Source organism: Idiotropiscis lumnitzeri, chromosome 2 (assembly GCF_059441095.1).
Source record: "Idiotropiscis lumnitzeri isolate Australia: NSW breed Sydney's pygmy pipehorse chromosome 2, RoL_Ilum_1.0, whole genome shotgun sequence".
NCBI classification, from domain to species: Eukaryota; Metazoa; Chordata; class Actinopteri; order Syngnathiformes; family Syngnathidae; genus Idiotropiscis; species Idiotropiscis lumnitzeri.
Genome location: NC_142392.1, coordinates 32,452,911 through 32,524,999, shown reverse-complemented (window position 1 = coordinate 32,524,999; position 72,089 = coordinate 32,452,911). Strand labels below are relative to the sequence as shown.

At 41.8% G+C, this 72,089-nt stretch overlaps 2 protein-coding genes across 2 annotated transcripts; both read left to right on the top strand.

The window, feature by feature from the left end:
- The first annotated feature begins 1,218 nt into the window (after positions 1 to 1,218).
- Positions 1,219 to 5,189, top strand: LOC148342335 (uncharacterized). The gene is made up of 2 exons (XM_088288633.1): positions 1,219 to 1,431; positions 3,601 to 5,189. The coding sequence occupies exons 1-2, from the start codon at positions 1,308 to 1,310 to the stop codon at positions 4,845 to 4,847; spliced, it is 1,371 nt and encodes a 456-aa protein (XP_088144759.1). The 5' UTR covers positions 1,219 to 1,307; the 3' UTR covers positions 4,848 to 5,189.
- Positions 5,190 to 23,709: 18,520 nt separating this feature from the next.
- On the top strand, positions 23,710 to 56,511 carry LOC148342334 (uncharacterized). Its single transcript, XM_088288141.1, has 12 exons — positions 23,710 to 23,774; positions 24,135 to 24,238; positions 25,902 to 25,964; positions 26,053 to 26,134; positions 26,898 to 27,023; positions 28,252 to 28,327; positions 28,931 to 28,958; positions 29,266 to 29,362; positions 29,441 to 29,456; positions 45,347 to 45,422; positions 46,147 to 46,320; positions 55,186 to 56,511. The coding sequence occupies exons 1-12, from the start codon at positions 23,710 to 23,712 to the stop codon at positions 56,391 to 56,393; spliced, it is 2,115 nt and encodes a 704-aa protein (XP_088144267.1). The 3' UTR covers positions 56,394 to 56,511.
- Positions 56,512 to 72,089: the final 15,578 nt, after the last annotated feature.

The following is a 72,089-nucleotide window of genomic DNA, read 5'->3' as shown; positions in this document are numbered from 1 at the left end:
CTCCCGACGTCTGTAAGTATAGACCCACTATTATCTCTGATAGTAACTCTCCTTGCCTATCGCCTGCCAATTGTTTTTTGCCGGCCACAATAAATATTGTTTCCACCATATTTTCCCTTGTCTGCAATTTAAGAGTCCACCCACACCGCTTCCCAGCCCCGGCTGGGAAGCGATCCTCACAGCAGTCGTCTTATCATTGCAGCATTTTTTATCATTGCAGCATTTTATTAATTTCCCCTCTGGAACATGGACAGACATTCGGAGTGTTTCCTTACACTTGTATATGTTGTGGGATGTAACTGTGTATATATACATGGGGATTGTGTATATACGTATAAACTGTGTATAGTCGCATAGGTTTGCTTTTTCTGAATGTCTGCTGCTAATGTCATACATTAACGGCTACATTGCACCACCGCCTCTGTGTGATCCATATCTTTGCCGTCGTAACACTGCAAATTTCCCCATTGTGGGACTATTAAAGGACATCTTTATCTTTATCTTTAAAAACCTCGTGTTGGTGCTTGCTACATAATTTTCCATAAGATTAAGATTGAACAAAATGGTGAAACAAAAATTTAAAAATTAAATACTGTAACGATTAAACATTGAATCCTAAATTATTCCTAAAAGAGTTCAATGAATCTTGAAATTAATAGTGAATTATTGTAGTTTAATGAATACTGAAACGAATAATGAAATGTTAAAGTACTTTAAATAAATACCGAAATCATTTTCGAACACAATAACAGTTAGGTCATAAAAGAGTGACATATTTTAATTTAAAATTCGCAACCACATCACAACCTGGTGAAAAACCCTGAAAAAAGGCAAAGGTGCAAATATGTTGACAAAGTATCACTTTATCATGTCAACTGTTAATAATAGGGAAATACATTCGGAATACTATCCAACCAACAACATGGTGTCAGATGTGAAAACAAAACCAGCAAAAAAATTAAAATTCAATACATCTGTCAAATTCACATTTGAGAACTAAAATGTTTGTTCATATGCAGACGGTTCAAATCTTACGTTTTCCCAATGTTTAGAAGAAGATAACAATGATTTGCATCGCAAATGGTGACATCTGTCGGTGAGTTGGTGACAGTGCTCCACAAAGCCAGCAGCCAATCATATCACAGGGGGGTGTGTCCTGTTCTTCCGCTTTCGTGACGAACAGACTGCTATTTTCTCGAAGGAAAAAAACGACGCCATCTTACATTCGTCTCGTCGAACAAAGAGAAGCACACGAATTATCGCCAAGCAGAGATCAAGTGCGGATTTGTTGAGATTGACGTTTGAAAATGTGTGCTAGAACGACACCCAAGTACAAAGAGGAACTTTCTGGAATAAAAGAAGAGAACGAGCAACATCTTCAACTGCTGGGCGAAGGTTGGAGGCAGCTTCGTGTTGTGCTACACAAAGCAGGTTTGTACGTCTAACTCTCATTTGCTTTGTAAAGAACGGCTTTCTATTGTTAAAAATAAACATCACAACATTAAGTTGTTTGGGGGAATGCGTTCAAGGTTATTGCCGTTTTATTTTTAATTATTGCCTTTTACTTGCCGGTTTGCTGAACATTTGTTTATGGCAAATTAAATCAGTGGAGAAAATAAATGCCAAAGAATAACCAATAGGGGGGGGTAAACTCTGTGTTTTTTTTCCCAGTTTAAAATTTGAACAGATTATTTAACATTTTAAATATTCCGGTTTTTATACGTTGTGAAAGAAATTAAGTTTGTCATGTCATCATGTTTCAAAACTATGCTTACGGGTTAATAGAAGGTCACAAAAACATGGACCTCTTAAACAGGAAAACGTGAGTTCAGTGGTAACAGAGTTGTGTCTATGCTGGCAGTTTAGCAGGAAGCCACAAAAACAGATGCACGTCTTTAACCGTGTTTGACAGGAAACCGTTTAGCTCGCATTGAACAGAAGTGTGACCCAAACATGTCTTGTAAGCTGAAACCGTTTGAACAACAGGAAGAGTGTGGACGGGTGTGATGAAGTCAAAGTGTTCATGTTTTTCCATTCTTTATGAGTTTGCATATTCAAATTGCTTTGCTGTGCTTCAATAAAACGCCGCACAGGAGTGGGATAGCTTTTCTCTTTGACGGACTGCTCCTCGCAAGTGACAAAGACAATCTTGGCTGGGTGATTCATTTGTGCAGGCTTGTCTCGTTTTTTACAATAACTTCTCTGACATATCTTGTTCAAGCAATTCCTTATGGAATGATTCAACCTGACTCTAAAAACTGTGCACACTGCGGCAATAAGATCAATGGCGGTTGATGAATTTTAGTCGATAAAACTCAGTTTTTTTTTTTTGAAAAATCAAGTACGTGTTGGTCTTATTTATGAAATTTTTACTGGCTCGGTCAAGGAACCTCCGGTGGCTCTGCACTGTTCTGTGCACGTGTGCGTAGTTTCACCTCATCCAAACATTTAATGCATCCATCCAGGGTTGCACGGATCTCATCAGTGAACGAGCGCATGCTGCAAGAAATGCATCTGCATCTTTGGCTTACTATGGGCTTAAAAAGGGAGAACGTCACAACCCCCTTTTCTACCAACAAGTCCAGGAACATTTAGTTCCTGGTCATAAAGTTCCTGTGGCCCAGGTGGTTTGCATCTCCCCCACAACTCATAGTTCCTGGTAATTTTTGCAAATGACTGATGACATAACAATGGGAGGTGTTGTGTTACTTTGTTACTCATTACTGACACCCTATGGCTGTTATGCATCATTGCAGGTACAAAATAATTCTGTGACCTCTTAAAATATTATGGTGTATCTTAGTTGAATTCGAATACATATTGGTTAACTTTAAAATATACAGTCATTATTCAAATATGTCAACATGAAAGTCAGAGTGAAAGTGTTGTTGCTTAATGCTTATGTGTAGGGATTTTTACTCTTCAAACGTAAATTTGTTTTAAAATTTATTTAGAAACAGAAATTTTATAAATATAAAAAGGGTAATGTCGGAATGTACTAGCAGAATAAATGTCATTTTGGGTAAAAAAAAAACCCCAAACGTAAATCATGCAATAAATAGCGACTCTGATGCCAGGGCTCCTTGAATTCTTTTAGGGATCCAGATTATCATGAAAGCAAAAAGTACCCACGATGAGACTATCTCTAAATGCATAATGAAATAATTGTAAACATATTTCGCTTGAAGGATTCCTATTTTATCAATGACATTATGTTGCGATGGCCCCCAGCGGTCTGCATCAATATGTTAGGGTCCCACAACAGGTGTTCCATCAGACGCACACAATAGCCTGTGTGTGCTAACTTCAGTTCGCTTCCAGAAACGTCTGTGACTATGTCAGGAATGAAATCGGGCATCAGCCGCAACGTGCTTCCTTTTTAAATGCTCGTTTATCACAGTTGTGCTGCTAAAGGGAGGTTTACATCGTAGGACGTAATTTTGTGAAATGCCCCCATGGTCCGGTCCAAATCGGGGTCGCACGCATTGCTCCATGTGCGGCAGGCACAAGTCAAGGTAGCACGGGAGAAATAATATAAGACAAAGTTGCCGCCTGAGCTTTGACCTGACCAAACCAAATTTGTCTTTTTGTGTCCTGCAGACGTCAGACAAAATGATCTCTGTTCTGTGAAAGAGGAGCCAGATTTGACTCGCATCAAAAAGGAGGAGGAGGAGGAGGAGATCAACAAGTCACCAGTGAACGTTGTCCCTATAAAGACCGAAGTTGAAAACAAGGATGAGAGTGAGGACGACAGAGGGGCGGAGCCTACAAGCAGCAGCTCAAGTCATCACATGACAACAGAAGGTGATGAAGACCACTGGGGGCCATCACAAGCACACAGTGAGGACACATTATCAGACGCTCATCACGATGATGATGATGATGATGATGATGATGATGATGATGGGCAAGCCAAAAGTGAAAGGGCATGTCACACTGACTCATTATCTTCAAAGTTGTCTTTAAAAGGGCACAGAAAAACACACAGTGGTGAAAAACCTTTTTCTTGCTCAGTTTGTGGAAAATGCTTCTCCCAAAAGGGAAATTTAACAAACCACACAAGGACACACACTGGAGAAAAACCTTTTTCTTGCTCAGTTTGTGGCAAGAGTTTCTCTCGAAAGTCACATTTAACAAACCACACAAACACACACACTGGAGAAAACCCTTTTTCTTGCTCAGTTTGTGGCAAAAGCGTCTCTCGAAAGTCTCATTTAGTAAGGCACACAAGAACGCACAGTGGAGAAAAACATTTTTCCTGCTCAGTTTGTGGTAAAAGCTTCTCTCAAAACTCAACGTTAACAAGCCACGCAAGAACACACAGTGGAGAAAAACCTTTTTCCTGCTCAGATTGTGGCAAGAGTTTCTCTCAAAATTCAGGTTTAATATACCACAAAAGAATACACAGTGGAGAAAAACAATTTTCCTGCTCAGATTGTGGTAAAAGCTTCTCTCGAAAGACTAGTTTAGTAAGGCACACAAGAACACACAGTGGTGAAAACCCTTTTTCCTGCTCAGTTTGTGGCAAAAGCTTCTCTCAAAAGTTTGATTTAACAATCCACACAAGAACGCACAGTGGAGAAAACCCTTTTTCTTGCTCAGTTTGTGGCAAAAGCTTTTCTTTTAAGACAAATTTAAAAACACATACACGATTACACACTGGAGAAAAAACTTTTTCATGCTCAGTTTGTGCCAAGAGGTTCTCTCAAAAGTCGTATTTACGACGCCACACAAGAACACACACTGGAGACAAGCCATTCAGTTGCAGCGTTTGTGCTAAAAAATTCTCCACTAAACGGAATGTTAAGAGACACGATTGTGCTGGTGAGACTTGCAGCGATCCTTGAAGCTTAAAAAAAAGACAACAAAAAACTGAAGGAACTGACTCTTTGTGGTAAGATGTAAATTTTGATTTTGAATAAAATATGATATATTGAATTTTGCAAAGCTTTTTTATTGACATTAAGCCAATGTGACCGAAGAAGCAATGTGTCTGAGTGATGATTTTTTTTATTTTTTATCAAACATTAAAAATGAAATTAATTTCCTTTGCCAAGAAAAACATGTGTTAACATTATGCTTTTCAGTTGTCTTTTTAATCATACTTAATGGAAAAGGTGTGAGAAGAAATGGTGCTTATGAAATCGGTGCCTTCCACAATCATCAATAAAATCACTTGTTCCACTTGCTCAACTGGCTTTCATTACGCTGTGTGAAAAGGTGAAAATCTGAACTAGAAGTTGAACTATAAAAAGAACCAGAAAGAGAAACGCAAGCAGTCTCAGTTTCTCTCAAAGGTTTTGGAATGTCAGGAGTTGGCAACTTGATGGTGACTGGAGTCAGCGCTGGTTTTCTTGCTGTGTTTGGGTGGCTCGGGTATGAATGGTCCATTGAACATAACTCAAACTCTTCAAATATCCCCTCACTCACATTTAATATTATGCTTTCTGAATACATTTCTGACTAGCTAAAACCTCTTTCTAGGTTGAGCTCTATCATGTGTTTTGGGTTTGTTGCGAAGCAGAATCTCACTTCGGAAAAACTATAATTTTGTCAAATATACCAAATATTTTTTTTCATGCTCTATTATATTTTTTATACATTGGATTAGTTATATAATGAAATAGGGAAATATTAAAATTGGCAACCACAGACTTAATTCAATTAATAAGAAATATAGAAACATTTTATAAATATTGAACTCATTGAGAAGAGTCCTGATCTTGAAATAAATATTGAATTATAAAAAATACTAAAAAAATTAATTCAATAACCCGACCATGGATGAGTGGCAGAAAATGGCTGGATGGATGGAATAATTTAAATTGCACACATATTCAAAAGAACAGATATGTTAAGAAATATTCAAGTTTGAAATAAAAAGGTTTAAATTAATATTGATATAATTCCACATTAAAATAATTGAATAAATATTGTAGTATTACATAAGAAAGCTTAAATATACATTGAAATAAATAAAAAAAAGTCATGTATTTTTAAATGGGCTAATATAGATATGGGAAGTAATTCTCTTTATGAAACTATGAAGGGACTGGAGCTCACAGAAGTGACCAGTCTTGGTTCTGAAGTTCCGATGTAACCAGATACTGCCCTGAGAGAAAATAGGCCTGAGCATTGTTTATGGTGGGGGCAATTCTCTTGTTAGGTCAGTGACCTTCCAGGGTATGGAAGTAATTTAAGGTGGTCACGAGTAGACTGGTCGTATCAACGGGGAGACGCGTCTGCTCTCCCTCTGGGGGACTTTTGGACGGAAATCCCGAAGACTAGCGGGATGGGAATGCATATGCAACAAGGGAAAATTAGATATTCATGTCCGATTTGGGCATTCCCCATAAGAAGGGAATGTCTGAGAGGGGGCTCGCACGTGCGCGGAGCGCACACACGCACACATTCTTTTTCGAACCAGTTCTTTTCCATTACCAATCCAGCCTTGCTCGGCTGCCTCTCCGGAAGGCAGCAAGGACCCACACTTCAAAGACAAAATATACGACATATTGAAAGAAAAATAATACTCAAATATTGAAATAAGTATAGAATTGAATGAATAAACAACAAAGAAATAAATACCTCCTGGAAAATATCATTATTTTCAACATTTGTCAACATTTTTCTTTCTTGCACATTCTTAAGCAATCATAATTTTTTTTTTTTTACTTTTACTTTTAAAGTTACTTCAGTGTATTTCACACCTGCGCCTTCAGTGAAGTCCTACTTTGTCCTACTTGAATGAATCCACATCAAAATACCATCATTTATGACACCACGGCTGGACAAATAATATCCAGAAACACACTTACGCACCACTGAGTGAGTGTTGGACGATATAGCTTCTCTTGAAAGGTCCGACTTGAAAATGTCCTTGCAAGTGTATCTGCAATTAAATCCACACTTTTCCCTCCTTTGGCCATTGTGGTTTAAAAAAAGCAAGAATATATTTTAGATTTTTGAACGGTCGCCAATTACGACTTTCGGTTGATTCTGCATAGTGTTGCACATATAAGAATAGGGCAAAGCTCATCCAAGTGCATTATATTTATTTATTATCGTGGAGGGGGCGGGGATGTGTTAACACAGAAACAAGCGCATAATGTGTCAGCACATCGGTTGCATCACGTTTCATACGTCTCATGCAACACGAGCTAGCGGAATTCTGATTGGATTCAAAACTCACCTAAAAATAAAACGCTCAGCTATAATATGACATCAATATGACGATTATGATCATTTTTTTTTTTTATTAATTATGTTCGGCCAACAGAGAAGGCCTTGAAGGCCCACCACTGAGTTACTTAATAGCCTAAATTAAACTTTACTTTCATCAATAGAGTTAAAGTTATGCTTTATTGTAGGATTTATGTAATTAATAGCCTTTGATGGACTTTAGTGTACTTAATGTAAACGGGTAACGCTGAAAAAACAAAACAGACAGCAATTCAAGTTTAAACCCATCTACGTGAAATGCGCTTTAGAAGTAAAGTATATTTTTGCACACATTACACCGACATTGAGTTCCTCCAGATCGACGCTGACCTCAATGATGAAGAGAGCCAATCAAAAATCGCAACCCAAAACACAAGCAAACAGGAAAAAGTGACAAACAAGAAAGCTGGCAAAGTGAAGAGTTTGAAACAGGTTTGTATTTCCATACGTTGTAATTTATGGACGGGAATAATTCTTAATTTCTACTTCTAACATAGCGCAACTGTTGGTCTGGTGAATGTATGATCTTGCGTTGAGCCGCCACTACAATGAGTTATGATTCTGAACTGCAGTGGGCCTCAACATAGTTTATGTCAGGTCAGGGATTTCGACAGGGGTCCCCGACTTATCAAGGGATGGATATACAGGAATGGGTCCCGGTTTAGACGAGATGGCGCCGAGGAGCAACATAAGGGGAGTCCACATCTGTTCTCGTCCTTGAGGGTTTTACCAATACAATCTTTTTCCAACCACCGGAGTGTCTCAGAAGTTTTTTTATATCACCACTCCAGCCTTGCTTGTCGACCTGTCCGGAGGGAAGCTGGGCCAGACCAGCACATCAACAACAATAATATACCACAAAGGTTAAAAGTCGTTGTCTATTAAACAGTGGATGGGGAGAAAACCCGTCTTCACCCATTCAAAACTGTGGAAAACATTGTCACCTACAGGCGAGAAAACGCAATTGCGGTCTTTCAATTTGTCCCTCTCCGACCACTTACGGGAATCTCAAATAAATAGAAAAGCCGTTTTTCCATTTTTGCTCGTGTTATATTCTATTTTCGTCGTCGAAACAAAATTTTAAATTCAAGCTGTTTTGAGACGTTTCCTTCCTTGTTGCAGAAAACAAACAAGCTGTATTTCAATTTGGGAATTTATTTTTTAAAATGAAACTCAAATAACCAGTCGTTTTTCCTTTGTTAATATCTGCTTCCAAATGTAATATAACTACTTTTCAACAAACACGTCCTTCACTAACTCATACATAATTTTTATGCCAATATGGGCGTGGTCTGGAATAGTTCCTTCAACAGGCACTCGGTGTTACTCCTGTCGAGTTCAATCAAGGCTCAACTTTGTTCTTCGGTTTTAACAGATGTGATGTGTTGATTAGTCGTTTCTCATTGAGAATGCAGTGGTGCCCCCTGGGTAACTTGTTGATGACGTAAGTTGTTGTTGAGCGCTGAACGAAAAATACTGTAACGTTGTATAATAAGTCAGGCCAATTTGTCCATCCATCCATTATTAAGCCAAAAACGGCTGCTGTTGGCCGCAACCACGCCGATCAGACCACAACCAAACACAACGACAACAACAGCGGGACAAAGACCAGGAACCTTCTCGAGGTGTCCCGCGAAGGGCTTCTTCATGGAGGAGCCCTGCGAATCCTGGCTACTACACTCAGACTCGCGTCGTGGGAGGCGCCCTTTTCCCTTATCGGAGCTGCATTGCCCGTCCTGCATCTGCGATCTCTTCTTCTTAGGGCGGGCGACATCGACTGTGCCGCCTGTCGACGGGGGTTCCACAGGAGCTGCTCCGGCCTGTCCCGATATTCAATGGACATACAAGGCTTCGTCTGCATAATCTGTTTGGGCTCTCTCCGCCTACACGGGTGGCACAGGCCAGTCGTAGCACCCCCACTTCATCTATAACTATCACCCCGTCATCTCTTGCCCCCAACTCTACGTCAGCCATTCCCCCCGCTACTCCCACACGCGAGTCTTGCGCTTCTGAGGATTATCCTCAGGCGCCTCGAGTGATTTAACAACAACAACAACAACATAACGTTCACTCCCCTGCTGCCTTCACAGCCTCCACAGAAAAGAGGAAAACACAGAACCCTTGAACTATTTATAAAGTCGTTACACTGCCCTCCCCTTTATCAAGAACCTCGTCCCGAGGGCGTCATTCAACAAAGTCACTGAGGTGACCCGGTGGTCTCCTCTGTCGCTGAGGCCGCCCCAAGCCATGTCCGCTCGGAACAGCCAGTGTAGCATCAGGCGATGAGTCCTCAACTGGAGCCGCCTGTGGGGGTGGGAGTGGAGGTACAATCCGCCGTCTTGGAGGGTTGGGATTCGAAACCCACTGTGAGTGTGTCCGCGACCCAGACTGCTGCTGTGCAACGGCACCACCTCTATATAGGGCCAGTCTGTCTCTGTGGAGGGCTACCCGTCTGCCACCAGGTGGCAGCTGAACCCTATACACCACCTCTCCTATCCTCTCCAGCACGCCACACGGCCCCGCCCAGTGCCTGTCCAATTTAGGACACCTGCCCTTTTTCCTTTTTGGGCTGGACACCCAAACCAGGTCTCCAGCCTTAAAGTCCGTCCCTCTGGCCTTCATGTCATAATTCCTTTTCTGCCTTACACCTGCCTTCTGTAAATGGTCGCGAGCAAAGACACGTGCTGACTCCAACCTTTCTCCTGGCATACTCTGATCCTGGTGGCTCGGCTGTTGTATCAGGGGTCTGCCAAAAGCCATTTCCACCGGTGTCCGTAGCTCACGCCCCAGCATGAGCAGGGCAGGTGTACATGAAGTGGAATCCTGTACAGCGGACCTGTAGGCCCACAAAACCAGAGGGAGATGCCTGTCCCAATCTCGTTGGTGCTCCGCTATGAGAATTGAGAGTTCTTTTGCCAAGGTCCTGTTAAAGCGCTCAATGAGCCCATCACTTTGAGGATGCAGAGGTGTTGTGCGCGTTTTCCTCGTGCCCAGTCGCTTACACATTGCAGTGAACACAGCTGACTCAAAGTTTCTCCCTCGGTCGCTGTGAATGACCTCAGCTGCCCCAAACCTTGTAAACATGCCTTCAACCAGCGCGTCTGCAACAGTCTCTGCTTCTTGGTCGGGGATGGCATATGGTTCTGGCCATTTCGTAAAATAGTCCAGACCAGCTAAGACATAACGGTTGCCTTTGTCAGTGTGTGGAAATGGGCCCATTATGTCCACCGCAATCCTCTCCATAGGAGCGCCCACTGCTAGCTGTTGGAGGTGGGCACGAGACCGGCCTGGTGGACCCTTGTGCGCGGTGCAGAGGTCACAACGGCGACAAAAGTCCTCAACATCTCGCCTTAGTTGGCTACAATAGAAACTTTGCCGGAGTCTGCGAAGTGTTTTCGACACACCAAAGTGTCCTGCCCCTGCAGGCCCATGAGAAGCTTTCAACACAGCCTCTCTCAGAGCCCTGGGGACGACCACCTGCCATCTATCCTCCCGAGTAACAGGCTCCTTTCAAGCTCTCTGGAGCACCCCATCCTTGACCTAAAGAGTCCCAATCTTTGAACACAGTCCTTTAGTGGCAGGCGAGTGTCCAGCGACCTCCTCCCACTTAGGGTTTCGACCCGACTCGACCCACTGCAATACAGGTCGTAGGTCAACATCCTGTTGCTGCTGCTTCCTCTATTCAGGTGCCTCCACAACCTGCACCTCCCTACATACGGGGTCGACATGATCATGCGCGGGACTTTGCTCATCACCACAAAGTTCCTTCTCTCGGGTTTCTCTGTTCTCGCAGAAGCGGCAGCCAGCAAGAGCACAAGGGCGTCGAGACATAGCGTCAGCGTTGGCATGGCGATTTCCAGCCCTGTGCTCCACTTGGAAGACATATGGCGCCAGTTCTTCAAGCCAGCGTGCAATCTGTCCTTCAGGCTCCTTAAAAGACAATAGCCACTGAAGTGCCGCATGGTCAGTGCGTACAGTGAAGGGTCAACAGGACAGATAATATCGAAAATGGCTAATGGCTCTCACAATTGCCAGCAGTTCCCTTCATGTGACACAATAACGCCGTTCAGCCTTATTCAAGGTTTTGCTGAAGTATGCCACTACTCTCTCCCCGTCTGCCCCCACTTGACTCAAAACCGTCCCTATTCCGACATTGCTGGCATCAGTGTCCAGGACAAACGGCAGGTTGGCATCTGGGGGAACGAGAATGGGTGCCTCCGTCAGCACCTTCTTTAGAGAGCTGAAGGCCCGTCTGCACTCGGGAGTCCAGTCAAAATCAGTGTCCTTCCGCTGCAGGTGGAAAAGCGGTGCAGCTACACATGAGAAACCCCGCACAAATCGCCTGTAATAGGATGGCAGCCCAAGGAAGCTCTTCAGTTCACGCGGTTTGCTGGGAGTAGGCCAGTCCCTTACGGCTCGCACTTTCTCCTCCAAAGTGCTAATGCCTTCCCCTCCAACTTTGTGTCCCAGGAACTCAAGCTCTCTTCTCATGAAGCAGCACTTGTCAGTATGAAGCTTCCGACCCGCAGTGGAAATCCTTTGTAAGACCCGGCGCAGGGCCTCCAAGGCTGTATGGAAAGAGTTCCCATGGACCAGGATGTCAACCAAATAGACCAAACACTCCTGTCAGGGAATGCCAGCCAGCACCTTGTCCATAAGCCGCTCGAAGGTAGCTGGAGCATTACACAGGCCGAAACAGAGAACTCGAAACTGCCACAACCCCCAGCCAGTACAGAAAGCAGTCTTTGGCCTGGCTTCACGGCTGAGGGGCACCTTCCAATTTCCACTGCGCAGGTCTAATGAGGAGAACCAGGACGATCCAGACACCAGATCCAGATTCTCATCAATGCGGGGCAGTGGATAGGAGTCTTTCTTGGTCACGCTGTTTAAGGGTCGATAGTCCACACTGAACCTTTTCATCACTGTCTTTTTGTTTTTACCATGACAACCCCTGAGGTCCAAGGGCTGTCAGATGGCTCAATGATGCCAGCTTTTAGAATCTCATCAATTGCACTGTCCACTTCTGCCTGATGTGCAAGGGGAAGGCGGCGTGCATCCCCCGTGTCAATTTCGTGCTGCACCAAATCTGTTCGGCCCACCTCCTCTTCTGTCAGCACAAAAATGTCCTGAAAGTCCCACAACAGTTGCCACAGCTCCTCCTGTTGCTTGGGTTCTAAACCATCACCGTTGCGCTTCCACACTTCGCGCACTGCCGTCAATCTGTCCACTCCACCTGTCATGGACCACGGGGCCGGGGAAGAGGAATACTCATCAATGTGGGCATCTGATGTGGGTGGAGAAGTCATAGGAGCCAGCGGTTCATGACTTTTCAGGCTGTGTAGGGCGCACCATTTCAACTGTGGGGCCTCTTGGAAAAGCCAACGTGTTCCTCTCCAGGTCAAGCACGCATTGGGCTGTTCGTAGAAAGTCCAGTCCTATGATGCAGGGGTCGCGTACCGCGGCAACCCACACCTGAAAGTTCATGTACTAGGATAGTCACCACCCCCCTTCCAAGCATAGGGGTGAGTCACTGTTCGAAGCTTGACTGACGTAGATTCCAATCGTGCCCCGGCTGGGAATACATCAGGCCTCAACAGTGTTGCAGTGGAGCCGGTGTCGACGAGGGCTACACAAGGAGACACCCCAAGTGAAATGGGGACATAACAGAAATCCCCCGCATGGGTCCAGCCAACCACCCTCACAGACTCTGCAGTATCACCTGCTTCTGGGGAAAATGGAGCCCCTCTCCCTGATCTTTTTGGTTGGGTTCCGTCTCCAGGAAACAACGTGTGTTGGGACACAGGTGCAGGGGTCTGCGGCGTCCACTCTACACAGACCCCAGCCCGTTTCCCTGACCCTCTGCCTTCTTGGGGCACCGCACGCTAATGTGCCCAGGCTGGCCACACACCCAACAAACTGGAGGGCCCCGTCGGGAATGAGCACTACTCCGTGGCGACTGCAGTGTGCTAGTGAAAATAAGCTCAGTCAGCTCATCCACCCGTAATGGTTGCTCTTGGATTTGGTTCACCGGTGTGGCAGAGTGCACAACATGGCCGTCAACATGGTCAATCCGTGTGGTGTCCCCTATGACCTCTCTCTCCACGGCCAGCTCCAGTGCCTCCTGAAGAGTACGGGGATGCGCCAGTTGAGTCTGTATGCGCAGTTCTCTTGGGGTAATGGCCCGGATAAACTGGTCCCTGGCCAGCTTACTCTGCACATCAGTCGGCATATGGGCATATGCACGCCTTGACAGGGTTTCAATGTCATTCGCGAACACACGCAGTGGTTCACCACCGTCTTTGCCTGTTAGAGAGCTCCGAGCGTAGAACATTAGGTTGACTGCATTGTCCAAAACGCCATCTTAGGGAACCAACAAAGCGCCATAGTCATCTCTTTCGGCTGGGCTGAGCAATAACAAGCAGGACAAAGCTTCCTCCGTAAGACACATGGCCAGCTGCAGTGCTTTATCCCTCTCAGTCCAGCCAGCAGCCCGTGCCAAAAGTTCAAATTGGGCATGGAAAGCCTCCCAGTCTGCCCTACCGGAGTATTTTGGAGTCTTGACAGGCTGATGACGACAATGGCGGCCGTCAACCTCGTTCGCGCTTGCTCCTCCTCCAGCGTTCAATGAGCCAAAACCAGCATCGAACGCCAGCTTCCTTGCAGTCCGCCTCAGGTGGTTAACATGCTCCGAAACACTTTCGGGGTTCATATCACGGCCACATGCGCCATCGTAAGAATTGTCCACCACCTCCTCCTTGACTCGCGGGCGGCCGCCGTAACTTTCTTTACTCGTTGCCATACTGTCGTTATCACTTCTGACACCAGTGTAACGTTGTATAATAAATCATGCCGATTTGTTCATCAGCGATCACTTTTATTATTAAGCCAGAAACGGCTGCTGTTGGCCGCAACCACGCCGATCAGAAAACAAAAAAAAACAATGACAACAACATAACATTCACTCCCGTCGCTTCCCCGCTGCATTCACAGCCTCCCCAAAAAAGAGGAAGACACAGAACCCTTGAACTATTTACAAAGTCGCTACAATATCAGAAAGTGCCAAAGAACAAAAGACGACTTGACTACAAGACAGGTCAGAAAACAGGGACGAGAACGTCGGAGAGCGACAATGACAAGCGACAAGGGACCAACAAGAAATGAAAGCAACCAGGGAACTAAATACAAACACAGTGTAGCTGCCGTCAAAGGCAAATCTAATTTATTTCATTCCTTTATTTCATAGTTTAATGTGGTTCAAAAGTACACTGAATAAAGACATTATTTTGTGTTTAAAATGTTAAGTAAGGTATAATTGTCAGGTGTTTTGGTTTAAAATCGTAAAAAAGGGGGGAACTTGTTTTTTCTTCTACATGTATAAAGTGTTGTTTAGGGACATGGGCATAGATGCACACAATGGCCAGAAGAGGCAATGTACCCTGAAGAGAAGGCAAGACGACAAGTCACGTTTGTGGGAAGATTTGTAAACCTTTATTCCTTTTGAGTGAATGTGGCCAATGAGGTGCTATTTACTTTAAGTTTCTTTATTGTTTTGTGAGCCATCCTTATTTGTGTGCTCTATCCGTTTATATCCAGGGGTGCCCATAACTGGTACGCAGGTACGCATGCGCAACAGAAATCAGGGATGCGTAACCTCAAGTGCGTCACGACGCGCCTTTGCGTACCTGTACACACTGCCATCAATCCACTCTTTCATCAGAAGCACAACGAACGAGGTGAAAAATGCCAAAAAAAACAACAGACTTGAAGCAAATTTTTGGGTCTTTTACCACCAAAAAAGAAACAGCCAAGCGAGCCTGAGCCGAACTAGAGAGCATTTTCAAAAAAGTGGCTCCAAGATGTGCCGTGGCTTGAAGCTAATGATGAGCGTACTGAAATGTGGTGCAATATTTGCCACTCACATCCACATATAGCTGATAAAAGAGGTGCGTTTTGCTCAAAGACCTGGGTCTGCTTTTTGATGGATCGGAGGACATCACAAAAACTGAGCAGGAGATCGTTTCCGTCGTGTCGGTGTCCAGTGACGGCGAACTTACCTCAGACTTCGTTGGACTAATTGAACTGGGTGCTGATCGAACCGCACAAGCCATAACTGACGGACCAGTGAGACTTTTCGAGGACGCAGGCTTGAATAACTGGGCCGCTAAACTGGTCGCTGTGTGTACGTTAACGTTGGAGCGTACAACGGCATTGTGCCAAAACTTAAGCAACTCGCTGCAGTTGGAGGCTCCCTGGTGCACATTTTGTGCACCGCAGACACTGGAAAACTGAGCCAAGTCAGGTGATCACGGTGTGCCTTACTGTGTCACATTTAAAGCTGTTGCAGTTTTATTTACAGAAAGGTGGTGCAAAAAACACTGAAACACTGAAGAAATTGTGCAAAGAAAATGGGATCTATTTTGTGTAGTAAGTTTTATAACGTCAGGAGGACATCGAGGAAGGAAAAAAAAAGACGTGAGTACCCCACACTAGACTGGTTTTATCGCCATCTACTGTTTAATAAACAACGACTTTTAACCTTTGTGGTATATTATTGTTGTTGATGTGCGGGTCTGGCCCCGCTTCCCTCCGGACAGGTCGACAAGCAAGGCTGGAGTGGTGATATAAAAAAACTTCTGAGACACTCTGGTGGTTGGAAAAAGATTGTATTGGTGTCAAATTGGCTGATGCCAGAAGTTCCCCCAAGAAAGGGTGTGTCCCCCCCCTCTCGAGCTTTCCCCTCTTATAGGGAAAGCAAACAAAAGATATAAATATGCAGTTCTCCCCTGAGAGAGATAATAGAATTACGCTTTTTTAAATTTTGATGACGTCATAACCCCGCCTACAGAATTACGCTTTTGTCTCGTTGTCCCCGCCTACAGAATTACGCTTTTGTCCAAAATGGCCGCTATCCCCGCCCCTGTGTTAAAACTATCCAATCTCCAGCCACCTATTTAAAAATATTTACATATTCCCTGCCCCTTGAAGGTTTAATACCACGCCTACAGAATTACGCTTTTGTCGAAGTGGGCCCCGCCTACAGAATTACGCTTTTTGTCATTGTGATGACGTTGTATGTGTGTGTGTGTGTGTGTGTGTGTGGGCCAAGGGCCCCGCCTACAGAATTACGCTTTTTGTCTCGTTGTGATGACGTTGTGTGTGTGTTTGGGAGGGGGGCTTGGCCCCCCTCCCAAACTGTATGCTTCTTATGTTAAAAACAATGTGTTCCCTGCGTGCGTGCGTCCCCAACCCAAACTGTACTTATGTTATTCATATTTAAATATCTGAAGTATATAAAGCATCCAATGAAATGAGCTATATCTAATTAAATAAAATTAAATTAAACGAGTGAAATAATATGAGTTGAGAAGAGCAGGCGTTGTTTTTACCTTTGAATAAGATGTTTATTCGGTGGATATAGGTCATCCATATTTAAATATCTGAAGTATATAAAGCATCCAATGAAATGAGCTATATCTAATTAAATAATGTAGATGTATAAAATTAAATTAAACGAGTGAAATAATACGAGTTGAGAAGAGCAGGCGTTGTTATTACCTTTGAATAATATGTTTATTCGGTTGATATTTGCCCTTTTTGCAAACATGTCTGGACATATTCCCAGCGACATAAGTTTAAACATGGTATTGTGCAGGCTTGGGGGTTTGTCCGGGCAAGACGCCGGACAACCCTCCAAGCCTGCAGCAGCCTCAAGGTGTTTCAAAAGATAGTGAGTGGCGACATCCTGTCGATCGATGGGCAGCCGTGGGCATCCGGGCGACCACCCTCCTCCTTCTTACCTTTTTGTAAAATCTGCCGAGTCATGTTTACTTGTTCTGATTACGAACATAAGGTGTTTGAAACGATAGTGAGTAGCTCACGACATTACTTCTCAAGGTGTTTGAAAACATAGCTCAATATTGCCATCTAGTGCCTTAAGGGTAATATAGCAGAAGCCTCAATTTCACTCTGAATAATCAAAGTATGAAACGTTTAATGTTTAAAGGTAATACTGAGATAATAATTATATTATTGATTTGATTAATCGGTTAACTATTAATACAATTTTTATTTACTTTTAATGAAGTATTTATTTTTTAAATATTTTTAAATTTTCTAATTTAGTATGTCTTTTAATTAACAGTTTTGATTATTTTTCAACTTTTTAAATTTTTTTATTTTTCCACCGTAATAACTTTTAATCATGTAAAAATTTTTATTTTTTTTAATTTATTATTAAGTTTCTATTTATATTTTTTTCCTGTTTTGAGATGATTGAAGATCTTACATATTTCTCGTGTGTCATATCTAGCACGTTATAGGGAGGGAGGTGTCAATGAGAACCCATCAGAGGGCCGTCGCATGGAAGGAGGCGCCAACGAGAATCCATCAGAGGGCCGTCGCATGGAAGGAGGCGCCAACGAGAATCCATCAGAGGGCCGTCGCATGGAAGGAGGCTCCAACGGGAACCCATCAAGGGCACGTCACATGGAAGAAGGTGCCATCGGTAATCCAGGATCAACCACATCGTCTCGTCGAAATGAGCAACCAATCAGACCTAGAAGTCCTATCCCAGGTAATGAGCGAGTCAGGCTTCAGAGAGAACGTCATGAGGTTCTAACAGAAGTTCTACGTACTTACAACAAACTGGTAGATCTGGCTGAGAAGCTCACAAATCCATGGTGATGTTGTATTTTCATTTTTATCTCTTGTAACATTTCTCTGATATATAATCCGTGTGTGTTTGTTATTGTGTAGTATACCATATACATTTCCACTAGATTACAGAAATCATTGCTTTTGTTTATGGTGTCAGACGCTAGTACAAGCATACCTAACGATCCATTCGCGGCGATAAGACAAATCGGCGATTTATAATCCTTTAGACCTAACAGACCCAAAACAGCGATATGGCGAACGATAATACACAACTGCTCGATCTAACAAGACACACATCAAATGATCAAACACAACCTCTAGACCTAACAATACTAGCATTAAACGGTCAAATACACACACAATCACAACCGCTTGATTTAACAACAGATGATCGCATACACACGCAATCACAACCGCTCGATCTAACAATATTCGCGTTAAACGATCAAATACAAACATCAGAAAGGGACCAGATACACACGCAATCACAACCACTAGACCTAGCATTACTCACATCAAACAATAATGGACAAACAGCGGATGTTCATTTATCAGTCCCCTCATTAAATCAGCCGGGGGGAACACAGACATCAGATGGTCATATACCCCCAAACGATCGCGCACAAACGCTACCTATCGAACTAACATTATTAAACTCAGTTCTTGATTTACCAAGCGCGCAGAACACATCAAATGAACACGAACCCATGACAACTGATGATGTTGATTTCACAAACGCACCTGCCACGCCAGATGAGGACAACTCGCAGCCTGAGGATGTCACAAATGCACCTGCGTCGTCAGATGAAATCACAAACGCCCTATCCACATCAGATGAAATCACAAAAGCACCGGCCGATCCAAATGAAATCACAAACGCCCTATCCACATCAGATGAAATCACAAAAGCACCGGCCGATCCAAATGAACATGAACCCATGCAGATTGCTGAATTCACAAACGCACCAGCCACATCAAACGGTCAAACTCAAACTTCAGGTGACCATTTAAACAACCAATCGTTAGAGGATTCAGTTGAACAGAGAGGTGGACATCGGGTAATCATACGAGATCGTTTCAATAATACAGAACTCAGGATCCCGTTAAACATACCAGAACCCGTTGATAACACTGATTTTCCAGCATTTTACACCGCTATCATGGGCTCGATAAATGAACAGATGGATCACGCATTATCGAACGTATTGCCTGGGGATATGGTTCAATTGGAAGTGGTGGGGGAAAATGTAAATATACATGAGACGGTTCGCATGTCAGACGACCCCGACGTATGTGAAAACGCTGTTCAAAATCTGCTCGATCGACTCATACAGTCTAACGCACAAGTCCTGTTTGATAGACAACTAGAGTTTGTCATCCAAATTGTAAGTGATATTCGCGGAGGTATGGGTCAAAAACGTCGAATAGGCAGTCTTTTGGATCATGAAATACTTGTTAAAAAAAGAAAGCATTTACTGGTGCCGAACAATCCGGGTGATACACAACTATGCTTTGCTACATCGTTAGCGCTTTTAATGGATAACTCATTGACGGAGCAAGAAATCTATCGACAAGCACTCGAGTATCAAAGAGCTGTTGGGATGGATGAGACGACCCCTGTTGGATTTAATGATATCAATAAATTCGAGACGCTTTTGGGTCGTAAGATTGTGGTTCTATATAGAAAAGAAGGAGAGTTTGGACCATTGATTCATTTCGAGACAGAATACCCCAAAACCGCAGATCCCTTGGTGATGTTTTTACAAAATCAACACTTTTACGGCGTGAAAAGTCCAGTTGGTTTGATGGGGTGTAGTTATTTCTGTTGTTATTGTTACAAGGGTTACAATAATAAGAATCTACATCAATGCCCCGGACATTGTCATGTTTGCATAGACCCGACCTGTAAAACTCGGCCTCTGAAACCCATCCTTTGCAAGGGCTGTAATAAATCATGTCGAAACGCTGTCTGCTATGCCAAGCATCAAATAACCGGTGGAAAAGTTGGCAGCTTTTGCGATAGATACAAAAAATGTCCAGATTGCGGCCTTAACTATTACAAGACCAATAATACACAAGAGGCAAAACATAACTGTTTAGTTAAAAAATGTGTCTCATGTAAAATGCCGCTGAAAGATACTGATATAACTAGGGAACAACATCAGTGTTATATCCAACCTCTCCCAAAACAAGAACCCCGTGAAAAAATCGTCTTCTATGACTTTGAAACATATGAGGATCAGGAAAAGGTGCACAAACCCTTTATGGTCTGCACAAAATCACTCCAAGGGGAAGAACATCAATGGGTAGGACCTGATTGCGCCGTAAAGCTCATTGAGCATTTCAGAAAACCTCGTTACAAAGGCACCACTCTTATAGCCCACAATGCTCGTTCATTTGATTCCCAGCTCATTGTATCAGCGATGATTGACATGGGTCTCGTTCCTAAGGTTATCTTGACTGGTAGTAAAATCTTATGTCTCAAGCTTGAGTCAAACTGTCTCAGATTCATCGACTCGCTATCATTTTTACCCATGCCTCTGAGCGCAATGCCTAAAACTCTAGGTTTTGAAGATCAATGTAAAGGGTATTTCCCTCACAAATTCAGCTCATTGGAAAATCTCAACTACGTGGGTTCCTATCCTCAACCATGTGAATATGGGTTAGAACGCATGACAACAGCCAACCGTACCAAATTCCTTGAATGGTATGAAAGAGAATGTCGGGGAACCTTTGATTTCAGGAAGGAGGCGCTGATGTACTGCAAAAACGATGTTGACATTCTAACCGAGGGTTGTACAAAATTTAGAAACGAGTTTCTAAACGAGACAGGCGTCGATCCATTCAATTATGTCACCATAGCATCAGCATGCATGGGCGTTTTCCGTACCAATTTTCTCCAACCTCAGACATTGGCTATAACATCATCCGATAATTACGCGAGACAATATAAAGCCTTCTCACATGCTTCCATCCAGTATTTGGAGTGGATCATACACAGTCAAAAATTGCCTATACAACACGCTTTGAACGGGGGTGAAAAACAACTCGGTCGCTACGTCGTGGATGGCTATGTTGAAATTGATGGTGTAAAACATGTTTTTGAATATCTAGGTTGTTTCTACCACGGCTGTCCCGATTGTTATACACCAACTGAACGTTTCCCTCTGACAAATCAAACCTTTCAAGAATTGTTTGATATTAGCCAGAAGAAACTCTCGACCTTGAAATCGGATCCGTGTGTGCGTCTCACGGTAATGAAAGAACACATGTGGTTGAACATGAAGAAAACTCATCAGGGTGTGAAAGAGTTCCTGCTTACTTATCAACATCCTGAACCCCTAGCACCACGTCAGGCTCTTTTCGGGGGCAGAACCAGCGTATTCACATTGCGATACACGGCCTCTCTGAATGAGCAAGTGTTCTATGTCGATGTCACCTCTCTGTATCCTTATGTCAACAGCAACTGCGCCTATCCTCTCGGTCATCCGATCGTTATCCGCAAAGACTTTGCCGACCCACGTAAATATTTCGGGCTGATCAAAGCCAAAGTCTACCCACCACGCGGTCTCTTGTTGCCTTTGTTACCTTACAAAACAGCTAAAGGTAAACTGACGTTCCCTCTCTGTAGAACATGTGCCGAAATCAACAACCAAACCTCATCGTGTCACCACGATGACGAGAGCAGGGCTCTGCTCGGTGTTTGGGTCACTATTGAGTTTAACAAGGCTCTTGACCTTGGTTACAGATTGGTTGAAATTGTGGAGGTGTGGCATTTCGACTCAGTGAGCAATAACATCTTTAAAGCTTACATGAACACCTTCCTCAAGGGGAAGCAGGAAGCCTCTGGCTATCCATCCAATGTCACCGATCAGGTGGGGAGGGACAAATACATCAATGATTACATGACACATCAAGGTATCCGGCTGGATCCTGAACGCATCAAAGTGAATCCTGGTAAGAGACAGGTTTCTAAACTTTGTCTAAATTCTCTCTGGGGAAAATATGGTCAGAGAGATAATTTAAAACAAACAAAACTGACCAACAAACCCGAAGAATTTTTTAAAATCATGTTTTCGGGTTTGTATGACATCGATTACTTCGGTTTCATCAAATCAGACACCGCGATGATTCAATACAGCGACAAAAAGAACATTCTTTCACGACCCTCCGACACCTCAAACATCTTTGTGGCTTGCTTTACAACAGCCCATGCAAGATTGTTCATGTACAGATTTTTGGAGCAGTTACAAGACAGGGTTCTATACACTGACACAGACAGCCTCATCTACGTGGTCAGGGATGGGGAAACGGCTCTAAAACTAGGCCAGTATCTCGGTGATCTGACTGATGAATTGGACGGTGACAGCATTCAGGAATTTGTTTCGGCCGGTCCTAAAAGCTATGCCTATCAAACTCGAGATACTAAAAAAACGGTGATGAAGGTTAAAGGTATCACACAGACGCACGAAAGCGGTCTAAACATCAACTTTGACAGTGTCAAAGACTTAGTGGAGGGATACATATCCAGCACGACGCATGGCAACGAACCCGACACGCACTCGCTTAAGACACCACAACACAGCATCGTCCGTGATAAAAAAGGGTTTCGCGTCAGAAATACTTCATTCGTCAAAAAGTTTAGGGTGGTCTACGACAAACGAAGACTTTTGCCGGACGGACGTAGTGTGCCTTTTGGTTATTAAGGGGAAAATGGAATTATCACAGGTCGAATTCGATCCGCGTCTCCAAGTGCCTTTTTCATGTTTGATCTCAGGGCCTAGCGGTTGTGGGAAAACATATTTTGTGAAACGTGTTTTGGAAGACTGTCAACATGTTATGAGAAATGTACCTGACAATATTGTATGGATTTATACCTCATATCAACCCTTGTACAACCAATTACAAAAGTTGATTAAAAACATAAAATTCCTAAAAGGTCTCCCAGAATCTTTTGATGACGAAGCCTTGTTCCCGTTACACCAGACTCATCTAATCATCCTTGATGATCTGATCTTCCAAGCATCGGACCATCCTGAAGTGGTGAAAATCTTTACCCAATATAGGCATCATAGAAATATGAGCGTCATATTGTTAACTCAGAATGTATTCCACCAAGGTAAATACAGTCGTACTATTAGTCTAAATAGTACTTACATGGTCTTGTTCAAAAATCCTCGGGATAAATTACAAACCAGTATTTTGGCTAATCAGATATTCCCTACGAAGAAAAATTATTTTTTAGAAAGTTTTGAAGATGCCACCAAAGACGCTCATGGGTATTTATTGGTGGCTTTAACACCCACATGTCCAGAACAATACCGTTTGAGAACGGGTGTACTTCCTGATCAGTGGCCTACCGTCTACATTTCCAAAAATTGACATGTCCAAGCTTTTAAAAACAAACGCTCCGCAACTCAGGAACCTGTTTCAAGCCACGGCTAAGAGACGTAAAGACATACTAACCAGAGGTCCGCCTTCTTTGATCAAGGTCCTCTGTGAAATTGCTTTCAATCTATTAAAGGGTCATATACCGCTTTCACCTTCACAGTTTAAGAAATTAAAAAAACAAAAGAAAATTATTAGACTATTGGCACGTAAAAAAACAAGTCTTAAGAAAAAACGCGCCTTTTTGACTCAAAGGGGTGGATTTATTCTTCCTCTGTTGGGAACAGTTGTACCCTTCCTAGGTAATCTTTTGGGTGGGTTAATCAACAAAAACTAGCCATCATGAGTTTGAAAACAGCCCAGAAAATGTTTCTTCTCACACCACAACAACTGGAACGTCTGAAAAAACCCGAACCTACCATCAGACAAACTGCCGAACAGGACATGGATGTGAAGATGAAAGCAGTTTTGGAAGATCAATCCTTGTCCCCTCATGAAAAAATAACAAGGTATCAGTCTTTACTTCATCGTTATTTAAGCCTTCTCAAACAAGGTGAAAAGGAAGAACGACCTCTGACCGTGTCTCTAACCCCTGAGGTTTTGAACCCTTCAAAGATTTCGAATGTTGAGGTACAAGACAAAATGGTGGGGAATGAAATCGAACCCTGGTTCGATATTCTGCATAACATTCCAACGCGTTATCGGAAAAACGCAGACTATGTTTTGAGAAAACTTAAGGATGCTGATAGAAGCTGGACCCCTCGTCATGAATTCATGTTTCAAGATAAGCCTATAAAAGGATCTCACATGACCGATTTACTCAGGCAGATTACTTTGACGAGTAAAAACATCGCGACTCGAACCCCTAGAGGCTGGAAGGAGTTTCTTCACACTCTACACGAACTCAATATTCCGGAGACCACCATCGTCAACCCTCACGCCCGTGACGAATTCAGACGGTTGAAACTCCGAGGTTCGTTAAGCTCTGATGATGACACAAACAAGAGGACATCCATTAGGAAGAAGAAAAAAACTAATAGAAAAAGACCCGCCCCTGTAAAGTGGGTGGGGTATTCCTCTTCATAAGTTTTAATGAAAAATCTAAAACTTTTGTATGTTTATACATGTGTTTTTATTCAATAAAATACATTTTAAATGATTACAGACAATGACAGGTTTGAAATTTTTTAAAAGAACACGCCGCTTGACCGGCACATGTCTTTTCCGCACAGGTTTGATAATGCTTTACAAAACTAGTTACCATGGCATCATTCTTTAACACATCATCCTTATAGCATGTTAACACATCCTGATAACTCAAACCACAGCCTCTATGTGTTAAATAATAGACGCAATGTTGACCACAGGTGATTGATAGCTCGTGTTGTAGACGTCTGTTATGATACAAAATACGATCGGAATGTTTTTTCAAAAAAGAGTTAATGTTTTGCGGATAATATTGAAATTCAGGAGGAAATCCAAAAGCGTCAAAAAAAGTACTGGTTCCATCTTTTTCCAACGTCAGAGCCAGCCAGTGTTCACCGGGTAAGTGTCGAGGATGTGTGTTGACGATGTAGAAGATTGGGGGGTTAGGCTGCAGCGAATTTATTTCATCCGAAGCGTAAACACCTCCAAATAAACGCCCTTGTAGACGTTTCATGAGTTGCTCCAGCTCTTTCCCGTTCATCAGTAATAATCCACTAATACCTGTCGTTTTGAATTTATTTCCAGGATGGAATCGTAGCAGGCGTACACAATAAGGGTGGTTGTGTGAGGGAGTGGGAGTCTAAATCTCATTTCTAACCTCAAACTTCCGTTGGAGACGGGTGCAAGAGCTCCCGAATCATCGTTGGGGTTTAAGTTAAAAACATAGGGCGCGTATCCGCCTGAAAAGTCCTCGCGGTTGATACAAAGAGGTAAATCTTTCAAATGTCTTCCTGTTGCTGTAAACAAGTTATGAAGCTCTCGAACCGCGTTTCCCGCATTAAATTGGGGTTGGCAGGCTTTGGCTGGAATCTGTCTCCCTTCTTGACATAGCGCTAAATATTTCAAATGATGATGAGCAAAATTAAATGGATTCAAATCTTTTCTGCCCACAAAGGCGTTGTGGTTGACAAGCCCTAACACCACATAACGAGGTGTATGGCCGAGGAAAAGGTTGTCTTGTTGACATGTTCTGGAATGTTGGGGGATGGAATAAGTTTTCAACTTAATTCTTGATAACGGATATAAAGCATTTTCTTTGTTGAGAGCTGCTGCATGACCGATAGAGTTGGCTGGTGAAACGGCGACTCTTTTCACAAAGAGGGATGCGCCCATGATTTTCAGATGATAGTTCATGTCGGGAGGACTCATAAAACAAAATTGGTCGTTGGCTTTGATTAGTTTCACTCGTAGATCCACGTTATTGAGAAGATGTCTCTCACAAAAGAATATGTCGGTGTGTAGAGGTCCTATCACGGTGAATGGTCGGGAACCCGTCACAAATTCCGATCGGCGTATCAAACCTTTGTTAACAGCATCCCCCGTTAAGGCTGTTGAATCCATATGTCCTGGTGTATCTTTGTAAAACATAGCCGCTGTGAATTGGCTTTTTAGAGATGCTTCTGAAAAGTTTAACAATGTCTCTATCATAGCTCTGTATGGATGGGTTGCGCTAGATTGTGAGATCAACCTGTCGCCCAACGTCACGTCCACTTGTGAGAATATTGTATTCAAAGGATAATTAATGATGCCGACTCGTTCATCATGCGGCAAATTACTACCATCTCTGTTGAGCACTTTCAGATGCAGTTGAAGCAGGGTGTCTGACAGGTCGAGATATTTGGATCCTTCTCCAGGCACGAAAAACTCCACAGGACCATCATCGGTGAGAGCTGAGATAGGTAACATTTCCACATATTGACTTTGTTCGATCGATAGTTGTGTCAGGGGTGGGGTAAACAAGTCGAGTTCTGTTAGGGTGCACTCTGCGGACTTGTGGTGTAAAAGAGCCATGATGAAAAGAAAAACGTTGGTCAATATTTCTTAAGAGAAAATGTCTCCGTTGTTTCTCCGTCGTCTCCTTTTCGTGACTGATTTCTTCTTGGATGTGCGTTTGCGTTTTTTAGGTGCTCTCAACCGCTGACCGACGGGGCGTTTTGCAGGTCTTCGTGCCAGAACCATTAATCCCGAACCTTCTTGAGGCTCCGCCTTACGGTGTATTCGTTCTAACACACGACCTGCTACATCCGTTGCAATGTTTTTAGCAGCCGTTTGCAGGTGAGGTCTGGCGACGCTGAACCCTCTTCTGATTAATGGACTCACAAAACGAAATAATTTGGCAAAGATTGATCCCAATCCACGCCCGTATTGGATAGGTAATCCGTGAAAACCGGAACGAGCCGCCCGCCTGGTTTTCGTAATAGTCGACAAAACGGTAAAGTTCAGGATGCGTCTCCAACACCACCATTTTTTCTATCTGGGTCTAAAGTGTAGAGTGACGATAACTTTCCCGTGTGTAAATTCAACGGGTTGGTTCTGATCCGTCTTGATTTCGATTCTTATATCTTCAATATGCCTTCTACTGACTGGCATGTAATAAAGAGGGTTAAAGGCTTTAAACACAATGTTTCTGTGACTGTCCTCGATAGGTATAGTTCTCAGGAGCGGAGCAAAAGCGTCACCCACTGCCTGATGATACACCACGTCTGTATAAACATACAGATGGTACATACCCGCTTTTATATCCGCGGGATGATGGGTCGCTGTCCACTGAGGTCCGCAGCTGATCCATTCATCAGGGGATGCCCCAAAAATGTAAGCTAATGGCGCATGGAATCGTATCCTGAAACGACCAATCCCTAACCAGAAAAATCTCCCCTTTAACGGTGTATATATGACTTGGTTTTCCGGATGGATTTTTTTGAGGAGAGCGTCCACATCGTTTCAAATTTTTACAATATTATCGTAGTAGCCCGCAGGTAGGCTTAAAGTTTTGATGGTGAATTTGCTTTCGTCAAGGTATCGAGGTATCAGACTACCTTGAGCAGGGTCACCGTTTTCCCATGTGTCCACATATTCAAAAGATGAATGGTCTTCAGGTACGTTGAACCATGTATGGGGATATGATATTTTCTCAACGCCACTTCCCAGTTTCCTTCGAGAGCTATGTGATGGGCCAGATTCACTCTGTATTCCGCTATCGTATTGTCTATGTACACATCAGAACTTGAATTGGAGGGGAGGGTGACGTAAAATCCACCTTCGAGATTCGGATCCATGGTGTCAAATGTCGATAGTTCTTGTAAAAGCTTCTTATTTATAGATCCACGACTTGTGTAGCGGGGACCCAACTGTCATATTTCATAGGCCAGCCCTTCCAGCGTATGAGAAACTGTTTCTGTCCGCCGACTTTACGCCGTTTGATAATCTTCTCCTCATGAAAGATTTGATCCTTAGTTATCGTGACTTTCTGTAGTTCATGCGCATAGAAATATCCTCGCACGATTTCGCCGTCGTAGTCTTTAAGCCTGTAAACTGGCGGAAAACGAGGTACACACTCGGCTATCCTAAACAGTTCATCTGTAAAACTCTGTTCATATTTCTTGTCAAAGACGCCTCGCACTTTTGATATTCTAACAAGATCCCCCGATTTAAATTTCATCTTTATTCTATGACTACCTACAGGTTTTAGGTTGCCGTACAGGTTTTGGAAGACCTGCCAAGTATTCTCTGGAGTGACTTGATTAGGTTTCATTTTTATACTTGTATGATAACTTTCGTTGTAACTGTCGAGTAGATCTTGTAATACGTCGATATAACGACGTGTGTTCTCGGCGGTGAAATATCTCCACATTCCGGTTTTTAAAGTTCGATTAAACCTTTCGACCACCGAGGCTTTCAAATCACTGGCAGTTGCAAAATGCTGAATATTGTGTTTTTTCATCAACCTTTGAAAATGCTTGTTGAAAAATTCCTTCCCCTCGTCTGTTTGTAATTTTTGAGGGACGCCGCTAAGGAGCAAAACCGATTCAAAGGCTCGAACGACTTCTGGTCCCGTCTTGTTCATCAAGGCACACGCGTATGCACGCTTTGAAAACACATCGATGACCGTGAGTAAATATTTAAAACCGTCGTTGTACTCCGCCAGAGCCTGCATGTCAAATAGATCGGCCTGAAATTGATTCATAGGTTTTGAAACAAACACTCCATTCCTAGGAAAATGAATTTGAGCCGGTTAAAGTCCTTGACTTTATGACACGTCACTTTTTCACCCAATTTCTCCCGCGCAGCTAAATGAAGGCGATCTACGCCTCCAAAGCTGGCGGGTTGAATGGGGTCGTAGTAAAGTTTTTTCAACCACCTCTTCAGATTTAGTTTCAATCATCACACCAATATTTATCTAAACACACAGACACAAACACTACTTTTTTTACAAACATCTATTTTTATTGGTTCACAGCAAGGTAATAACTTTGTGAGTCGTGCTAATAAGATGAAACATGCTGGTGACATAAGAAAAGAAAAACATATGACGAGGTTAAATATGGTGACACACACATGTATATAATGATATGAAATCTCTAAGTCGTAAAAAGTCTATAAGTCATGGTTAAAACAGAAGGATTTACTTTTGCTTCCAACATATCTTCAAACATCTTCAGTTCATGCGCGACCTCCACAGGTTGTTGATGATCACATCGTTAAACAGCGTAAGTATGGTGAGTACATGACCCACATTTATCTCATTTTCCCAATTTTCCAAAACATTTTGAAATGTCCCTGAAAAACCAGACGACTCACAGCTATGATGTGTTGCACAAAAGATTCCCAAGGCGTTTGAAAAAGCGTCAAAGACATGACACATACTTTTTGCATAAACAATAACATTTTTTCAGTGACAGGGTCTTTACCATCAACATCAGGATTATATGTAATTGTTCTATTTATTATATCTGCCCATCCATGGCTTCTGTAGCCGAAAAACGTTAACTTTCTCAACACATTACCCATTTTTAGTCAAAGTTAATATTCTGGCTAACATATTCTTCAAAACTCTCACGCTGATCACGGTTTATCATAAGGATGAAGTTCTCATCTTCTACAAGTCGGGCCGGTAAGTTCTGTACGAGCGACAGCTCCACCAGTAAGATCTCTGCAACGCGTTTGACCGTTTCTTGATCCACATTTACAGAACACAATTCCAGCAGGTAGTGAATACAAGGCAAAAAGTGTTTGTTGCAAAGGATCGGTATTATACGTTCATAATGCACTCTTAGATAAAAATGAGCCCCAAGATGAACATAGTTATGCAAATGTTTGTATGTTTCTCTTTCTGGTTCTTTTTTTAGTTCAACTTCGAGATCTGTTTTTCACCTTTTCACACAGCGTAATGAAGGCCAGTTGAGCAAGTGGAACACGTGATTTTATTGATGATTGTGGAAGGCAATGATTTCATAAGCACAAGTTTCTTCTCACACCTTTTCCATTAAGTACGATTAAAAAGACAACTGAAAAGCATAACGTTAACAAATGTTGTTCTAGGCAAAGGAAATTAATTTCATTTAAATGTTTGATGTAAACAGAAAAAAAATCATCACTCAGACACAATGGTTCTTCTGGCACTGATCACATTGGCTTTAAGTCAATAAAAGAGCTTTGAAAAATTAAATTTTTCATATTTTATTCAAAATCAAAATTTACATCTTACCACAAAGAGTCAGTTCCTTCAGTTTTTTTTGTCTTTTTTTAAGCTTCAAGGATCGCTAAATTCTCGCCAGCACAATCGTGTCTCTCAGCTTCCGGTTTCGTGGCAAATTTTTTAGAACAAACGCTGCAACTGAATGGCTTGTCTCCATTGTGTGTTCTTGTGTGGCTTCGTAAACTTGACCTCACAGAGAAGCCTTTGCCACAAACTGAGCAGGAAAAAGGTTTTTCTCCACTGTGCGTTCTTGTGTGGATTGTTAAACTTGAATTTTGAGAGAAGCTTTTACCACAAACTGAGCAAGTAAAAGGTTTTTCTCCAGTGTGTGTTCTTGCGTGTTCTGTTAAATTTGACTTTTGAGAGAAGCATTTTCCACAAACTGAGCAAGAAAAAGGGTTTTCTCCACTATGTATTCTTGTGTGACTTGTTAAATTTGACTTAAAAGAGAAGATTTTGCCACAAACTGAGCAAGAAAAAGGTTTTTCTCCACTATGTGTTGCTGTGTGTTTTCTTAAATTAGACTTTCCAGAGAAGCTTTTGCCACAAACTGAGCAGGAAAAAGGGTTTTCTCCAGTGTGTGTTGTTGTGTGGATTGTTAAATGATAATTTTGGGAGAAACTCGTGCCACAAACTGAGCAAGAAAAAGGTTTTTCTCCAGTGTGTGTTCTTGTGTGACAAGTTAAATTTGACTTTACAGAGAAGCGTCTTCCACAAACTGAGCAGGTAAAAGGTTTTTCTCCACTGTGTGTTCTTGTGTGGATTGTTAAACTTGAATTTTTAGAGAAGCTTTTACCACAAACTGAGCAAGAAAAAGGGTTTTCTCCAGTGTGTGTTCTTGTGTGACAAGTTAAATTTGACTTTTCAGAGAAGCGTCTACCACAAACTGAGCAGGAAAAAGGTTTTTCTCCACTGTGCGTTCTTGTGTGGATTGTTAAACTTGAATTTTGAGAGAAGCTTTTACCACAAACTGAGCAAGTAAAAGGTTTTTCTCCAGTGTGTGTTCTTGCGTGTTCTGTTAAATTTGCCTTTTGAGAGAAGCATTTTCCACAAACTGAGCAAGAAAAAGGGTTTTCTCCACTATGTATTCTTGTGTGACTTGTTAAATTTGACTTAAAAGAGAAGCGTTTGCCCCAAATTGAGCAAGAAAAAGGTTTTTCTCCACTATGTGTTGCTGTGTGTTTTCTTAAATTAGACTTTCCAGAGAAGCTTTTGCCACAAACTGAGCAGGAAAAAGGGTTTTCTCCAGTGTGTGTTGTTGTGTGGATTGTTAAATGGGAATTTTGTGAGAAACTCTTGCCACAAACCGAGCAAGAAAAAGGTTTTTCTCCAGTGTGTGTTCTTGTGTGACAAGTTAAATTTGACTTTACAGAAAAGCGTCTTCCACAAACTGAGCAGGAAAAAGGTTTTTCTCCACTGTGCATTCTTGTGTGGATTGTTAAACTTGAATTTTGAGAGAAGCTTTTACCACAAACTGAGCAAGAAAAAGGGTTTTCTCCAGTGTGTGTTCTTGTGTGACAAGTTAAATTTGACTTTTCAGAGAAGCGTCTACCACAAACTGAGCAGGAAAAAGGTTTTTCTCCACTGTGCTTTCTTGTGTGGATTGTTAAACTTGAATTTTGAGAGAAGCTTTTACCACAAACTGAGCAAGTAAAAGGTTTTTCTCCAGTGTGTGTTCTTGCGTGCTCTATTAAATTTTCCTTTTGAGAGAAGCATTTTCCACAAACTGAGCAGGAAAAAGGGTTTTCGCCACTATGTATTCTTGTGTGACTTCTTAAATTTGACTTAAAAGAGAAGCTTTTGCCACAAACTGAGCAAGAAAAAGGTTTTTCTCCACTGTGCGTTCTTGTGTGGATTGTTAAATAAAACTTTCGAGAGAAGCTTTTGCCACAAACTGAGCAGGAAAAAGGTTTTTCACCACTGTGTGTTTTTCTGTGCCCTTTTAAAGACAGCTTTGAAGTGAATGAGTCAGTGTGACATGCCCTTTCACCTTTGGCTTGCCCATCATCATCATCATCATCATTAGTATCATCATGGTCATGAGCGTCTGATAATGTGTCCTCATTATGTGCTTGTGATGGCCCCCAGTGGTCTTCATCACCTTCTGTTGTCATGTGATGACTTGATTTGCTGCTTGTAGGCTCCGCCCCTCTCTTGTCCTCACTCTCATCCTTGTTTTCATCGTCAGTCTTTATAGGGAGAACGTTCACTGGTGACTTGTTGATCTGCTCCCCCTCCTCCTCCTTTTTGATGTGAGTCAAGTCTGGCTCCTCTTTCACAGAACGGAGACCGTTTTCACTGACGTCTGGAGAAAGACAAATTTGGTTTGGTCAAGTCAGACCTCAGGCGGTGACTTTGTCTTATTTTCTACCGTGCTATCTTGACTTGTGCCTGCCGCATACGGAGCAATGCGTGCGACCTCAACTTGGACTCGACCATGGGGGCATTTCGCAAAATTACGTCCTACGATGTAAACCTCCTTTTAGCAGCACAACAGTGATAAACGAGCATTTAAAAAGGAAGCACGCTGCGGCTGATGCCCGATTTCATTCCTGACATAGTCACAGACGTTTCTGGAATATGTATTCTAATTCAACTAAGATACACCAAAATATTTTTTTAGAGTTCACTGAATTATTTTGGAACTGCAATGATGCTTAACAGCCATAGGGTGTCAGTAATGAGTAACAAAGTAACACAAGACCTCCCACTGATACATCATCATTGTCATTTGCATAAATTATCAAGAACTTTGAGTTGCGGGGAGATGCAAACCACCTGGGCCACAGGAACTTTATTACCAGGAACTAAATGTTCCTGGACTTGTTTGTAGAAAAGGGGGTTGTGACGGTCTCCCTTTTTAAGCCCATAGTAAGCCAAAGATGCAGATGCATTCCAATGTGCATTCTTGTGTGGATTGTAAAACTTGAATTTTGAGACAAGCTTTTACCACAAACTGAGCAAGAAAAAGGGTTTTCTTGCCCATTATCATCATCATTGTCATGAGCGTCTGATAATGTGTCCTCACTGTGTGCTTGTGATGGCCCCCAGTGGTCTTCATCACCTTCTGTTTTCACGTGATGACTTGAACTGCTGCTTGGAGGCTCCGCCCCTCTCTTGTCCTCACTCTCATCCTTGTTTTCATCTTCAGTCTTTATAGGGACAACGTTCACTGGTGACTTGTTGATCTCCTCCTCGTCCTCCTCCTTTTTGATGTGAGTCAAGTCTGGGTCCTCTTTCACAGAACAGAGATCATTTTGTCTGACGTCTGCAGGACACAAAAAGACAAATTTGGTTTGGTCAAGTCAAACCACATGCGGCGACTTTGTCTTATTTTCTACAGCGCTATCTTGACTTGTGCCTGCCGAACACCAATCAATGCGTGCGACCCCGATTTGGACCGGACCATGGGGGCATTTCACAAAATTACGTCCTACGATGTAAACTTCCATTTTCTAGCAGCACAACAGTGATAAACGAGCAATTAAAAAGGAAGCACGTTGCGGCTGATGCCGATTTAATTCCTGACATACTCACAGACGTTTCTGGAAGCAAGCTGAAGTAAGCACACACAGGCTATTGTGTGCGTCTGATGGAACACCTGTTGTGGGACCCCAACATATTGATGCAGACCACTGGGGGCCATCGCAACATAATGTCATTGATAGAATAGGAATCCTTCAAGTGAAATATGTTTACAAGTTTTTCATTTTGCATTTAGAGATAGTTTCATCGTGGGTACTTTTTGCTTCCATTCTAATCTGTATGCCTAAAAGAATTAAAGGGGCCCTGGTAGGGCTGGACGATATGACCGAAAATCAATATCGCGATTAATTGAGCAATTTTACCTCGATAACGATAAATGCACGATAAATTCCCCGTGGACTAAAATCAAAATAAATGCAGGAAATGCGTACTGACTGTTTTTTTTATTGACCAACTGGTACACATTACTTTCAATGAAAAATAAATGTCCAAAAATCCTTTGTATAAACATTCGAAATAGCTTGCTTTGCATGACTTGAACAATGTCACAAAGAAAAAGGGTACCTCTTGCAAAATCTTTTTCTGCAATTAGCTTGCGCCAAGATGCTGTCATGGTGCAAATAATGCCAAACAAAAAAATGGTAAATAAAATGAAAGAAAATGTCAATGCAAGACAAATAAACAAGTGTGCATCATCGGGGAAAATGTGCCGTCTCGAGTACTCTGGTGCGCAGTCGCCACTTGTCATCTATGTAATGCACAGTTAGGCTCAATCAGGGATCCATGTTGCGACCAGACCACAAGTCGGATGTAGATGCAAAATGCTTGACATGTCTAAGCTTCCGGCCCGATGTTGTCCATATCGGGAAATATGGCTTCCATGGAGCGTTTAAATCCTGTGCGCGCCACTGGAACTAGAGGAGCTTTATCTTTAGCTATGTGCTAGGCTATTGCGTACTCCTCTGAGACGTTCTCTCGTATGCTGTTGCCTCCGTTAACGGGCTGTTGTCACTTGTCGAACCTTGCTTCTCACTTTGAACTTTCAGCACAGCATGGTTGTGTTGTGGGTGGTGAAAAAGCTTCTGGATGTGATTCGCCAGCTTCGACAGCGACGTCTGTTTTCTTTCTCGATCAGGCGGGTGGAGTCACGTGACTAGAGGCGCTGTTGCGGTTTTAAAGGGGCATGAACATTGCCGCAGACAGAAAAGGCTTTTCTTTTTTTTTTTTTTAAACACCGAATTTACCGACATGGGCAAAATGATTTCGGTCATAGTAATACATTTCGGCAACGGTAAATTTTCGGTTTGTCGCCCAGCCCTAGGCCCTGGCATCATAGTCGCTATTTATTGCATGATTTATGTTTGTTTTTTGTTTTTGTTTTTTTCCCAAACTGACATTTAGCCTGCTAGTACGTTCCAACATTCCCCTTTTTTTTTTATAAAATTTTTGTTTCTAAATAAATTTTAAAACAAAATTACGTGTGAAGAATCAAAATCCCTACACATAAATTAAGCAACAACACTTTCACTCTGACTTTCCCCAAACAACTTAATGTTGTGATGCATATTTTTAACGATAGAAAGTCATTCTTTACAAAGCAAATGAGAGTAAAACGTGTACAAACCTGCTTTGTGTAGCACAACACGAGGCTGCTCGCAACCTTCGCCCAGAAGGAAAAGATGTTGCTCGTTCTCTTCTTTTATTCCACAAAGTTCCTCTTTGTTCTTGGGTGTTGTTCTTTCACACATTTTCAAATGATAATTCCAAAAAATCCGCCCTTGATCTCTGCTTGGCGATGAGTCATGTGCCTCTTTTCGTTAGGGGCTAGCTAGCTAACAAGCTAAGCTAACTACGCCGAAAAGCATCAACGCGCGAAGATGAGGTTATCGGCACACAAAGACTTAATGAATTATGTCGTGGTACTTTAGAGTAGCACTGGACATTCTGTGAGAAAATTACAGTCAGTTCCACACTAAATCAGAAGAATTTAGCGGTGGGTGTTTTTGTTCCGGTGTGGACGGGTCGGTGGATGTGGTCGAGGTCCTTCGGAAGCTGCGCGCTTGCTAATGACGTCATGCTTCAGACACGTATTTTTCAAATATATTTCTTTGCCTCTGTTTCTGTTTTTACACCTTGCTGTTCTATTTTAATATATATTTTATATAATATTTGAATTCGGTTGATAAAAAAAAAAAAAAATAACTAAATTAACGCCACATTGGCGAGTCGGCTCCTAAGTCACTTCCGCCGATGCCTCGAGAAGCCGCTGCTGCTCCAGCAGTGGGACGTTTAAGTTTCTCCTCCCGAACTTGCAACAATGCTGTGTTTTACTCGGGCTGCGAGATTGTATGAATATAATGTCTGCAAATACTAGCAGTGCTTCTCAATTATTTCACGCCCGCCCCTACCAAGAAGAAAAAGATTCGCGCCCCCCCCACCACCAATGTTTTTCTGTCTTTGTAGATTGATGTTAGATTGTCAATAAAATATCCCTTAACTAAGCTCGATTGCTAAGAAATATAATTTTGAGAATTATTATTGTGAGGATCTCGAAACTCAGTACTCTGTTGTGCAAATATTGATGAGATGATAAATATTTACTAATACGTTTTTTTTTTAATCTTTATTCACAGAAGCAAACCAAACACAGTTATTAATACCAAAATCCATGCGATGCATCTAATTTGAAATACTTAGCACCTGCCATGTCACTCAGGACTTCTTCATGCTTGGGAATCTGACAATGTTCTCTTATATGAAAAAAATCAGTGCCTACCTTCTGCCAGGGAGTTGTGGGAAGGTCAGCTACTAATACGTACATAATATAGAAAACTAAAAAAGAAGAGCCAGGGGGATTTTAAACAAAAATTCTTTGTAAATAACATAAAGCAACAGCTTTAGTATGTTTACGATACGTTTTTTAAAAATAATTTTATGGTTACTATACGTTTTTTTTAATGATTACTGTAATGTTCCGTCTTCTATCTTAAGAAGTCACGCAGGTAACGTGATGCTGCAAGCTTGTCTCTCTTTATTTATTGACTTGCATTCTCGTCTATGTGCAGACACACTTGTTCGTCTGGTAACCAAAACACACATCGGGCAATACTGCCAACTAGTGGCCAATGATATAACTGCTATCATTACATCTGCCTTTCAAACGTTAAACAATGCCGAAGCTTTTTTTTCATTCTTATTATTTTTTATTATTATGATAATAATTTTGTTTTGTTATCAATTATTTTCACTTCTGAACAATATCTATCCATTTTTTATGACAACAAGCAGCTCTACAACAATTTTAGCAACAATCACACAACATTAAACATTTTCAATCAGCCTGTCCGGTTGTCGTCTAACTCTTGTTGATCTTCGAAGAGGTTCAGTAATCCCAGAAATTGCTGGTGGTTTTGGTCTGTGCTCCTTCGATGTATCAACCTGCTTTGCAGCCTCAGCCGTATCAGAAGATTTCTTACAGTCCTCGGGAACCTTCAGAAGACTCCTCCTGTTCCTCCTCACTCTTTGTCCATGCTTTGTTTCCACAATCTAAGATCTCGGTCCGGCTTCGCTGAGGACAGTCGCTTTTCTGTCCCAAAAATGAGGTCCCTCGATCCTTACAGTGTCTTTCTCAGAAAGAGGTTCCAGATGTTTTGTAGCTCTGTCATATGCAATTTTCGGTTTGAGTTTGAGCATTCTCTTATTTTCAATCCAAATGTTGTTGTCATGTCCTTGTGGTGCGAAGCTTACGGCACATGAGTAGGTCAGCAGGCGAAGCTCCCCACTCCAGAGGTGCAGCTCTGTAACTCAATAGGGCAAGGTAAGGATCAGATGCATCATCCTTGGCCTTCCTTAGCAGTCTCTTGATGATTTGCACTCCCTTCTCAGCCTGGCCATTTGCCTGTGGGTATAAAGGTCTTGAAGTAACGTGCTTAAATTCATATTGCTTTGCAAACTGTTGAAATTCTCCACAGTCAAATTGCGGACCGTTGTCACTCACAACACACTGCAGAATTCCGTGTCTTGCAAAGAACCCTTTCATGTGCACAATAATGGACTGTGCAGTGGTGCTGGTGAGTTGGGCAATCTCAGGATAGTTAGAGTAATAGTCAATGTTCATAACACAAACTTGTACGTACCCACGATGCTCCCAAAGGCAAAAGATGTATGCAGATTGTGCTCGATTGGACTTCATTATCATCACATTTCTCTCTTATTGGTGATCTATTATTATACTTCCTGCTTCCGCGACATCCGATTTGATGACGTCATTTCCGGGTACGAACTACGCTGCTTCATAACAAAACTAAAGTTGCGCTGTACAAAAAACATTTAGAAAAATATTTAAAGTTACACTTCACAGTAATTTGAATGCAATAACAGGATTTAAATGAACTACAAATTGAAAACAGAAAAGCAATACTTTTCTAGCCACTCAAAAGGTAAACAATTTGCACGCTAGTATTATGCAAAAACATTAACAGTAGGGACCCATATTGCTATTATTAAGGTTATTTCGTTAGAGCAGGGGTGTCAAACTCATTTTTGTGGACGGGCCACATCGTAGTTGTGGTTTCCCTCAGAGGGCCGGTATGACTGTGAACCCATATAAATTGAATGGAAAGCCAGTTTTGAAATCAGAAGCTCCTAAGTAATTGTTCAACAATTTTTCCATTTGTTTTAAAAGGGGAGGACTGCTAACAAATAAATGGCAATATCTCATATCTCAGTGTTGTTAAAAGTGAAGAAAATATGATAGAAACAGGAAGTTGATGCAGATGATTTGCCCTTTGCGGGCCACATAAAATGAGGTTGCGGGCCAGATCTGGCCCCCGGGCCTTGAGTTTGACATGTGCGTTTGAGTTAATTGTATGTACCTTGTTGCTTTTCATGTGCAGAATGTCACCGTGAGGGACATCTCTTGACCGCAAGAAACGTTCCAAGTCCCCCTCTAAGATTATTGCCGCATCTGACGTACTGTCATCTCTCGAACAGCCGCGCATCAGAGGCTAGGCTAGCCAAACTGACCCGGAAGTACATAAACACGTATTAAAAAAATAAACGAACATTCACTATCTTTGCAAGGGAAAGCAAAGATTTTGCGAGGGAATGCAAAGTTGTTGTTTTTTCTTCCATGTCCCCTAATGGGCTCCGGAATTTCCGAACGCCGTCAGAGGAAAAGGAGAAATAAAAAAGGAAAATCTGGATATCAGTCTGAATCGTGGCCTTTTTGCTGGAACGGTGTGGCTACACTCCTGCCATTCCAAAAACTTTGAGAGAAACTGAGATCATTCGCGTTTCTCTTTCTGGTTCTTTTTTTAGTTCAACTTCGAGATCTGTTTTTCACCTTTTCACACAGCGTAATGAAGGCCAGTTGAGCAAGTGGAACAAGTGATTTTATTGATGATTGTGGATAGCAACAATTTCATAAGCACCGTTTCTTCTCACACCTTTTCCATTAACTACGATTAAAAAGACAACTGAAAAGCATAACGTTAACAAATGTTGTTCTAGGCAAAGGCAATTAATTTCATTTATAATGATTGATGTTAACACACAAAAAAACTCATCATCACTCAGAGACAATGGTTATTCTGGCACTGATCACATTGGCTTTGTGTCAATAAAAGATCTTTGCAAAATTCAATTTCATCATATTTTATTGAAAATCACATTCACGTCTTACCACAAAGAGTCGGTTCCTTCAGTTTTTTTTGTCATTTTTTAAGCTTCAAGCATCGCTGCTTTTTTCACCAACACAATTGTGTCTCTCAGTACTATGTTTAGTGGAGAATTTTTTAGCACAAACGTTGCAACTGAATGGCTTGTCTCGACTGTGTGTTCTTGTATGGCTCGTTAAATGCGACTTTTGAGAGAAACTCTTGCCACAAACTGAGCATGAAAAAGGTTTTTCTCCACTATGTGTCCTTGTGTGTTTTGTTAAATTTGACTTATCAGAGAAACTTTTGCCACAAACTAAGCAGGAAAAAGGTTTTTCTCCGTTGTGTGTTCTTGTGTGATATGTTAAACTTAACTTTTGAGAGAAACCTTTTCCGCAAACTGAGCAGGAAAAAGGATTTTCTCCACTGTGTATTCTTCTATGTTTTGTTAAAGTTGATTTTAGAGAGAATCCTTTGCCACAAACTGAGCAGGCGAAGGTTTTTTCTCCACAGTGCGTTCTTATATGTTCTGTTAAACTTGACTTTTGAGAGAAGCATTTTCCACAAACTGAGCAGGAAAAATGTTTTTCTCCAGTGTGTATTTTTATGTGACTTGTTAAATTTGACTTTACAGAAAAGCTTTTGCCACAAACTGAGCAGGAAAAGTTTTTTTCTCCAGTGTGTGTTTTTATGTGACTTGTTAAATTTGACTTTCCAGAAAAGCTTTTGCCACAAACTGAGCAGGAAAAAGGTTTTTCTCCACTGTGAGTTCTTGTGTGGCTTGTTAACGTTGACTTTACAGAGAAGCATTTTCCACAAACTGAGCAGGAAAAAGGTTTTTCTCCAGTGTGTAATCGTGTATGTGTTTTTAAATTTGACTTTAAAGAAAAGCTTTTGCTACAAACTGAGCAGCGAAAAGATGCTTCTCCACTGTGTGTTCTTGTGTGAATTGTCAAATGAAACTTTCGAGAGAAAATTTTGCCACAAATTGAGCAAAATAGAGGTTTTTCTTTACCGTGGTTTCTTGTGTGCCGTTTTAAAGACAACTTTGAGGTTAATGAGTCAGTGTGACATGCCCTTTCAGTTTTGGCTTGCCCATCATCATCATCATCGTCGTCTGATAATGTGTCCTCATTATGTACTTGTGATGGTCCCCAGTGGTCTTCATCACCTTCTGTTGTCACGTGATGACTTGAGCTGCTGCTTGGAGGCCCCGCCCCTCTTTTGTCCTCATTCTCATCCTTTTTTTCATCTTCAGTCTTTATCGGGTCAAAGTTCACTGATGACTGGTTAATCTCCTCCTCCTCCTTTTTGATGTGAGTCAAGTCTGGCTCCTCTTTCACAGAACAGAAATATTTTTCACTAACGTCTGCAGGACACAAAAAGATGAACACAGATTTGGTTTGGTCAATTCATTCTGATTCAGATCAACCCACTCGTGTACAAACCTGCTTTGAGTGGCACAACACGAGGCTGCTTGCAAACTTCGTCCAGCAGTTGAAGATGTTGCTCGTTCTCTTCTTTTATTGCACAAAGGTCCTCTTTGCACTTGGGTGTCGTTCTCGCACACATTTTCAAATGATAATTCCAATAATTCCGATCTCTGCTCGGCGATGAGTCATGTGCCTCTTTTCGTTAGCGGCTAGCTAGCTAACAAGCTAAGCTAACTACGCCGAAAAGCATCAACGCGCGAAGATGAGGTTATCGGGACACAAAGACTTAATGAATTATGTCGAAGTCCTTTAGAGTAGCACTGGACATCCTGTGTGAAAATTACAGTCAGTTCCACACTAAATCAGAAGAATTTAGCGGTGGGTGTTTTTGTTCCGGTGTGGACGGGTCGGTGGATGTGGTCGAAGACCTTCGGAAGCTGCGCGCTTGCTTATGACGTCATGCTTTAAGCGCGTATTTTCCAAATATATTTCTTTGCCTCTGTGTTTGTTTTTACCCCTGGCCGTTCTATTTTAATATATATTTTATATAATATTTTAATTCGGTTGATATTTTTGTTTTTACAAAATAACTAAATTAACGCCGCATTGGCGAGTCAGATCCGACGTCACTTCCGCCTATTTCCCGAAAAGCCGCTGCTGCTCCAGCAGTGGGACGTTTACGTTTCTCCGACCGAACTTACAACAATACTGTGGTTAAATCGGGCTGCAAGATTGTATGAATATAATGTCTGCATATAGTGTGAAATATTTCTCAATCTAGTATTTCCAAGTTTTCCCTCCGACAATTGACGTGACTTCTTCGACAGGCACACAGAGTATGATGTAAATATTTTTTGTGGCGGACATTAGGACCATGCCTCTCACCCAGCAGGCATCCCGTTTGGGGGCGTATTCATGTTAATGTTTGTTGGCGCGAATTTGTGATTGTGCGTTATTCTGTTGTTGGCAGTCTTGGAATAAAGACGTGTTCACAGTCAGTCGTGTGTGCTCATTTCAACTGCCACACTTTATTATTTTGTAATTGTTTTTATTTAGTAACTCAGAACACACAAATGTAACACACAGGGGTGACAAACATGCAGTCAAAGAAATATAATACATCAATATATTATAACGCCTGACGTAATCAGCAGGCTTCCGAAGGACCCCGTCCACAACCCGAACACATCGAGCAACCCGTCCCCATCTGGTACCGACACCGGAGTGAAAACCGGAAGTCAGTCAGGACATTCCTCGCTGTGATGTGATTGGCTGCTGGAAACAACACACAATATAATAAACAACAAAAAAGTATATTCAGAGAAACAAACCCAACATATTATCAAATTTCCCCATTGTGGGACTAATAAAGGACATATTTATCTTTATCTTTAGAACAGCACATTCTGTTTCTCATTTCAACAATATCTTTTTAAAATTGTCCGTTTCTTCTGTATGAATGAAAAACAAAGGGCGACTCTTAATAAATCTGCACGAATTAACCGTTTCGCCATTGATAAAATCCACCGTTATGTGGCAAACTAGGATTATACCTTAATGCCAAATCGCAGCAGAAGAACAATTCTGATATGCAGACAATTTCTCTCTTTTGCCAAGTGGCGTAGTTTATTCCAGCAACGCCCACGAACTGCTCCTCACAAGAGCCAAAAGCAGAGAGAGAGAAATAAGGCGTGAACACCTGCCGAACATCGCATGTTAACATCATCTGTCAGCGACAGCACCCCTTGTGGCAAATAAGCACATTACAGAAATAAGCAGTCAAACAATAACACTCAACATTCCCACTTATGAATAACTTGTAAACTGTACAACTTTCACAAAGACATATCAAGAAAAACAAATGACATGACATTTGAATGTCGAATATTTATATGCCAAATATGACCCCTGTAAATTTCTACAATTTAGATTTGGTCACATGCTTGGTCATAACATCTGCTGCCATGTCATTTGTGGGACAGTAAACAAGTATCATCTTCTCATCTTTTATAATGGATCTAATGAAATTATATTTGATGTCCACATGTTTACACCTCTGCCTGTACACAGGGTTCCTCGCAAGTGCGATAGCCCCTTGATTGTCCTCATGAATGATAGTTTTCGTGTACACATAGTCATCAATACCTTTCAATAGTTGTTCCAAATATATACACTGCTGTACTGTTAAGGCTAAAGTCATGTATTCTGCCTCACACTAAGATAGTGCGACTGTTTGTTGTTTCTTGGTCCTTCATGAGACCAGTGCACTGTCATCACACATACTCACACAATACCCTGTGGTACTGCGTCTGTCAGTGGCGTCCGACGCCCAATCTGCATCACTGTAAGCTCGAATACCAAGACCCTCGCTGCTCTTTCTAAAACAGAGCTGTCTGTCGGTTGTACCTCTGAGATAACGCAAGACATGTTTGACCGTGATCCAGTTCTTATCTGTGGGTTCAGAAAAATGCTGCGATAGTCGGCTCACCACAAAACATAAATCAGGGCGTGTGCAGGTGGCCAAATATATGAGACTGCCAACCGCTTCTCTGTACATTGTCACGTCAGTCATTCTAGGCGCATCTTCAGTGTAGTCTAGTTTTTGCTCGCAGGGTGTTTCCCTTGTTCTACACATTTGCAAGTCAAATCGGGTAAGGATCTTTTCCACATACTTTGTTTGTGACATATATACACAGCCTTCCGACTGGCTGAAGACCATGCCAAGGAAATGTTTTAATCTGCCTAGATCCTTCATTTTAAACTTGATGGAGAGCATGCTCTTCACTTGTGTTATTGGCTGCAATAATAAGGTCATCCGCCCAGATAACAATTATCACTTTCCCTTCTACTTTCGCCTCCTTTGTGTATACACAGTGGTCTGCTGGGTTCTGGATAAATTTGTTCCCGATTAAGTATTTGTGAAGTAATAAATTCCAATTACGTCCAGATTGCTTTAGGCCGTAAATGGACTTCTCCAGCTTACACACTAGCCCATCTCTTCCTTTCTCATAACCCTCAGGTTGTTCCATGTAGATTTCTCTATCAATGGGTGCGTGCAAATATGCTGTTTTTACGTCCATTTGGTGTAAGATTAAGTCATCCTGGGCAGCCTTTTGCATTACTACCCGTACACTAGTCAGATTTGCTGTCGGTGAGAATGTTTCGCCATAGTCTATTCCTGCTCTCTGGCTATATCCCTTAGCCACAAACCTGGCCTTGTACATCTCACGTCCATCACTGTTTTCCTTGATTGAATAGACCCACTTTCCTCCCACTGTCTCCCGGCCTTCTGGCAATTTAGTCAAAGTAAAAGTTTGGATGTCCTCTAAGGACTTCATCTCCTCATCCATTGCTTTCTTTCATCTTTCTGACTCAGTTGATGTCATGGCCTCTTTAAAGTTTTGGGGAATATTACACATTACTCTGTAGCAGTAGTCTATACTCACGAGTGTACTGTCCTCCTCCTCACTGCTGTCTTGACTATAATCTTTTAGATAACCCGGTGGTCTATGCTCTCGAGTAGGATATCTCCCACTGCTTGGGACCTGTGGTGTCCCTTTAGGGTGCTTGTCATCATCGTCCTTCGGTAGTTTTGAACCACCAGTTTGTATGTCTGTGCTCACACTTGATTGTGTGGTGTCTTTGACTTCACAACTCACTCTAGGTTCCAGTTCTAACTCATAAGTCTGCGTTTCGTCTTCACATGTTGTCCTGGTGACAAACTTTACCAGTCTATGCTTTTGTACTTTTCTGTCGCTGGGATAATAAACTAGAAAGGCTGGACTGCCTTTGTCGTGCCCCACAAAATGTCCTTTTTCGCATCTAGAGTCTAGTTTACCCCGGTCTTGTTGATAGGCATAGCATATTGACCCGAATTTGTGCATCCTAGATAAGTTACACATTTTCCCTGTCAGTGCTGTGTATGGTGTGGTGCCAGTATGCTTATTAAAACACCTATTTCTTGTATATGCCGCCTCCTGAACAGCATTGTGCCACAGGCTCTTTGGTAAGTTGCAGTCAATAAGCTTACATCTGGCCATCTCAAAGAGAGTACGCCATTCCCTCTCTGCTACGCCATTCTGGTGTGGGGAATAAGGGCAGGAGGTTTCATGTCTAATCTTATTCTTTCGTAGCAGTGTCTTAAAGTCTCCGTTTGTGAACTCTGTTCCATTGTCTGACCGTATGCACTTCACAGTGCCATAAGGTGCTACATCAGATAAGAACTTCTCTGTAGCTTGAAGAGCATCACTCTTTGCTTTCAAAAAATAAACAAATACAGCCCCTGTATACACATCTGTAAAAGTGACAAGGGTGCTGTTCGGCCGCAGCCGACAGCGTTTGGTGGACTCTAAAAACGCTGACCAGGAAAGGAGGTTTCGACAAGATGTTTATTGTGTCCGGCAGCAAGCAATTAATCCACACAGAACCTACTGCATGAATCTGCAGGGGAGCTAAATAGAGGCAGATCTCGTAACTTACACGCGAGACGAAAACAGACAACGAAAAGCGCTGGTGGGCGCAGCCGCACCAGGAAAGAAAAACGAACACTAAACTTAAAGCGCTTGCAAGGCAAGGAAAATACATAAACGAGAATGGCTTACCGCGAAAGGGAAAGCAAAGTCCAATGAGCGAAAATGCAAACAGAAAGCGAGCCGGCGAATAGCTGAGGCTGAGGATCAAACGAACAAACAACACACGGAGCAAGAAGGGCAGAATCAAAACGTGAACCATGAGCATGAGTGTCGCAGGATAATAATCTGACGCCGGTTGTTTCCCGGCGGCGGTTTAAGTAGTCCCGTAATTAGTGGCGTGATCGGAATCAGCTGCGGGGCTCGTCCGAGCGTTTCTCCCAGCTGGTACGGCGCGCGCCGAGGGGAAACGCCCACTCGCTGAAAGCAGGTAAACAAAGCACGGATCGTAACAAAAAGATTGCACATACTTAAAACCATCAATGGATTTGTTGCTTATCGGACCAGCTAAATCTGTGTTCACCAGTTCTGGCGGTGTCTTTACCTTGTCAGTTGGAGTTCGGTTTCTCGTTTGGGCGAACTTCCCTTTTATGCATACATCACATTCTTTATCAGGCTTGTGTTTCGCACCACTAATGTGCATGCCTACTGTTACATTCTGCAATTTCAATATATCCTCATAGTTGCAGTGCCCCATTATCTCGTGCCATGTCTGAATATCATGGCTGACTTTACACACATCGTTTTCATCACACGCTGTTTTCAAGTAGTACATTCTGTTCTGCACATAAATGTCAAATGTTGTCCCATCAGGTGCCGTAAGAACGTCTTCACCTTCCTTGAAGAACACTTCGGCACCGTTAGCCGTAGCTGACTTCACAGAAAACAGTTCTTGAGGGAAGGATGGGATGTATAGGGCGTTCTTTAACGCGACTTTACACCGACGCCCCTTACTGTCGATTAAACATACCTGTGCATCTCCCTTGCCTTGTGCCAGCCCAAAAACACGTTTCCCATCTGCGAGCCCCATGCTGTGTTTCTCCGGCCTGAAATTGCTCACAAAGTTCTTAAACCATCTTTTGTCATTCATAAAGTGGGACGATGCACCTGTGTCCACAATCAATACCTTTTGTTGAAATTGCTGTGCTGTCCAGTTGGTATTCTCAGTCTCCATCCTGAAGAAGTAATCCTCACCTCCGGTTGCGCTCCTGGCGTCATCATGTTGCATTTCATGGCTGCCACCGGCGTCATCGTCTCCACCTTTTTGGACGCACGCGTACCGAGCGCTTTGTCCGCGCTTCTTCCGGCATGCTTTGTCCGCGTGTCCCGTGTGTTTACAGAAACTACACCAAATAGTCTTTGAGCAGTCATCTTTACGGTGACCCTTTTCGCCGCATCGCCAACACGCCAGCCCCGTCGGCGGTCCGCTTTTCTTCTTTTGCGCCGCCCGTGCTTTCATCACTCTCTCTCCCGCCTCCTCGGCGAGCGATCCTGTGTCTTCCGCTGCCTCGAAGTTCCGTAATTTGGCCTTGAACTCCCCCAGCGAAACGTCCGTTGAGCCGTGCGTCACCATTAACGTGAAAGGCTTATATTTTTCCCGTAGCCCTCTCATAATCATTGCCATCATCAACCCTTCGCTCGCCATATAATATAATGATATTCTGTTCAGCTCTGATGACTTATTCAGTCACAGTCTCTGTGTCCGCTTTCTTCAGCGCCGTCATCAATGTATAGGGAGACAATGCGGGGCCTACCTTTGCCGATATAGTGTTCTCTCAACACTGAGGGTTTCCGGGCCCTTGTCTTTTGTGTCTCTGAATATGAGTTGTTAGCACCATTTCACAAATGTTTATATTTTTATGGATAATGATTGCAAATATTTGTTTTTTGCCATTTGTATGTTTGTGAGAAGAAATTATACATTTCTTTGTCTTTTGTAATTATTTTGATTTGTGGAGTGAAATGTGTCAACGTTAGAGGGCGCAATTCTTTATTTACTGTAATGCACGAAGAGGAAAGTGTTTTTTGGTTGAAGAAGAAATAAAGATGATGGCGAAGGAGCAACACGGTCTTTTTGCCGTGCTTCGACCATCAGTGTTTGTTCACGCGTAAAAAGTTGTTTTTATTCGCCACCAAACGAAGAGGTTGAACAACGAAAATAAGAAGAAACTAATGGAATCTAAAATAACCTCTACACATAGCATTTCCATGAGCTGCCCTCACATTCACAGCACTTCATGGACAAATACGACGAAGCACATTCTCCACATGGGCTGTAGAGGGAAATATACCAAATTGGGCACTGGAGGACTCACACAGACGCTATCAAAAGAAAAACACATTCCGAAAGACAGAACAATTGGAGATCGGAGCTCATGCACATACGCATACACACACACACAGACATATACATACACCTGCACATACACGTGCACATACACGCGCACACACCGACAAGATTACAAAAGAATGCCAGCGGAGAGAGAGACGGAGGGACTGCCCGCCGGAGAAGGCCAGCCTTGGCGTGCCAGTCTTGGGGACCAGACAGGAATCAACTATCCAGACGATGACTAACCTGGGGAGGACCTTCCCTTGGACGTGGACCCGTACCGTGGGAGGGAGCGAGGACGACCGATTCAACCTACATTACCTTTGACATATAAAACTCCTATAAAAACTGAAGCTGGGCTGAAAGATGGCGCGCATTTTTCGACTGTGCTCGCCCGAGTGCAGTTTTCTCGTGAGATTAAGAAAAAGACGCCCAGATATCTGTCTTAGTATTATTTCCTGAACTCCAGAAATTGAAGAAACTAAATATCGGAACTCTAATCAGTTGTTGAGTCTTTTTTTTTACCCTTTTCTTCTTGAGCACAAAAAACGAACACGCATTGGAGTAAGTTTGGCTTTTAAAGGTTGATTTACTAACTACTTCTTATTTCCACGGTGACCCAACTCCAACAATAACATGACAAATATTTGTCATCTCATCAATATTTGCACAACAGAGTACTGAGTTTCGAGATCCTCACTATAATAGTTCTCAAAATTATATTTCTTAGCAATTTAGGTTAGTTAAGGGATATTTTATTGACAATCTAACATCAATATACAAAGACAGAAAAAAAATGGTGGTGAAGGGCGCGAATCTTTCTCTTCTTGGTAGGGGCGGGCGTGAAATAATTGAGAGGCACTGCGAGTATATGCCGACATTATATTCATACAATCTTGCAGCCCGAGTGAACCACAGCATTGTTGCAAGTTCGGTCGGAGAAACGTAAACGTCCCACTGCTGTTCCAGCAGCGGCTTCTCCGGGCATAGGCGGAAGTGACGCGAGAGATGACTCGCCAATGTGGCGTTAATTTAGTTATTTTGTTAATTTTTTTAATCAACCGAATTAAAATATTATATAAAATAAATATTAAAATAGAACAGCCAGGTGTAAAAAAAACCCACTGAGGCAAATAAATATATTTGGAAAATACGCGCTTAAAGCATGACGTCATAAGCAAGCGCGCAGCTTCCGAAGGACCTCGACCACATCCACCGACCCGTCCACACCGGAACAAAAACACCCACCGCTAAATTCTTCTGATTTAGTGTGGAACTGACTGTAATTTTCTCAAAGGATGTCCAGTGATACGCTAAAGGACTACGACATAATTCATTAAGTCTTTGTGTCCCGATAACCTTCTCTTCGCGCGTTGATGCTTTTCGGCGTAGTTAGCTTAGCTTGTTAGCTTGCTAGCCGCTAACAAAAAGAGGCACATGACTCATCGCCAAGCAGAGATCAAGTGCGGATTTTTGGGAATTATCATTTGAATATGTGTGAAAGAATGACACCCAAGTACAAAGAGGAACTTTGTGGAATAAAAGAAGAGAACGAGCATCATCTTCAACTGCTGGGCGAAGTTAGGAAGCAGCTTCGTGTTGTGCCACACAAAGCAGGTTTGTAGACGTCTTACTCTCATTTGCTTTGTCAAGAACGACTTTCTATCGTTAAAAATATGCATCACAACATTAAGTTGTTTGGGGAAATGCGTCCAAGGTTATTGCCGCTTTATTTTTAAATATTGCCTTTTACTTGCAGGTCTGCTGAACATTTGTTTTTGCCAAATGAAATCAGTGCAGAAAATATATGCCAAAGAATAACCAATGGGGGGGGGGTGAACTCCATGTTTTTTTTTTTTTTTCATAAAATTTGAACTGATTATTTAAAATTTTACATTTTCTGGTATTTATATCTTGTTCAAGCAATTCCTTCCGGAAGTAATTCTGCTTGACTCTCAATAATATGCACACTGCGGCGAAAACATCAATGGCGGTTGATCAATTTTAGTGGATAAAACACAAAATATTAAGTTTTAAAAAAAAATCAAGCACGTAATGGTCTTATTTATTTATTAACTTTGTACTGGCTTCGTCGGGTGAGAGTCAATGAACCTCCGGTGGATCTGCACTGTTTTGTGCACATGTGCGTAGTTTCACCCCATCCAAACATTTAAAATACATTTAATGCATCCATCCAGGGTTGCACGGATCTCATCAGTGAACAAGCGCATGCTGCAAGGAATGCATCTCCATCTTTGGCTTACTATGGGCTTAAAAAGGGAGTACGCCACAACCCCCTTTTCTACCAACAAGGCCAGGAACATTTAGTTCCTGGTCATAAAGTTCCTGTGGCCCAGGTGGTTTGCATCTCCCCCGCAACTCATAGTTCCTGGTAATTTATGCAAATGACAATGTTGTGTTACTTTGTTACTCATTACTGACACCCTATGGCTGTTAAGCATCATTGCAGTTCCAAAATAATTCAGTGAACTCTTAAAATATTATGGTGTATCTTAGTCGAATTTGAATACATATTGGATAACTTTAAAATATACAGTCATTATTCAAATATGTCAACATGAAAGTCAGAGTGAAAGTGTTGTTGCTTAATGCTTATGTGTAGGGATTTTGACTCTTCAAACATAATGTTTTAAATTTTATTTAAAAACAGAAATTTTATAAAAAATAAAAAGGGTAATGTCGGAACGTACTCGCAGGCTAAATGTCATTTTGGGCAAAAAAAAAAAAAACAAACGTAAATCATGCAATAAATAGCGACTCTGATGCCAGGGCCCCTTTAATTCTTTTAGGGATCCAGATTATAATGGAAGCAAAAATACCCACGATGAAGCTTTCTCTAAATGCAAAAAGAAATACTTGTAAACATATTTCACTTGAAGGATTCCTATTCTATCAATGACATTATGTTGCGGTGGCCCCCATTAATAAGTTAGGGTCCCACAACAGGTGTTCCATCAGACGCACACAATAGCCTGTGTGTGCTAACTTCAGCTCGCTTCCAGAAACGTCTGTGACTAATTCAGGAATTAAATCGGGCATCAGCCGCAACGTGCTTCCTTTTTAAATGCTCGTTTATCACTGTTGTGCTGCTAAAAGGAGGTTTACATCGTAGGACGTAATTTTGTGAAATGCCCCCATGGTCCGGTCCAAATCGGGGTCGCACACATTGCTCTGTATGCGGCAGGCACAAGTCAAGGTAACACGGTAGAAACAATATAAGACAAAGTCACCGCCTGAGCTTTGACTTGACCAAACCAAATTTGTCTTTTTGTGTCCTGCAGACGTCAGACAAAATGATCTCTGTTCTGTGAAAGAGGAGCCAGACTTGACTCACATCAAAAAGGAGGAGGAGGAGGAGGAGATCAACAAGTCACCAGTGAACGTTGTCCCTATAAAGACTGAAGATGAAAACAAGGATGAGAGTGAGAACAACAGAGGGGCGGAGCCTCCAAGCAGCAGCTCAAGTCATCACGTGACAACAGAAGGTGATGAAGACCACTGGGGGCCATCACAAGCACAAAATGAGGACACATTATCAGGCGCTCGTGACGATGATGATGATAATGAGCAAACTAAAGGTGAGAGGGCATGTCACACTGACTCATTATCTTCAAAGTTGTCTTTAAAACTGCACAAAAAAACACACAGTGGAGAAAAAACATTTTCCTGCTCAGTTTGTGGCAAGAGTTTCTCTCAAAAGTCAAGTTTAAAAACGCACACAAGAACACACACTGGAGAAAAACCTTTTTCTTGCTCAGTTTGTGGCAAGAGTTTCTCTCAAAAGTCGCATTTAACAAACCACACAAGAACACACAGTGGAGAAAAACCTTTTTCCTGCTTGGTTTGTGGAAGATACTTCTCTAGAAAGGCTAATTTACAAATTCACACAAAAACACACTGTGTTGAAAAACCTTTTTCATGCTCAGTTTGTGGCAAAAGCTTCTCTGATATGTCATGTTTGACAAGCCACACAAGAAAGCACACTGGAGAAAAACCTTTTTCCTGCTCAGTTTGTGGTAAAAACTTCTCTGGAAAGTCACATTTACGAATCCACACAAGAAAACACACTGGAGAAAACCCTTTTTCTTGCTCAGTTTGTGGAAAGAGTTCTCTCAAAACTCAACGTTAACAAGCCACACAAGAACACACAATGGAGAAAAACCTTTTTCCTGTTCAGTTTGTGGTAAAAGCTTCTCCCAAAATTCTCATTTAACAAGGCACGCAAGAACACACAGTGGAGAAAAACCTTTTTTCCTGCTCGGTTTGCGGTAAATCTTTCTCTGTAAAGTCAAATTTACGAATCCACACAAGAACGCACAGTGGAGACAAGACATTCAGTTGCAGCGTTTGTGCTAAGAAATTTGCCACTAAACAGAGTGCTGAGAAACACGATTGTGCTGGTGAGAATTGCAGCGATCTGAAGCTTAAAAAAAGGACAAAAAAACTGAAGGAACCGACTCTTTGTGGTAAGATGTGATTTTGAATAAAATATAATAAATTGAAATTTTCAAAGCTTTTTTATTGACACTAAGCCAATGTGATCATTGCCAGAAGAACCATTGTGTCTGAGTGATGATGATTTTTTTTTGTTTTTATATCAAACATGTCATGTCCTTTTCCACACCGCTTATCCTGAAAAGGGTCGCGGGAGGGTGCGGGAGCCTATCCCAGCTGGCTCCGAGCGAAAGGCGCACTACACCCTGAACTGGTCACCAGCCAGTCACAGGGCAGACATAGACACCGTCACTGAGTGGGAACTGAACCCACGCTGCCTGCATACAACTCGGGCGAGTGTACCACTACACCATCAGTGGCTTTATATCAAACATTATAAATAAAATTAATTGCCTTTGCCTGGAACAACATTTGTTAACATTATGCTTTTCAGTTGTCTTTTTAATCGTACTTAATGGAAAAGGTGTGAGAAGAAACGGTGCTTATGAAATCGTTGCCTTCCACAATCATCAATAAAATCACTTGTTCCACTTGCTCAACTGGCCTTCATTACGCTGTGAAAAGGTGAAAAACTGAACTAGAAGTTGAACTTTAAATAGAACAAGAAAGATAAATGCAAGTAGTCTCAGTTTCTCTCAAAGATTTTGGAATGTCAAGAGTGTAGCTACACCGGTCCAGCGAAAAGGCCACGATTCAGACTGATGTCGAGATTTTCTTTTTTTATTTCTCTTTCTTTGATGGCTTTAGGAAATCACGTGACACAGTGAAAACTACAAATACATACACGCCGAATGAGTCCTTGAGGCCAATGCAAACAATGTACATTAATAAACAAAGTAAAAATGAAGAAAGGCACAAATATCGTGTGCGCCTCCTGAACACAGTGTTTTTATCGCTCTGCTGTTACACGGTCCGTTCCTGCTTTCGTAAATCTTCCCGCTTCTTTTTTTCTGTCACGACGGAGGAGAGGATCCGCATTACGCAGTTTGTTGCTGCGCGTCTGAATTGCAAGAGTGAATCGCCGTAATTTAATGAATACTGAAACGAATAATTAAATATTTAAGTACCTAAAAAAACACAGAAATATTTTTTAACACTCTAACATTTACATAATAAAACAGCAACATATTTCAATTTAAAATTCACAACCACATACTGAGTTAATTAAATTCATAATAAATATAGAAACATTTAATAAATATTTAATGAATTTTGAAAGATAAAAAATAATGAATGAAATTCTAAGTATTAATTAATGCAATAAATAAATAAAATAATTGCACACATTTAAATGAACAAATATGTTGACAAATATTCAAGATTTAAATAAAAATAATTAAAAAAATATTGAAATAATTTTTATGGATTAAAAAAATTGAATAAATATTGTAGTATTACATAAGCAAGCTTAAATAATTCCATGAAAATCGAATTAAATACTGATAGAGGTAAAGAATAGTAAAAGAAAAAAATACTGAAATAGTGACGTGCAAATAAATGAAAAACAACAGACAAATCCCTAATGAAAAATACAATTTATCAACATTTGACAAACGACAATGTGAAATGTTGATCTGAGAAATTTCTTTCTTGCGTATTCATATTCTTAAAGAGCCTTAATCATTTTTTTCTTTTACTTTTTTAGTTACTTAAGAGCTCAATCCACGTGAAATATCCCCTCGGGAGATAAAAAAATATCTCATGCAAAAAATAAAGAGCGACTAATTGTTTTTGAGGACAATCAAGGCACCATAGCACTGGCGAAAAAGCCTGTAAAAAGGCAAAGGTGCAAATATGTTGACATTAAGAAACACTTTATCACGTCAGCTCCGGCACCCTCCCGCGACCCAGGACAGGATAAGCGGTGTGGATAATGACATGGCATGACATTTGGAATACTGTCCAACCGACAACATGGTGGCAGATGTTTCAACAAAACCAGAAACAAAAGTTAAGTTTAATTAATCTGTCAAGTTCATGTTTGGGAACTAAAATGTTTGTTCATTTGCATACGGTTTAAATCTTAAGTTTTTCCGATGTTTAGAAGAAGATAACAATGATTTGCATCGCAAATGGTGACATCTGTTGGTGAGTTGATGACAGTGCCCCACACGGCCAGCAGCCAATCATATCACAGCGGGGTGTGTCCTGTTCTTCCGCTTTGCTGCCGAACAGACTGCCGTTTTCAAGCAGCGGATCCGTTCAGCGCTACTTTAAAAAACGACGCGATCTTTCATTCGTCTCGTCCAACAAATAGAAGCACAGAGATCAAGTGCGGATTTGTTGAGATTGTCAGGGGAGGGATTTCACTGGTCACCACACCATAGAGTCATGGTTTTAAATCAAAACCAAAAATATCTCTGAACAGCTTACAAGCAAACAATGAAACAAAGAAATAAAATTATCACAAAACATGTATCTCTCATGCCATTCATATCCCTATAAGAAATAAAAACAACACAAAAACAGTACTGATGCATTCCGGGAGCCTCAGCCAATCAGATGGCTGGTTAGAGAAATGTGAGTGGTGTGCTTTGGGCAGTGTGTTTTCATTTATTTTTTTGCAGTCTGTTGTCTAAACCTGTGATGTATCTTGCTTGCAATAACATGAATGATAAGACAGACTACAACATCGTGGACAGCTGCCATTTTGTCCAGCTTTCTCCTGCACCATCTCCAAACACCGTATTCATATAATATATATGTCACAGTCAATTTGAAGCAAAGATGTCTCAGATTTTGGCCGGCAGGGTGTGCTAACATGCACTCTGAAATACCTCAAGGGGAACAAGCCCATGGTCGAGAGAGTTTCTCAGTCCATATAATTGGCGTGTCACATTACAAGGCGTCTCGTTTGTTTTGGGGAAGATTTAGGACTTTGAAGTGCGCCTTATGGTCATGAAAATACAGTAAGTACCCACGATGAAACTATCTCTGAATGCAAAAATAAATACTTGTAAACATATTTCACTTGAAGGATTTCTATTCTATCAATGACATTATGTTGCAGTGGCCCCCATCAATCAGTTAGGGTCCCACAACAGGTGTTCCATCAGACGCACACAATAGCCTGTGTGTGCTAACTTCAGCTCGCTTCCAGAAACGTCTGTGACTATGTCAGGAATGAAATCGGGCCTCAGCCGCAACGTGCTTCCTTTTTAAATGCTCGTTTATCACTGTTGTGCTGCTAGGAAAGGGAGGTTTACATTGTAGGACGTAATTTTGTGAAATGCCCCCATGGTCTGGACCAAATCGGGGTCGCACACATTGCACCGTGTGCGGCAGGAATAAGTCAAGGTAGCACGGTGGAAACAATATAAGACAAAGTCGCCGCATGAGCTTTGACTTGACCAAACAAAATTTGTGTTTGTCTTTTTGTGTCCTGCAGACGTCTGTGAAAACGATCTCCGTTCTGTGAAAGAGGAGCCAGACTTGACTCAGATCACAAAGGAGGAGGAGGACGAGGAGGAGATAAACAAGTCACCACTGAACGTTTTCCCTATAAAGACTGAAGATGAAAACAAGGGTGAGGGTGAGGACAAAAGAGGGGCGGAGCCTCCAAGAAGCAGCTCAAGTCATCACGTGACAACAGAGGTTGATGAAGACCACTGGGGGCCATCACAAGCACATAATGAGGACACATTATCAGACGTTCATGATGATGATGGTGATGATGATGAAAATGGGCAAGCCAAAGGTGAAAGGGCATGTCACACTGACTGTTGGGTATGTTCTCACTGTGGGAAATCATTAACTTCAAAGTTCTCTTTAAAATGGCACACAAGAACCCACGGTAAAGAAAAACCTCTTTCTTGCTCAGTTTGTGGCAAGAGTTTCTCTTTTAAGTCAGCTTTAACAAGTCACACAAGAACACACAGTGGAGAAAATCCCTTTTCTTGCTCAATTTGTGGCAAAAGCTTCTCTCAAAAGTCTATTTTAACAGAACATAGAAGAACTCATCGTGGAGGAAAACCTTTTTCCTGCTCAGTTTGTGGCGAAAGCTTCTCTGATAACTCAACTTTAACAAAACATAGAAGAACACACAGTGGAGAAAAGCCTTTTTCCTGCTCTGTTTGTAGCAAAAGTTTCTCTCAAAAGTCTAATTTAACAAGCCACGAAAGAACACACAGTGGAGAAAAACCCTTTTCCTGCTCAGTTTGTGGAAAATGCTTCTCTCGAAAGTATCATTTAAGAGAACATATAAGAACACATAGTGAAGGAAAACCTTTTTCCTGCTCGGTTTGTGGCAAAAGCTTCTCTGATAAGGCAACTTTAACAAAACATAGAAGAACACATAGTGTGGAAAAACCTTTTGCCTGCTCAGTTTGTGGTAAACGCTTCTCTCGAAAGTCTGATTTAAAAATACACACAAGAACACACACTGGAGAAAAACCTTTTTCATGCTCAGTTTGTGCCAAGAGTTTCTCTCGAAAGGCACATTTACGAAGCCACACAAGCACACACAGTGGAGACAAGCCATTCAGTTGCAGCGTTTGTGCTAAAAAATTCTCCACTAAACAGAGTGCTGAGAGACACAATTGTGCTGGCGAGAATTGCAGCAATCCTTGGAGCTTAAAAAAAAGGACAAAAAAATAACTGAAGGAACCGACTCTTTGTGGTAAGATGTAAATGTGATTTTGAATAAAATATGATAAATTTAATTTTGCAAAGCTTTTTTACTGACACTAAGCCAATGTGATCATTGCCAGAAGAAGCAACGTGTCTGAGTGATGATTAATTTTTTTGTGTGTTTACATCAAACATGTATATGAAGTTAATTGCCTTTGCTTGGAACAACATTTTTTAACGTTATGATTTTTAGTTGTCTTTTTAATCGTACCTAATGGAAAAGGTGTGAGAAAAAACGGTGCTTATGAAATCGTTGCCTTCCACAATCATCAATAAAATCACTTGTTCCGCTTGCTCAACTGGCCTTCATTGCTCTGTGAAAAGGTGAAAAACATAACTAGAAGTTGAACTATAAAATGAACAAGAAAAAGAAACGCAAATCGTCTCAGTTTGTCTCAAAGGTTTTGGAATGTCAGGAGTTGGCAACTTGATGGCGACTGGAGTCAGCGTTTATTTGTCACCACGGAGGAGATTATCCGCATCACGCCGTTTGTTGCTGCTGCTGTCTGAATTGGAAAAGTGAATTACCATAGTTTCATGAATACTGAAATTAAACATGAAATATTTAACTAATTAAATAAACACTGAAATAAATAACACTCTAACATTTAAATAATAAAATAGTGTAAAATTTCAATTTAAAATCCACAACCATTCACAGAGTTAATTAAATTAAAAATAAATATAGAATTATTAACTAAAAATTGGACAGATTAAAGGCTCCAAATTTTGAAAGATAAAAAAATAATCAAATTTTAATTATTAATTAAAAAAATAAATAAAATAATTCCACACATATTTAAATGAACAAATATGAAGACAAATATTCAAGATTGAAATCAAAGGTATTTAAAAATATTAAATATATCATTGCAATATTGTTATCATTGCAGTATTTTCAATCATTCAGTATTTTTTATCATTACAATGTTTCCCCCTCTGTATAATGGACAGGCATTAGGAGTGTTTCCTTACACTTAGATACGTTTATACTGTGTATATTTGCATGCTTTTTATGAATGTCTGCTGCTTATGTTATCCATTAACGGCTACATTACGTCGCCGACTCTGTGTGATCTATATCTTTGCTGCTGTAACACCTCAAATTTCCCCATTGTGGGACTAATAAAGGACATCTTTATCTTTAAATATATAAATATATAAAAACATTTGGATACATATTGTAGTAATACATAAGCAAGCTTCAATAATTACATGAAAATCGAATTAAATACTGAAAGAGGTAAAATAAACTGTGAAAGAAAAAATACTTTAATATTGAAGTGAGTATACAATTAAATGAATAAACAACAAACAAAAACCTCATCGAAAATATAATTTATCAACATTTGTCAAACCACAACGTGAAATTTTGATCTGAAAGATTTCTTTCTTGCATATTCCCAAAGAATCTTCATAATTTTTTTTCTTTTACTTTTTTAGTTACTTAACAGCTCAATCCATGTGAAATGTCCCCTTGGGAGAAAGAAAACATCACATGCAAAAAATAAAGAGCAACCTATTGTTTTTTCGGACAATCAAGGCACTGTCGAAAAAGCCTATAAAAAGGCAAAGGTGCAAACTTGACATAAAGTATAACTTTATTACGTCAACTGTTAATAATGGGAAAATAGATTTGGGATTGTCACTGATGGTGTAGTGGTACATTCGCCTGATTTGTGTGCGGGTATCGTGGGTTCGGTTCTCACTCAGTGACACTGTCTATGTCTGCCTTGTTCCTGGCTGGCGACCAGTTCAGGGAGTTGTGCGCCCTTCGCCCATAGACACCTGGGATAGGTTCCTGTGATCCTTTACAGCAGGGGTGGGAAAACTTTTTGATTGGCGGTCCACAATGGGTTCTAAAAATTTGACAGACGGGCCGGACCAGGAGCAGATGGATAAAGTGTTTTGGTACCCTCACCTCATCTGAGAAAAAAAAATACATTTAATTTTAAATGAAAGTGAAAAAAAGCATTACAACAATATATATGTCTTTGAAAAAACACAGTATTTTGAAAATAAAACATGAACAAGGTTTATTCATTTAATTTTTTTTCAAGTTCAGCGAGCCTGATCAAAACGCCGCATGTGGCCCCCGGGCCGTAGTTTGCCCACGCCTGCGGTACAGGATAATCTGTGTGAAATACTGTCCAACCGACAACATGGTGGCAGATGTTTTAACAAAATCGGCAATAAAAGTTAAGTTGAAGACGTTTGTCAAGTTCATATTTCGGAACTGTCAGAGAAGTTTCTAAACAGGACCCTTCGGACTTTCCCGAACACGAAACCCTGGATGTCCAGCCAGGTTCGCTCACTCCTCACGGCCCGTGACACTGCCTTCAGGTCAGGTGACAGAGACATGTACAGTGTGGCCTGTGCTGACCTGAAAAAAGGCATTAAGCGAGCCAAAACAGACTACAAGGGAGGCTGGAGTCCCACCTTGCCAGCAACAGACCACAGGAGGTGTGGCAGGGTCTACGGAGCATCACCAACTGCCGAGCCAGTAGCATAACGTCTGTAGACCTGAGTACGTTGCTGGCGGAGGAGCTATACCCCTTCTTTGCTCGCTTTGACTCACTCCAACCGTCACACTCCCGCACTCCATGCCTCTACTCCCCCTCACTCACCATAGAGGAACACGATGTGAGGCGTGCGCTCCTGGCTATTAACCCCAGGAAAGCTACTGGACCCGACGGAATACCAGACAAATTCCTCAGAGCATGTGCCCACCAACTATCACATGTTTTTTGCAGGATCTTCAACCGCTCCCTGGCTCAACAGTCATCCCCTCCTGCTTGAAAACTTCCACCATTATTCCTGGCCCCAAAAAGTCACCCACAATCCACCAGAATGACGACCGCCCTGTTGCTCTCACGCCAGTCGTCATGAAGTGCTTCGAGAGGCTGGTTCTCCAGCACATCAGGGACTGCCTTCCTCCCACTCTGGACCCCTACCAGTTTGCATACCGGGCTAACAGATCCACTGAGGACGCCATCGACACTGCTCTGCATGTGTGCTGGGCCACCTGGAACAACAGCAGAGCTATGCAAGGATGCTCTTTGTGGACTACAGCTCGACATTCAACAGGATAATACCAGACATCCTCATCTCCAAACTGGACATTCTCGGTCTCCCTGCCCTCACACGCATCTGGATTAAGGACTTTCTGACCAACAGACCCCAGATTGTGTTACTCGGCCCCTACATGTCCTCCACCCGAACGCTGAGCACCGGTTCCCCTCAAGGATGCGTGCTGAGTCCTCTCCTATACGCCCTCTACACCTATGAATGCAGCCCGGCCCGCTGTAATAATACCATCGTCAAATTTGCCGACGACATGACAGTGGTCGGTCTGATCTCGAAAGGTGACGAGGCAGCCTACGGGGAGGAGGTCCAGAGATTAACGGCTTGGTGTGAGGACAACAGACTGCAACTTAACATTTCAAAAACAAAGGAGATTGTCATCGACTTTAGGAGGAATTAGACTGTGCCACACGTCCTCTACATCAGAGGCGAATGTGTGGAGAGGGTCCACACGTTCAAGTTCCTGGGAGTACAGAGCTCCGATGACCTCTCCTGGACACACAACACCACAGCAGTGGTAAAGAAGGTCCACCAGCGTCTGCACTTCCTGAGAGTCCTCAGGAAATTCAACCTGGACAAGAAGCTGTTGCTGACCTTCGACCACTTGTCCATCGAAAGCCTGCTGACCTACTGTGTCTCCACCTGGTACAGCGGCTGCACTGAGGCGGACAGAGTGAGGCTCCAGAGGACAGTCAAAACAGCGCAAAGGATTATTGGCTGCCCTCTCCCCTCACTGTCGGACATCTACACCGCCCGGTGCCTCAGAAGGGCTCTCAACATCGTCAAAGACAATACCCACCCAAACTCACACCTGTTCGACCTGATGCCCTCTGGCAGGCGCTACAGATGCATCAAATCGAGGACCAATAGACTGAGAAACAGTTACTTTCAGACAGCCATCTCTATTCTGAACTCTCACACACACACACACACACGAGACCACCCTTACCTTGCAGAACAGCATCGTGATGTGTTTTTTTATATACCCTATTCAGTATTATTTTCCATTGCACTCTCTTATTTATCCAATTTATATATTTGTCTGTATTATTGTTGTATTGCACTGGAGAGGGGAGCTCTCTAATCTCGTTGCACACTTGAGTACAATGACAATAAAGGGATTTCTAATTCTAATTCTAAATAGGGGTCGCACGCATTGCTTCGTATGCGGCAGGCACAAGTCAAGGTAGCACGGTAGAAACAATATAAGACAAAGTCGCCGCATGAGCTTGGACTTGATCAAACCAAATTTGTCTTTTTGTGTCCTGCAGACGTCAGTGAATACGATCTCCGTTCCGTGAAAGAGGAGCCAGACTTGACTCACATAAAAAAGGAGGAGGAGGAGGAGGAGGAGATCAACAAGTCACCACTGAACTTTGTCCCTATAAAGACTGAAGATGAAAACAAGGATGAGAGTGAGGACAACAGAGGGGCGGAGCCTACAAGCAGCAGTTCAAGTCGTCACGTGACAACAGAAGGTGATGAAGACCACTGGGGGCCATCACAAGCACATAATGAGGACACATTATCAGACGCTCATGACGATGATGATGGTGATAATGATGATGGGCATGGCAAAGGTGAAAGGGCATGTCACACTGACAATTGGGTATGTTCTCAGTGTGGGAAATCATCAACTTCAAAGTTGTCTTTAAAACGGCACACAAGAACACACAGTGGAGAAGAAACTCTTTCCTGCTCAGTTTGCGGTAAATGCTTCTCTCGAAAGTCTCCTTTAGTAAGGCACACAAGAACGCACAGTGGAGAAAAACCTTTTTCTTGCTCAGTTTGTGGCAAAAGCTTCTCTCGAAGGTTTGATATAACAATCCACACAAGAACGCACAGTGGAGAAAAACCTTTTTCCTGCTCAGTTTGTAGGAAAAGTTTCACTCAAAAATCAACATTAACAAGGCACGCAAGAACGCACGGTGGCGAAAAACCCTTTTCCTGCTCAGTTTGTGGAAAGAGTTTCTATCGTAAGTCGCATTTAACGAGCCACACAACAACACACACTGGAGACAAGCCATTCAGTTGCAGCGTTTGTGCTAAAAAATTCTTTTCTAAAAAGGGTGCTGAGAGACACAATTGTGCTGGTGAGAATTGCAGCGATCCTTGAAGCTTAAAAAAAGACAACAAAAAACTGAAGGAATTGACTCTTTGTGATAAGATGTAAATGTGATTTTGAATCAAATATGTTATACAGTGAACCCTCGGTTATCGCGGTTTATGGGGACCGAGACCACCCGCGAAAACTGAAAATCCGCGAAGTAGCGGCGCACCTTCAAAAATACTTTAAAAGAAAAAATATATATATATATATTTATATATATATATATATATATATATATATATATATATATATATATATATATATATGTATATATGTATATATATATATATATATATATATATATATATGTATATATATATATATATATATATATATATATATATATATGTATGTATATATATATATATGTATGTATATGGGTAGAGAGAGAGAGAGAGTGAAATTCATGTTATAACAAAAAAAAACAAATTATTATTAAAACTTATTTTTTTATTCCCCAGCCATTATTTTTGTATTTATTCAATTACTTCTTTTTGTATTTAATTACTTCAACTTTTACCTGCTGGTACGCCGTCCGGTGTGCCCTGTGAATGTTATGATCCTCCAGCAGAGCTGGAGGGTTGAGCAGGACTCTCCAAACGCAGACACGGGAAAAAAGGTGGTGATACAAAGATATTTATTATAATCACAATATAGTCAGTGTAATCAGCGCGTCTCGCAGCAGCTGATGGCATGGCGCGAGATGATCGCTGGAGGAACGCCCACACAGTTGAAAAAACAAAAACACACGCGGCATGACAGGCACGGATCATGACAGTGAAATGAAAGGTGGCATTCTTCATTTATTTATTTATTTATTCATTCATTCATAACTGACAGCCTCGCTCTCCGCCGTTGCCCGGGCGGAAGGTGCTCCTATTCGGCTTAACTACCACGCACGCCGGCCGGTCTCCTGCGGAGCTTCCATTCGGTTAAACTTATGGGCCGCTTGACACCGCCCGTGCCCGGGGAAGGTGCTCTTCTTCGTCCACTCTCCTCTTCGCCCACGCTCTTCTTCGGCGCACGCCGGCCGTCTAACCGCTCCAGCGCCCCGTCGTGCCGCTCGGCGAAACTACAATGCCCCGAATTATTTTTAGACCCGCGAAGCACTGAACCCGCGAAAGGTGAACCGCGAAGTAGCGGGGTTCACTGTATTCAACACCTTTGTTTATGATGAACCCGAAGATAAAGACAAGTTTGAAAAGGTCCTGTGGATTTAATTGCAGATACACTTGCAAGGACATTTTCAAGTCGGACATTTCAAGAGAAGCTATATCGTCCAACACTCACTCAGTGGTGCGTAAGTGTGTTTCTGGATATTATTTGTCCAGCCGTGGTGTCATAAATGATGGTATTTTGATGTGGATTCATTCAAGTAGGACAAAGTAGGACTTCACTGAAGGCACCTTAAATTACTTCCATACCCTGGAAGGTCACTGACCTGGCGAGAGAATTGCCCCCACCATAAACAATGCTCAGGCCTATTTTCTCTCAGGGCAGTTTCTGGTTACATCGGAACTTCAGAACCAAGACTGGTCACTTCTGTGAGCTCCAGTCCCTTCATAGTTTCATAAAGAGAATTACTTCCCAGATCTAAATTAGGCCATTTAAAAATACAAGACTTTTTTTTTCATTTATTTCAATTTATATTTAAGCTTGTATATGTAATAATACAATATTTATTCAATTATTTTAATATGTAAAATTATCAACAATTTAAACCTTTTTATTTCACACTTGAATATTTCTTAACATATTTGTTCTTTTGAATTTGGATGCAATTTAAATTATTCCATCCCTCCAGGCATTTTGTGCCGCTCATCCGGGGTCGGGTAATTGAATGAATTTTTTTGTATTTTTTATAATTTAATATTTATTTCAAGATCAGGACTCTTCTCAATTAGTTCAATATTCATAAAATGTTTCTTCATTTGTTATTAATTTAATTAAGTCTGTATGTGGTTTCCAATTTTACATTTTAATATTTTCCTATTTCACTATGTAAATAATCCAATGTATAAAAAATATAATACAGCATGAAAAAATATATTTGGTATATTTGACAAATTTATAGTTTTTTTTCCGAAGTGAGATTCTGCTTAGCAACAAACCCCAAACGCTTGATAGAGCTCAACCTAGAAAGTGTATTTAGCAAGTCAGAAATTTATTCAGAAAGCGTAATATTAAATGTATGTGAGGGGACATTTGAAGAGTTTGAGTTTTGTTCAATGGACCATTCATATACGAGCCAGCCAAACACAACGAGAAAACCAGCGCTGACTCCAGTCGCCATCAAGTTGCCAACTCCTGACAAAACCTTTGAGAGAAACTGAGACGATTTGCGTTTCTCTTTCTCGTTCAACTTCTAGTTCAGTTTTTCACCTTTTCACAGCGTAACGAAGGCCAGTTGAGCAAGTGGAACAAGTGATTTTATTGATGATTGTGGAAGGCACCGATTTCATAAGCACCGTTTCTTCTCACACCTTTTCCATTAGGTACGATTAAAAAGACAACTGAAAAGCATAATGTTAAAAAATGTTGTTCCAAGCAAAGGCAATTATTTTTATTTACATGTTTGATGTAAACACCAAAACAAATCATCATCACTCAGACACAATGCTTCTTCTGGCAATGATCACATTGGCTTTGTGTCAATAAAAAAGCTTTTCAAAATTAAATTGATCATATTTCACTCAAAATCACATTTACATCTTACCACAAAGAGTCAGTTTCATCAGTTTTTTTTTTAAGCTTCAAGGATCGCTGCTTTTCTCACCAGCACAATTGTGTCTCGCAGCACCGTTTTTAGAAAAGAATTTTTTCGCACAAACGCTGCAACTGAATGGCTTATCTCCACTGTGTGTTCTTGTGTGTCTCGTTAAATGCGACTTACGATAGAAACTCTTCCCACAAACTGAGCAGGAAAAGGGTTTTTCTGCAGCATGTATTCTTGTGTGTTCTGTTAATCCTGACTTTTGAGAGAAACCTTTCCTACAAACTGAACAAAAAAAAGGTTTTTCTCCACTGTGTATTCTTCTATGTTTTGTTAAATTTGACTTATCAGAGAAGTTTCTGCCACAAACTGAGCAGGAAAAGGGTTTTTCACCACTGTGTATTCTTCTATGTTTTGTTAAATCCGGCTTTTGAGAGAAACTCTTGCCACAAACTGAGCAGGAAAAAGGTTTTTCACTCCTGTGTGTTCTTGTGTGATTTGTTAAAGTTGACTTATGCAGGAAGCTTTTGCCACAAACTGAGCAGGAAAAAGGTTTTTCTCCAGTGTGTGTTCTTGTGTGTTCTTTTAAATTTCGCTTTTGGGAGAAGCATTTTCCACAAACTGAGCAGGAAAAAGGTTTTTCACCCCTGTGTGTTCTTGTGTGATTTGTTAAAGTTGACTTATGCAGGAAGCTTTTGCCACAAACTGAGCAGGAAAAAGGTTTTTCTCCACTGTGTGTTTTTTGTGCCCTTTTAAAGACAACTTTGAAGTTAATGAGTCAGTGTGACATGCCCTTTCACCTTTAGTTTGCCCATCATCATAGGTATCATCATTGCGATGAGCGTCTGATAATGTGTCCTCATTATGTGCTTGTGATGGCCCCCAATGGTCTTCATCACCTTCTGTTGTCATGTGATGACTTAAGCGGCTGCTTGGTGGCTCCGCCCCTCTGTTGTCCTCACTCTTATCCTTGTTTTCATCTTCAGTCTTGATAGGTACACCGTTCACTGGTGACTTATCTCTCTCCTCCTCCTCCTTTTTGATGTGAGTCAAGTCTGGCTCCTCTTTCACAGAACGGACATCGTTTTCACTGACGTCTGTCGGACACAAAAAGACAAATTTGGTTTGGTCAAGTCAAACCTCATGCGGCGACTTTGTCTGATATTGTTTCTCCCGTGCTACCTTGACTGGTGCCTGCCGCACACGGAACAATGTGTGCGACCCCGATTTGGACCAGACCATTGGGGCATTTTACAAAATTACGTCCTACGATGTAAACCTCCCTTTCCGAGCAGCACAACTGTGATAAACGAGCATTTAAAAAGGAAGCACGTTGCGGCTGATGCCCGATTTCATTCCTGACAAAGTCACAGACGTTTCTGGAAGCGAGCTGAAGTTAGCACACACAGGCTATTGTGTGCGTCTGATGGAACACCTGTTGTGGGACCCTAACATATTGATGCAGACCACTGGGGGCCATCGCAACATAATGTCATTGATAAAATAGGAATCCTTCAAGTGAAATATGTTTACAATTATTTCATTTTGCATTTAGAGATAGTTTCATCGTGGGTACTTTTTGCTTCCATTATAATCTGGATACCAAAAAGAATTAAAGGCATCATAGTCGCTATTTATTGCATGATTTACGTTTGTTTTTGGGGTTTTTTCTCCAAAATGACTTTTAGCCTGCTAGTACGTTCCAACATTCCCCTTTTTACTTTTTTTTAAATAAAATTTCTGTTTCTAAATCAAATTTAAAACAAAATTATGTTTGAAGAGACAAAATCCCTACACATAAGCATTAAGCAACAACACTTTCACTCTGACTTTCATGTTGACATATTTGAATAATGACTGTTTATATGAAAGTTATCCAATACATATTCAAATTAGACTAAGATACACCATAATATTATAAGAGTTCCCTGAATTATTTTGTAACCGCAATGATGTATAACAGCCATAGGGTGTCAGTAATGAGTAACAAAGTAACACAAGACATCCCACTGATACATCATCAATGTCATTTGGATAAATTATCAGGAACTACGAGTTGCAGTCGAGATGCAAACCACCTGGGCCACAGGAACTTTATTACCAGGAACTAAATGTTCCTGGACTTGTTGGTGGAAAAGGGGTTTGTGACGTACTCCCTTTTTAAGCCCATAGTAAGCCAAAGATGCAGATGCATTTCTTGCAGCATGCGCTTGTTCACCGATGAGATCCGTGCAACCCTGGATGGATGCATTCCATGTATTTTAAATGTTTGGATGGGGTAAAACTCCGCACATATGCACAAAACAGTGCAGAGCCACCGGAGGTTCATTGACCGAGCCCGACCAAGCCAGTACAAAGTTCATAAATAAAAAAGACTGATACGTACTTCATTTTTAAAAAGAAAACTTAATATTTTGTGTTTTATCCACTAAAATTGATGTTTTCACCGCAGTGTGCACATTTTTTAGAGTCAGGCAGAATTCCTTCCGTAAAGAATTGCTTGAACAAGATATAAAAACCAGAAAATGTAAAATGTTAAATAATCAGTTCAAATTTGATACTGGGAAAAAACATGGAGTTTACCCCCACTAATGGTTTTTCTTCGGCATTTATTTCCTGCACTGATTTTATTTGGCATCAACAAATGTTCAGCAGACCTGCAAGCAAAAGGTAAAATTGAAAAATAAAGCGGCAATAATTTTGGACGATTTCGCCAAACAACCTGTTGTGATGCATATTTTTAACGATAGAAAGTCGTTCTTGACAAAGCAAATGAGAGTAAGACGTGGACAAACCTGCTTTGTGTAGCACAACACGAGGCTGCTTCCAACCTTCGCCCAGCAGTGGAAGATTTTGCTCGTTCTCTTCTTTTATTCCACAAAGTTCCTCTTTATACTTGGGTGTCGTTCTTTCACACATTTTCAAACGCCAATCTCAACAAATCCGCACTTGATCTCTGCTTGGCGATGAGTCATGTGCCTCTTTTCGTTAGCGGCTAGCTAGCTAACAAGCTATGCTAACTACGCCGAAAAGCATCAACGCGCGAAGATGAGGTTATCGGGACACAAAAACTTAATGAATTATGTCGTAGTCCTTTAGAGTAGCACTGGACATCCTTTGAGAAAATTACAGTCAGTTCCACACTAAATCAGAAGAATTTAGCGGTGGCTGTTTTTGTTCCGGTGTGGACGGGTCAGTGGATGTGGTCGAGGTCCTTCGGAAGCTGCGCGCTTGCTTATGACGTCATGATTTAAACACGCATTTTTTCAAATATATTTCTTTGCCTCTGTGTTTGTTTTTACACTAGTCTGTTCTATTTTAATATATATTTTATATAATATTTTAATTCGGTTGATAGAAAAAAATAACAAAATAACTAAATTAACGCCACATTAACGAGTCAGCTCTAACGTCCCGAGAAGCCGCTGCTGCTCCAGCAGTGGGACGTTTACGTTTCTCCGACCAAACTTGCAACAATGCTGTGGTTCACTCGGGCTGCATGAATATAATGTCTGCATATACTAGCAGTGCTTCTCAATTATTTCACGCCCGCCCCTACCAAGAAGAAAAAGATTCGCGCCCCCCAACCACCATATTTTTGTCTGAGTGTACTGATGTTAGATTGTCAATAAAATATCCCTTAACTAAGCTAAATTGAGAAGAAATATAATTTTGAGAACAGTTATAGTGAGGATCTCGAAACTCAGTACTCTGTTGTGCAAATATTGATGAGATGACAAATATTTGGCATGTTATTGTTGGAGTTGAGTCACCGTGGAAATGAGAACTAGTTAGTAAATCAACCTTTAAAAGCCAAACTTCCTCCAATGCGTGTTCGTTTTTTGTGCTCAAGAAGAAAAGGGTCAAATAAAGACTCAACAACTGATTAGAGTTCCGATATTTAGTTTCTTCAATTTCTGGAGTTCAGGAAATAGTACAAAGACAGATATCTGGGCGGCTTTTTCTTAATCTCACGAGAAACTGCACTCGGGCGAAAAATGCGCGCCATCTTTCAGCCCAGCTTCAGTTTTTATAGGAGTTTTTTATGTCAAGGGTAATGTAGGTTGAATCGGTTGAATCAGTCGTCCTCGCTCCCTCCCACGGCACGGCTCCACGTCCAAGGGAAGGTCCTGCCCAGGTTAGTCATCGTCTGGGTAGTTGATGATGGTCGATTCCTGTCTGGTCCCGTAGACTGGCACGCCAAGGCTGGCCTTCTCCGGCGGGCAGTCTCTCCGTCTCTCTCCTCGCAGGCATTCCTCTGTAATCTTGTCGGTGTGCGCGTGTGTATGTCCAAGTGTCTGTGCGTGTATGAGCATGTGTATGTGCAGGTGTAAGTATATGTCTGTGTGTGTTGTTGGAGTTTTTAACTTTAAATGTACCAAAAGTTTACCAAAATAGTTTGAATTAATTATCTGACTCCATTAATGGTTAACCAAACACAACCTCCATTCATCCAACAATTATGCGCGCTCGTTTTGAGAGAAAGATGACCAGGATGCCGGCAACTTCACACGGGAGTGGATTTATTCTTAACAGGAGATCTAGTACAAAGTCTGAGAGGCCCGGTTACAGCAACCAACAGTAAAAAACAACGCCCCCCCCTAAGTTGCCCAGGATCATTTATACATTTCAGCAAACAAAGCCAAGACTTCCTACTCTTCCCCTATTGGCTGTGTGTCATCTGCAGTTAACTTTAGCTTTCTCTTAGTGGACGTCTTCTGCCCGCAAGGTGACGTGTCGGTTCTTCCCACGGTGCGCGCCATGGCAGTTGTTTGTGCGCTCCACTGCCGATGAACCACTGGATCTGTTATTCTGCTCTCACGGTCGACCGTGTGACCATCTCACACAACAACAGCCGGGTGGCCTTGATCGAAGTCCGGGACCCTTCGCGTCTGCACACTCAGTTCTCCGACGTGCGGCTCATCCTGCACAAAACATCTGCCACCCATGCATTTCACACAGCCTGGCCTGACCTTTTCTCATGCATTGATTTAAAGCCCAATCAGTATATATCTTTATTGCATTAAACTGAATACATGTCACTTGTAGTCAATCTTATAAAATCCTTTAATCCCTCTCATGGCCTCAGCGAACTGAGGCCATCACCCCCGCCAAAATAATAATAGAAAAATAATAACAGTAAAAAATGTAGAATGATATCTAAAATTTTATTCCCTCTCATGGCCTCAGACAACTGAGGCCATTCCCACTTACTCCGCTGAACCCCATGGACCTGCTGGCTGCCAGAGGAACCGGCTGTGGGTCCGACACGGGGATCATCATGTATTGGCCCCCTGGTGGCAAGGGGCCAAAGGTGCGCTCGAGGGTTTTTACTGTAAGAGATCTGATACAAGGTATACAACAACATCCGCAAAGCACCATAATAGCTGTAAATACTGCCACTGAGATTAATATAGAGCTAATGTTGGAATTTATCTTTATATCAATGTTAGAATTTAACTTTAACCCAATGTAAACTCAAATTAGTAATCTGACTCCAATTTGCGACCTTCCCCAACACTCACTCATCCAACAATATGCGCGCTCGTTCTGCAATAGAAAGGTATCAGGAAGCCGGCATTTTCACACACGAAGTGGATTTATTCCCAATACAGATTTCCTACATGGCACCTGGATCTCGAATCCCTCTCAATACAAGTCTACACCTCTCTTGCCACCAGCGAATGTGTTCTACCCCCGAGTTGCCCAGTACTGATTCATACTATACAACATGCAAAATGGCACAGACAAAGGCATCCTGGCATGATTCTATTGGCTATGTGTATTGCAGTTAACTTTAGCTCGCTCTCATTGGTCTTTCTCCTCCCGCCGAATCCCGTGGCTCCTCCTGCGTGCGATTCCCCGATGGCCGCTCCTTCCCGGAGTCATCTCGTCTCGCTCAGCACCTTGTTTCTAAAACATTCCATTCTTGCACAACCCCCGCAACCAGTTTCGCGCCACCAGTCACACTCTCAGCATTTTACAATATCACATTTTCATACATTGGATGCACCAACATCTAATGAACTATGTTAAGCTCAAACTCTTATATTCCTTTAATAGTCAAAAGTATGAAATCCTTTAAGTGTAACTGAAGTTTAGACCATGCTAATGACCAGACACTCAGAGGAATGCAGGAAGATTAGATCACAGCTGCACCACAGGAGGTGTGAACGAGACCCCTCTGAAACAATGGACTTCCATGCCAGGATCACAAAAGTGGCTCCGAGCAGTATAACCTTTGTTCAGTTTTAAATTGACTGCCATTTACATTATCCTTTAATCCCTCTCATGACCTCAGACATCTGAGGTCATCACTTGAACACCTTATTTCATTGCTGCACACGAGCTCGACATCACTTGCCATAAAACTAAAACACATCAAACAATTAGTAAAAGAATAAGAATCAGTAGAAAATTTCCTTCCCTCCTTATGGCCTCAGGTCCCCGAGGCCATCTTTCCATACTCACATCCTGGACTCCCGGAGTGCCACGGCTACCTCCGCCTCCTGGGGGTCCTTTTGAGGGATCATCATGTACTGACCACCCGGAGGGAGTGGCCCCAACGTGCGTTCTATTGTCTTAACAGTTAATGATCTGATACATGGAATACAGCAACATCCACATAACACCATAATAGCGGCAAACACAGCGATAGAAATCAGTACTGATGCAATCAAGCTTTTATATTTGCCAAAGATGTTTAACCAGTCAGAGTACCAACTGGTGTCCACACCTGAGTGCTCCTTCATTTTGTCACTTAACGTGCGCAGACCCTCCAATGCCTTGGTAAGGCGACCGTCAGGAGATGTTTTGTTGGGAATCAGAGTACAACACTGATCCCCAAAAATACCACACACTCCTCCTCTTTAGGCTAACACCATATCTAAGCTTATTCTGTTCTGGAATGCCATAAGAGACGTGGCAGCCAATTGCTCATGCACTGCCTGGAGTGCCGAGGTGGTGAAGTTCGCCAATCGTTGGACATTATCATCAACATAATTAATCCGGTCCACATTTTTGTTTACCGTAACAAACAGGAAAATACTCTCCCATCCTGCCGCAATTTGATCCACCAATTTATACTCGTCAGGGATCCCTCTTGGAACTCCAATTGCATCTATATACGTGGGATCTCCTGCATTCAACCATTCTTGCATGTCCCTTCTCTTCCTGTTAAGGAAGGGGATTCTTCCCCATTGTCCAACACCTTCCCACTCCATTTTGGCCAGATCTAAGGCTGTCACACTAACTGGCATGATCAGCGTTACCAGGGCGCACTTACCTGAGGCATTGGTGGGAAGCCTATCGTACAGCACTTTCTCTCCACACCACAGCCAAACATCATCACGAGCGAGAGGGATTCCTACTGGCAAAGCCACATTTTCATTACACCATGACTCCTGGAGATTTCCAATCCCAGGACCAGTCCCATTTAACTTTTAGGCAGGTGAACTTTTGTTTTGCAACTTGGGTGTCAAAAATAGGCTCTTTCTTTTTTATTCCCACATCATTCCATGGGTGTGTCCAATTAAAATTGTACCCAAGTGTTCACCTGTGTCGGTTGTTTACATTTCAGATTTAGCAGTAGTTGTTGTGTCTGTGTCAGCGTCTTACCATCATCTCGCTCTGCTCCATACCATACCATTCCATTACATGCTCCTTTCGCTCCATCACTTCTGTCATCCCGCATCCTATGTTCAAACGCAAACATCGTCCACACAAAGCACACGCCAGCAGGTAAAATAGTCAATAA

Coding starts and splice junctions, on each gene's coding strand:
- LOC148342335 (XM_088288633.1), top strand. CDS start 1,308: ATGTGTGCTAGAACGACACCCAAGTACAAAGAGGAACTTTCTGGAATA. Junction 1,432..3,600: donor TGTTGTGCTACACAAAGCAG/GTTTGTACGTCT, acceptor TGTGTCCTGCAG/ACGTCAGACAAAATGATCTC.
- LOC148342334 (XM_088288141.1), top strand. CDS start 23,710: ATGGATGTGAAGATGAAAGCAGTTTTGGAAGATCAATCCTTGTCCCCT. Junction 24,239..25,901: donor CAGACGGTTGAAACTCCGAG/GTTCGTTAAGCT, acceptor TCTCTATCATAG/CTCTGTATGGATGGGTTGCG. Junction 28,959..29,265: donor TGATCACATCGTTAAACAGC/GTAAGTATGGTG, acceptor ACCCATTTTTAG/TCAAAGTTAATATTCTGGCT.